At 31.5% G+C, this 72,089-nt stretch overlaps 2 protein-coding genes, 1 long non-coding RNA gene and 4 other non-coding genes across 7 annotated transcripts; 3 read left to right on the plus strand and 4 right to left on the minus strand.

Moving 5' to 3' along the window:
* Positions 1–12,442: 12,442 nt before the first annotated feature.
* LOC149989189 (uncharacterized) lies at positions 12,443–14,991 on the minus strand. The gene is made up of 2 exons (XR_016503458.1): positions 14,100–14,991; positions 12,443–13,729 (listed from the first exon to the last, which is right to left on the minus strand). It is a non-coding gene; the product is annotated as an uncharacterized LOC149989189 (long non-coding RNA).
* A 20,689-nt stretch (positions 14,992–35,680) lies between these two features.
* LOC112283201 (ADP-ribosylation factor-like protein 8b) lies at positions 35,681–38,418 on the plus strand. The gene is made up of 6 exons (XM_024521628.3): positions 35,681–36,080; positions 36,268–36,349; positions 37,006–37,038; positions 37,230–37,351; positions 37,501–37,662; positions 37,961–38,418. Exons 1-6 carry the CDS (start codon positions 36,043–36,045, stop codon positions 38,076–38,078), a joined length of 555 nt encoding a protein of 184 aa, XP_024377396.1. The 5' UTR covers positions 35,681–36,042; the 3' UTR covers positions 38,079–38,418.
* A 2,814-nt stretch (positions 38,419–41,232) lies between these two features.
* On the minus strand, positions 41,233–43,278 carry LOC112283123 (uncharacterized). Its single transcript, XM_024521471.3, has 3 exons — positions 42,541–43,278; positions 42,178–42,377; positions 41,233–41,848 (listed from the first exon to the last, which is right to left on the minus strand). Exons 1-3 carry the CDS (start codon positions 42,971–42,973, stop codon positions 41,615–41,617), a joined length of 867 nt encoding a protein of 288 aa, XP_024377239.1. The 5' UTR covers positions 42,974–43,278; the 3' UTR covers positions 41,233–41,614.
* Positions 43,279–46,388: 3,110 nt separating this feature from the next.
* Positions 46,389–46,461, minus strand: TRNAA-UGC (transfer RNA alanine (anticodon UGC)). The gene has a single exon. It is a non-coding gene; the product is annotated as a tRNA-Ala (tRNA).
* A 10-nt stretch (positions 46,462–46,471) lies between these two features.
* Positions 46,472–46,555, minus strand: TRNAM-CAU (transfer RNA methionine (anticodon CAU)). Its single transcript is given in 2 exon segments — positions 46,472–46,507; positions 46,518–46,555. It is a non-coding gene; the product is annotated as a tRNA-Met (tRNA).
* An 8,433-nt stretch (positions 46,556–54,988) lies between these two features.
* Positions 54,989–55,072, plus strand: TRNAM-CAU (transfer RNA methionine (anticodon CAU)). The gene is given in 2 exon segments: positions 54,989–55,026; positions 55,037–55,072. It is a non-coding gene; the product is annotated as a tRNA-Met (tRNA).
* Positions 55,073–55,082: 10 nt separating this feature from the next.
* On the plus strand, positions 55,083–55,155 carry TRNAA-UGC (transfer RNA alanine (anticodon UGC)). The gene has a single exon. It is a non-coding gene; the product is annotated as a tRNA-Ala (tRNA).
* The last annotated feature ends 16,934 nt before the right edge of the window (positions 55,156–72,089 follow it).

Consider the following 72,089-nt stretch of genomic DNA (forward strand, 5'->3'; position numbering starts at 1 on the left):
TTGCATTGTTATAACAACATATGACTCAAATTGTATTCAAGTAAATTTCTTTTATGTATTATATTGGTGGTCTAAAGTAGCATTAGAAACCTGTATTCATATATCTTCCATATTATTTGAAACTCTCAATATCCATTTTTGATTAATATTAATAGTCCATTTCTCCCTATCAAAAATTCTCTTGGATATGATTTTTTTTCTTAGAATTATGAACAATCAAAGCTAAAATCATATCTTCAAGCTCTCTAAGCTTCATCTTTGTCCAAAATAAATGATAATAATCCACCTTCCCTTCTTTACCACATTCAAAGTTATTAGCATAAATAAGTACCTTTGTGTCCTTGTGAACCATCTTTTCATTTGTTATTTTTTCAACCATGCATTCTTAAATTTGGATGGTTTAGGATTTTTTTGTTAAGCCTTGCACTTTTCCATTTTCGAATTCACCTTAATTTTGGATACATGTTGTATCCATAATAATCCATGTATTATTCATATTTATTCCAGCAAATATTTGTAAAACTTCATTTTTCATTTTTCTATTGAATAATTCTTCTATTTCTTCAAATTTCTCTTTTTGAGCCTCATTAGAGCTAATTTCTTGCTCTTTTTTGTAGCCATCATTAATCATAGGATCACATTTAAGAGCAAATACCTAACCAATCTCTTTTCTTTTATTTATAGTTATCCTAGTATCTAATGCTTTTGCCATAATAGCTTCAGCTTTGGCTTTGTTAACATCATCTTTTTACTTTAATTTGTCTTTCTCCCACCATTCCTTTGATATTGATATATCTCCAAGATGAACAGAAGAAGGCACCTTCACTAGCTTTTGTCCTTTATAAGCTTCTTTATTACTTAAAGACCTCTTCTTGTTTCCAAGTTTAGTAGCATCTTCTTCACAAATAGCTCTACTCTTTTTTTCTTCAACCATAGCATCATACAAATCATAATATTTTTCTTCATATAAAAATACTTTAATGCTAATGACATCAATTGGATCATACTATTCAGTCATTTTTTTGATAGCTTCAGCTTTTTCAATCATGGCTTTTGTAATCGGTAAGGAATTAGCCTTAATTGCTTTTTGCTCAATTATAACAGAATAAGACTCAATTTCTTTCCTTTGTATGGCATTGCTCTTTCATATTTGCTCTTCCACCAATTTTTTCATAACTTCTTTTTCAAAATTAGTCTTCAAAGGTTCATGTAATCCTGTGAGTCTTATCCTACCATCTTTAAAATATACAATACCATCCTTGATTTCAGCCTTATAGTTATCACATTGACCATGATTTGGATTATTACACTACATACATCTCTCCACAAATCCTTCTGAACCTTTAATTACCTTTGATGAGCTTATCATCTGAGATTTCTTCAATTCAGTCATTTCTACCTTCAAATTCCATATGTCCTTAATTAATTCTTTAAAAGTACTATCTTTGATATTCTTCATCACCTTTTGAAGTGGTACTTGATTCTGAGATGTAGGAATTGGCTCCAACCTTGATATTAAACTATAAGTCTTAATCTTCTGTTATTTACTCAAATGTCTTTAATAAATCATAGACATCTCCAAGTAATAAAGCTCCATTATTTCTTTTAATAGGTTCTAATTATCTATAAAAATCTCTCTCAGATGTCTTATCTACTAGATAAAAGAGAAGCTTGTCTTCTAAATATTCATCAACTGCTTACAAGAATAATTCAATTTTCTTTATTTTTAATAATTGTTCCTCTTACTATGGCAATTGGCCAAACTTAGTGTCCAATTCCTTGATTAATTCATTTAGAGCTATTTGCTCAATCCACTCTAAAAAAATCACCTTGGTCATTCTTTCTGAATCTTCTTCAAAAAATTCATCTTTCAAGAGTTCTTCAAATTTCTTCCATGATATAGCCTCTGCATGCAACTCTTGCACTTTTTTCCTAATTTTTGGTATTACTACCAAATCAAAGGTAGTAATCATCTTTATTTTTGGAACTTGATGCACTTCCATTTCATATGTATAAATCCTTAAGAACTTCATGATATTCCTTCCAACAAACCTCCTAACTTTTTCTACTATTACTTGTAAGGCTTTAGTAGTGTTCCTATCCTCTCCATGCACATGTTACCTTTCTTCCATAAATTGAGCAAATGCCTTCAATAAATTATGAACATCCATTCTATTTCATAATGCAAATCTAGGATTTTGATCCTCCATCTTAACTTGTTGAAATAATTAGTGCCTTAAGGCTCTTTTAGTAGAAGCACCAATATATCGGAGTAGAGAGAATTTGCCTCAAGAAAGCACTAGGCTTCTAGTTGTCACTAATTACTCAATCAAGTCTTGAGATAAAAAAAACAAATTTTATATATAAAATTTTCTTTTTTGAGTAATTATACCAAATACATAAGCCTCAAGTAACCAAAAACACCCTAAATATGATAAAATCCTCTAAAACCTTGTATATCCTTATGTAGAAATTTTTGTGTACTTCAATATCTGATATCTCCTAATCCAATTGTCTAAACAAACACAAATTTTACATAAGGTACTAATATATTTTTACTAATTTCTACAATAAATTTCAACTACAAATTTATTGCAAATCTTGAGATATCTTAAAAATCCTAACAATCACTTTATATCCTTGACTTTTTGTACCTTTGTGTAACTTTCTTCATATCTCACAATATATAAGTTCAAATATCACAAAATTTATATATACAGCTTTTTAATACAAAATATTACAATTTTCAAAATATTTGAGCCAAAAATTTATCCAAAAATTCATGTTATGGCTCCAACCATTATTATAAATGAAACCACTCACTTATTGCCTTTGATTAAAAAGTACCTCCTTCAACTTCATATAACTCCTTCACATGAACTCCAAAAGCAGTAATTTTTCTATAAAAAATATAGATTTTAAAATTACCATTCTAACTGCATCTTCCAATCTTCAAAAGTTGCCGTACAATTCTTCATATTTTCAAAAGAATAATAATATGTCTTAAATTAATCCCCTTAACTTCAAACGGCTATATCTTCTTCATCTTAATTCCAAATCTTTTAATTTTTATATACAAATTATAGTTCAAATCCTAAAATTTATAATTTTGGCTTTTAATTCCTAAATGCCCTCTTTGAAGTCACCAAAACCCTTATTAAGGTCGTAGGTAGCCTCTTCAAAGTCCATTGGACATGGTATTTGACCAATAGGAATGAAGTTCTCCATTCCTTACCTTCATCTGACCATGCCTTGCTTTCATCCCTCCCAATTAGCCTCCTACTAGTTTAGATTTTCATCCTTAGGCTTCCACCGTCTCCCAAGGCTTCATACTAAACATTTAGGTCTTATATATTTTTAATGCCAAAATCAAAACAAGTAAAAAAAACAAAATAAATTTTCTTATATCAATTCTTTTTAATTTAATCTACTAATTTCTCTAACAAATATCTAGATTTATTAACATATAATATGTTTAATTAATTTTTATATACTATAAGCATTTACAATACAACAATATTGCAAATAAGGTTCTGGAATTCAACAACATATATAGTGGTTGATCGTAATCCTTGCTGTAAAGATAAGAGCTTGGTTTTTGCTACTCTTTTTTGATCACTTTCTCCAAATGTGGCTGTAAACATTTTTAGGAATGAATTCAAATCATAAAGGAGTCTTGAATCTTTTTCCATTAAAGGTGCAAACTAAGAAAGAGCACTTTTTGATTGAAGTGTGCCTATGAATCCAACTTGAGTGAATCCATCAAAATATTAGAAATGATGTAACCTTAAATAGAGCTTGACTTGTTGTAAAAATCCTCAAAATTTTGAACTTCTTCCATCAAACTTCTTAGGCATACTAATCTTTGTCTCCATTATATTTATAGAAACAAAACTCCCTGGATTTGGTTGTGAGGTTAACCTACTTGCTTCCTTCAATTGTATAACTTCTTGCCACAGACTCTGAACTTCTTCCATAGGTATCGGCATATTACTTCTATGATTCATATAAGAAATACGTGAGATTTTTACTCTTAAAGTCTTGAAAAATTCATAAAGATCTATAATAGTTACAAATTTATTCTCACTTTTACTAAGAATAGTATCCATAATCTTCTTTTGACAAATAATTTAAATAAATTCAAAAAATTAAATTAAAAAAAGATAATTTTCAACTTCTAATAAAAATTTCCACAAATATGGATAATCCATATTTTTTTTAAAAAAATCGGTGTTAAAAAATAAAATTTCTTGTTTACAAGTGTATATGCTATAACCTTCAAAATACAACAATAGAAGTGGAATAATCTACTCACTTCTAAAATATGAAAAAAATAGTATATTAGTACTCTTATCAAACTGTCAAAGATATGAATCTTGGAGAAAGAAAATTCTCAATACACTCTTGTATTAATAAAAAGAACTAAAAAGTTACTTAAAGATAATATAATATTGAACTAGAATGGCTATTGCCAAAAACAAGAAGACTAGAAAGTCTTAAAACAAGACTAAGGACTAGAAAGGCATTGACAAGAGTGAAGAAGACTTCACTCTTGTCTCCATATATATTTCTAATTAAGAGCTACATGGTGATATCCTATAAGACCTCAAAAATGTATTGACTCTGTAAGACACTTATCTTCATTTGCAAGGCAAGTTTTCTATATGTGCGCCACATAGTAAGCTTGTTCTACAAGCAACCAATATGTGGTTAATTTCTTAACCAAGTTTCTAACCTATCAATCAACTACAAACACAAGTAAAGTCAAGCAATGTCCATGAAGCTTTCAAGAAGCTTGTCTAAAAGGTCTTATGAAATTAATCTACTTTTATTTATATTTATCTATTTCTACCTAATTATATAAGTATTTACTAAAATACCTATGTATGTCCATGACACAAAGCTTCTTAAAAGCTTCATAGATACGTATTTGACTTTGTGTATATTGATAATTAATTGATAGATTAAAAATTTAGCCAAAATTTACTCATGTATAACATGTATAGATAGCTTGTTATATAAGCTAAGAATAAAGCATACATATAAGAAATAAGCCTTGCAAGTTATGACATGTGTTTCATAAATTGAATACATACTGAAAGTCTTGCAGAATGTTATTACATAACTTTTAGTTAGATAATATATATGGAGATAAGAATAAAGCCTTCTTCACTTTCATTAACACTATTATATTGTAACATGACTATATGGTAGAAATATAATCAAAATAAATTTTTAATTAATATCTAATTATCTTCATTCAATAATGATCCAATATATTTAAACATGGTTTTTTTAAAAGCCTCTTAGTTTATTTTCTTGCCTCAATAGCTAATAGATTAAAGGTTGCTTAGTAATTTTATCTTTTAGATTGTAAAAATTCTTTCATTATCTTAAAAATGCCATAAATTAGTAAAAATAGGATAGAAGAGATAAATAATTAACATGATTAATGCTAGGATTAAATTGAAGGTAAAATTAGGATAAAAAATTCCTAGAATAAGTTGAATTTATATTGAGGGATAGATCGTTTGTAGGATAGGGTCGAAATCAGACCTCTATCCATTAATATGGCCGCTTAGAATAAATTATGGAGGTATTTGGAAATTAGAAATCGAGATTGGATATGTAGCTTTAAGTTTATTTTAGAAATATAAAGCTTATTTTCATAGGATTTGAAATAAATTTATAATTTTTGTTCAAAGTCAAGATTTTTATTGATAACTTTGAATTTATGTAATAAAATTAGAGCTAACACTTTTAACTAATTCGTACAATTGGTGTTACATCTATAAATCAAAATTTAATAATGATTAGTTGATTGGATGTGCTAAGTGTGTATAAATGTTTTTATTAATCTAATAGTGAAATTAAAAGATACTTGGTTTATGGTGCAAGAAAATATTAGAAGTTGATAGTTTGAGGTTTAGTAGGATTTCTTTGATATTTAAAGATTTACAAGTCAAAATAAGATAAAATTTGACATGGTCTTAAAAGACTTAAAGATAAAGTTATATATAAATTTTTAGCTAAAGTTAATTATTGAAAAAGGAGAAATCCTATTAGAACATCTACATCAACTTTCAAGTTGGCGATTAAGTAGTATTGGTGTGGTTTTTTGGACATTTTTTGACAATTTGTAACTTGGATTGGGCCGAATTTCTTTTAAGCATGTAGAAGATTTATAATGGAATTTGTGTACAAAATTATGCATCAAAAAAATGATCAAATTAAGTATAATAGCTTCCTAAAGCTCATTAATTAGGCTTAGGATTTGTAAAGAAAAATCAAAATTATCTAATTATAAAAGTAATAAGGCAATTAGAGTTTGTATATAATTGAGGTTACTAAGAAGAGTATTTTTGAATAATTTTTATTAAATTTAAGTACTTTTGAATTAAAATTCAAATTTCATTCTTCTTATATGCATGAAACCTATTAGGATTTTTTAGATGCTTGTAAAATAAAACTTCACCTTTTACAGCCATGTACTTGGTGCATTTTCAAGAAGGATTGTGCTTATATTATGGAAATTCTAAGCATTTTATTCAACATTATCCAAAAAAAAAAAAAAATCACAAAATCAAAAGTATAATTGCCAAAGAAGCCAACTTATCAAAAAAAAATAAGTTTTTCCAACTATAATAGGAATTTTTGTCATAATAAGAACATTTTCTTTAATAAAACATAAGATTTATTGCTATAATTAAATATAGTCAAATAATCTAAGGACTATCTTTATAATATCAATTAAATTTTTTTTATTTATTTTTTTAAAAATTATCACTCATTTTAAAAAGAGTTAATATGAAGATGAAATAAATATTTAGATTTCAAATGGTGAGTTTTGTCAAATCTTTTTTTGTTGCTCAACTTAGCAACTTTTAATTTTTTCAATGCAATCTCTATATTTTTAAGCAATCTTTCAAGTTACTAAAATCACAGCTCTAATAATTTCTTTATTGTAATGTCATCTTTCTAATTGAGTAATATCCAAATATGCACAAAATTTCCTATAGGCATAATTGGCTTTTGGCCTAACATCAATTCAATAGGCATATAATCAATAATAGTATTGTGAGTGATTTTATATTCCTATAAAGAAAATAATAGAAGTCTTGGCTACTACTTTTGTTTACTTCTACAAGCCTTAATAAGAGTATTTATAGTAGGAGGATATCTTCTTTCACTTTTGCTATTAATCTCATGATTATAAGTAAAGGTCAACTTTAATTTTACACCATATCTTTGAAAAAAAAACCTCTAGCTTCTATTGCATTTAATTCTCTTTGATTACCCTTCATTCTTTCAATGCTATTATATATGCTAAAGAAATCTTTCAAGATAAATGTATATATTCCATCTGTAGTTTTGATCTTCAAAATTCTATCTTCAATATAATTAAGAGTCCTTTTTCTTGCCAAAACAAGATACTTCATACTCCATAATCTCAATGGCATGGCTATTAACTCAATCATCTATTTAAAATACATAGCAAGTGGATAAATAAGATGCAAATCATCTTTTTTTGATTTTTGATTGTAATTGGCATTCAATGCATGAAGCCACAAAATCTTCTATATCTTTGTAGAAATCTTTCTATCAACATTTTTCTTTAATTTTATCATAGATGGTCCTAACTCCTTTGTGGCAAATTTAAAGTGTGTCATAAAACTCTTTGAAAATTTAATTCTTTATTTTTGCATCATCCACTATTATCAATAATAGAACATATTTTTTCTTTGGCTTCTACTACGAGAAACTATCTCTCAAAAAATAGCCATAGGATAGGTATCTAATGTCTTTAAAAGCTTTATCTAACCAGCCTTCTTTTCTCCACATTGTATTAAAATAGATGCTAATGTCTCTCAACTTGCTTCTATAAAGATCTTCTTTCAAATGATGATCTTTACTATTTATATTTATTCTATTAATAGCTAGTATATAGCTATAATCCTTATCTTCATCATCTTTACCAATCTCTTATGCCTTTATTTCTTCTTCACAAATATATCTAGGTCTAAATAATATATTTGTCATAATATTTATCTTGCTAAAAACATATATCAATATAGAATTGAGTGATCTAATGTAGGCTATATACCTCAACATAATAATATCAAGAATAGAATAGTTGATAATCATATCTAACAATCATAAGCAATCAATTTCTAATACCACATTGATTCCAATTAAGTAACCTATGTTTGCCTTTATACCTATAAGCACTCTAAAAGCTCTTTCTTTACTTGTACATATGCTCTTTATCTATTTGTAAGAATTCTTGCTTCAAACTTGATGACAAATCTTCTTGCTTCTACATCATCTTAACTAATAGCCTAACCAATAGCAATTAGACTTGTGTCAATAGTAACAATGATTGATTTGCTTCAATCATAGTCAACTTGCCTTAAGATTAGTAGTGACTTCAAAATCTCTTTTAGATCTTCTATGTTTAGTTTTTATTTTTAATTCTATCTAAAATTAGTCTTTTTTTCAAACAAATTATATAATGACTCAGCTATATAAGTAAAGTTAGGAATCCAAATCTGATAGAAGATACAAGCTCCTAAAACTTTTCTTATTTTAGTGATGCTACTACATGCCTTTATCTTAGCAGTAGCATCAACCTCTTCAAAATTAGATTTTCTATCATACTTCTTACATAATTATTCAAGCACTATAATTTTATTTATTCTAAATTTAGACTTATTAATGGACAAGATTAGATCCACCTCTTTAAGCCTCTTCAAAATCTTCTCTATATCTTTAATGTAATTCTTCACAAATATTTTTCTTAATTGATTACATGCTTTAGATGGACCTCAAAGTTTCAAACTTCTTTGGCATTATGAACCATTGATTAGAATATAGAGCCATAGATGGTTTAAGTATCTCTATTTCAATAGATTCACTAATTTAGATAATAAGGCTTTTGATACAAAAATTAGCTTTAACTTCTATTATACATGTGAAAAAATAAAAATGACTATTGGTGCAACAATCTTTGAATTAATACATTCAATCTTATTTAGTGAAGGAACAAAAATCTTATGATATCTAAAAATTATTTTTTAGAATCATTTTTTAGATTTTTTAAAAAATTCACCTCCTCCAATATTTACTTTAGATAATATCTCCTCTATAAAATTGTATCCAATTTTTCTTATCTCTTTCAATTCAAGTTCTTCTTTAGCATTTTAAATATAATCTCTAGAATTCGAAGGCAATTGTATTGCTACCAACTTTACCTTCTTTGCTACAATCTTATATTTAGTATTAATTATTGTTTCAATTTTTAATCCATAACTTCTAATCAACCTTGCTTTAATAGCTATCTTTAATATTTCTTCATATAAATTTTTTAAGTGAATCTCTACCATTACATCAGTAGATATAGTAACCTTTCTTTGCGAAGTCTCTAAAACTTATAAAATATCATTTATAAATTCTTCTTCTTCAATAATTTCAAAAATAAATTCATCACTCAAAATCACACCAATTCTTTTTAATTTTCTTTAAATCTTCTTAATTGATTTTCTATACTAAGGATCAAAATCTTTAATCTTTTGAAAACTCACAAATCCATCTTTTATTAAATTCCAAATCAACTATTGAAGCATGCTATAATAGTTGATTTTTTTGCACCTATGGCATGCCATATTCTATGTATGTAATCTAAAATCTAAAAATCATCATACTCATGATTTATAGAAGTTTCTCTAAGTTGATCTCAATATTGCTCACGATCTAGCCTTATTATTAAAAATTGCACTAATCTTTTACTATCATGGCTACATTTCCTACAATAATATGAGCTATCATTTAATACTTTAGTTTTCATTTTTTTTACAGATATATGACTATTCCAAAATGATTGGATAATTTCCTTGATTTTATACAAATAATTTTTATTCTACTTCCACATTACTAATTTTAATATCTACTATTGAACATGTTCTATAAAGGTTGTCTTTTTATTATTAATAGCTCTTAATATCCATCCATGGTTGGTGTCAATTGGCTATTTTTCCTTTTTATAAACCTTTCTAAATAAGATATTGATCTTAGAACTATAATCCACCAAAACTAAAATTAGCTCTTTAAACCTCAAATCTTTATATATTGTCAAAAGGGTAAGCCTCCGTATGAGAATACAGGGTCCTTGATTGCAATTGGATTATAAAAAGCACAATGTTACTCATATGAATTCAAATATAATAGAGTATTCCAAAGGCTAAGTTTAAATTTTAGATTAATTTCTTTTTTGTATCTAGATGCATCCAACTCCTAATTCTAATCTCAAATATAAATCTCTTCTTATTAAAATATCTATAAATTATTTATTATTAATTTGATCTAAGAAAATCTTAGCTCATTCAACTTAATTCAAGCTATAAATTTTAAAATGTGAAAATTAACAAACAAAATTTTAAAAAATTGAGAGCCAAACTAAGAAAAATATTAGCTACTTATAATAGTTATAGACTTTAAAAGCCTTGTCCACAAATTAGTTAGAATCTCTCTTATCACCACTCCATTTCTTGCATGCTAAAGCTTATTGGAAAGCTAATAATAAGATTTATTTATTTTTTCAAATCTCAATATATATTTAAAAAAAAAAAAAAAAAAAAAGATCCAATTAATGGCTCAAAAATTCCATCTAAAGATACAATTTTATATTCCAAATTCCACTCAAATTTATAAATATATTATTATTATATTCCTTTCTCTCTTACAAGTAAAATTAATTACTTTACAAACATCTTTGATGTACTTAAATGAAGTCCATCACAACAATATTGTTGTATAGTAACATGACTATATAGTGAAAAATAAAAATATGGATGTTATTATAGAAGATCCTAATAGAAAGATGTAATAGAAAAATAAAGATAAATTATAGAAAGATAGTAAAAGATTTAGTTTTAATGCTACTTTTTATAGAAGGAACTTCTATTAACTTTGTAGAGGCATAAATGAGCCAAATAAAAATAAATGAGATAAAAAATTAATATAGACATGTTTAAAAAATAATTAAAAATAAATTATAGAAAAAATTACCTTAAATTACTAAATATTGATATTTGAAGAAGACCAATTGTCAACTAGGATTGAAATCAGATCTTAAGGCACAAAACTACTCTTATATAGCAACTTTAGGATTTTTTTTAGATTGAAGAATAGAAATTTAAGAATAAACTAGAATAGAGATTTTTAAGCATTAGTTTCATGTCATTTGAATCAATATTGAGATTTTGAGGAATTTTTAAAGTTAATGATATTCTTGGTATGATGAAGATTTAAGAAATAAAAATATATTTATAAATATGTGAATGTGTATGCAAATTTTGAAGTCAATGGAATAATTAGATTGAAGTATATGAGAGTTTTTGTAGGTTGAGGTCTCAAAAATTGGAGTTTGAGGGTCAATTAATGTTTTTAAGATCTTCAGCAATATGTCAATTGGATTGAAGTGATTTTTTATATATATAAATATTAGACTTGATTTTCAAACTTTAGATGAAATTTGAGAGCAATTCAATGGTTTAAGAAGGAGATATTGGCACTAGAAGTTCAGCATTTAGGTTAGAATAGGAGACCTCCAATATTTGATTAGATTATCTTGTATTTCTTTCAAATGGTAAGTGCAATCAATTTCATTTTTCTTGTGCTTGTTTTTGACTAAGGTATTAAAAAAGGTGCAAATTTTGAGTTTATATCAATGATTCAATCATTAGTTGTTGAGGTTTCAATCTACTATAGGATTTGTTAAGAGTTTGTGTAAGATTTAGAGTTTGATTGGGATTTGCTTGGGAATTCATTTAGGATTTGTTTAGGGTTTAGGATTTCTTAGGATTTCATTAAGATTTGACCTAAGATTTGGTTAAGATTTAATTAGGGTTTTTATTAGAATTTGTACAAAGACATAGTTGCTACACAAAACCATTAATTTGCATACATAATAACCAATTCAAATATTTAATTGTAGTCTCCACTAATTTTATACAAATCTGATTTTAATAATAAGACCAAATATAAATATTCCATCAATATAAGCCTTTCATGATTTGTCACACATATATCATTTACCAAAATGAACACCAATATGTTGTTACAAGAAGTTGCTATAATAATGGCATTGAGAACAGTACTGCTGATCAAAAAGGACCATAAGTTGTAACCCTTCATGTCACTTGTGAATTTTTCAAAAAGATAAGTTTTTTTCTTGGTGTATTGCAAAGACCACTGTTTGTGTGTCAATCCTACTTTCATCCACTAGCCATTGATTGGTTACTCTCCATTTTTTTTCTGGTTTTTTCTTCCTTTGACTTCCTCAAGTATAAACAAAGCGAAATTCCAAAGGATTTCTCAGTGACTGCGGGAACCACAAGCATCCACTTGGACCAATGACCTGATTAAGAAACCACCTGAGAAATAGTTAAAGAAAATGTTTTGGGTGGATGGACACATGCTCCCTCCATTTCCTTATTTCGCATACAACTGTGTACGTTGTCTGCGGGCCAGCTCGATTTGAACTACAATGTTATTCTATACTGAATAACTGGGTTGATCCTTTGATCCTCCGTTTCCTCGGATGCTAGAAAACACTTCTAGGAAAGCGGCTCCACAATGTATTTATGGAACAGGAAAGATCACCTAATAAATCTCGGAAAGGAAAGAGACATATGTATTTAGTTTCATGTTCTATTTTTTGGAACATGTGACAATGCGTTGAAAACTAACGACGATAATTGACTCAGAAGCAACGTCTTCATTATACAACCCATATAGCAACATATTGCGTGATAATCAAAGGAGCTCTCGTATCACAAGCATGTCAGAAACTCTATGCCGCATCGTTTTTGCAGGTTGATTTGGGCAAATGCATCCGTCGGTTTCACCAGGGCGTCTAAATCTGTGAATTGATAAGTGCAATTATCAAGACCTCCCCGACGTTGTGTGTGTTCGTGTGAGCACATTCGAGGGGTAGCTTCTTGGATCTCTGAGTTGCCCGACAGGACTTCGACGACTACCTTTTTCCATTCTGTTTGGAGACTTTTTCTAATTTTCTCATAGGTCGCTGTAACATCACCAGCATGCCTCAACAAATTCAAGACCAGCCCATTAGATGATAAATAATCAATCGGTTTCTCTTCTTCATGGGCCTCTTCATCAGTTATCGCAGAATCTTCTTTAACGGCACTAAGGTTCATGGACTAAGACTTCCTGAGGACTTTGAGTTCTCCATGTAATATAATATATTTGCGATTGAACTGGAAATGCAATGAAATCTCTCAGAAAAATGGCCTACCGTGAGACACCTTTGGCAAAATGAGTCTCATGGCTGCATAAATTAAGCAATGGAATTATTCAGTATGATTTTGATATGCCTTTGTTAGAAGGGGTGAGTACTTCAATGAATACGAGAGGGTCTGCAAAGGGATGATGATATTGGTTTACCTTGTGTGAGATTATGAGAAACAGAATTTCCTCGAGTACTATCCGCTCCTTGCGCCTTAGGATTGCCAGACCTCCGCTTTCCAGGGTCAGACCAAGACCGTGACGCCTATTTTCTTAAGTTTGTGGAATGCTTTATGAAATACATTCCTGTGGTCATTTCCTCGATAAAATTTCAATCCAGTGCCTTGCATAACTCAGTTTAAGTGCTACATGCTTCGCGCACTCCATAGACTCACACGCAGCGCTCCACCTTGCCGCAAACGAACTGGCTCAACACATGAAGGTTCACCTTCGATAAGCAAGCTCAAGGATCTTGCAATAGAGGCTCAGGCAATTATTAGCATAAGAGTACAATTTCCTCTTGGATGTGCGAAAATTCTATATTGTACACTAATGTAGTTGCACAGATATAACGGATATATAAATCTTACGCTGTTGTAACCAGTTGCACTCGGACGATTGACGTCTCGCGACAAAACATTAAGGAATAAGACAAGTGAACCCATATTGTGAACCAAGGAAAGCCAATGCAAAAGGTTTCGACACCAATGGCCGTGATTTTGTTACTGCTTTTGCCAACTACAAATTAGTTACATCGTGGAAAAATGATACTTTAATTTGCCGTTGTGGAGTACCTGTAACGTTAATTTGCACGGGTTCCAGCTTCTGCATGTCAACCTTATCTGTCTTTCCGGTTGATTCGCACAAGTTCAATGGACTGCCTTTCGACTCTTGAAGTCAAATCACGCTTTGCGAAATTTTCGGCTAGCATTTGCGGACGGATAAACAAGTAGGAAAGAAAATGCCGTCATGACCATTGTGCCGTTTACCGAAGAATTAGATCTGCGACGATTGAGCTTTGCCACACTCGTCACCGGCTTTCTGGCAACACTGTCGTCCACATCAGTATACTAGTTACAATCTGACATTTTCTGTGTGCAATGTACATCACAAAAAAGAACTCAGACGAAAACCAGCGCTGAATAGTTAACATATTGAATTAAAACTTTCATCGTCACGGCGACTAGAGAACATTCAATTTTCATTCTCTCGGAATGTTTACTTGCCATCCATATATGTATCCACACATTTTGAACCGAAAACATTGGTTATTTTCAATACCAAGACTTCCGTCGCCCAAAAATCTATAACCATCGTACGACGAGGTTTTCATTGGCCAGCAGACAGTGTGTGTCCAAACGCTGGAGCTTGATTCAAGGAACATCTCATGAGTGGTGCAGTTTGCTTCTTTATCCCGACAGGATGGTGGAGACTTGCTTGCCACGCGTACTACCCCACCTGGAGAATTGTGCTCTGTATGATTGGAGCGTGCTTCAAAGTCGGTTCTATTCAAATATTCCTGTTGTCCGCATTCATAGCCTTCGTTTACAGCAAAGGACAATCCAACACACAACACTTCTCTTCCCTCACATTGTGCTTCCCCTGCACGGATACAACATTCTTTTCAGGGTCCGAGATGTCGTGGTCGGCGTCGGCCGGCCAAGGAAAGCCCAAGTGCAATGCAACACCAAAAGGATGGAAACCACGGCACACTCTAACTGGCGCAAAAGGGGTTTAAATCATTTATTACGATCTTAGATGGGGCTTTCGGCAATGCAGTGGGTCCGGACCGTCAAAACTCCACCGCCCAAAGTGGCCGCTTCGTCGTCAGTCTACAGCGCTGCTGCAGAGTGGTGCGACGACGGGACATGGTGAGCCATGGGCTCGGCTGTGCAGGAACAACAAATGCAGCCACGAAAAGGAGCAACCTCCGAGACCCGCTGCGCAACTGGGCATCGTGTGGACAGCGTGGCGCGTGACGTGGCGTGGGTCTATGCCACGGATAAGACCACGTCGATTTTTGTTTTTCATGGCGATGTATTTCCTGCGTGGAGGCTCGAGCACGCGCTGCTGTCAGTTCAGCCTGGAAGTAGTTCCTTGAAGTCCAGTTTATATCTCTTTTTCGAAATAATAATAGTTTTTTTCAAAAAAGAATAAAATAATAAAAAGTAATGGGAATATTCTTGTGAACTATGGGTAACCTGGAGGTTGTCAAAGTTGCATACTAGCCTTTAGATGATTTTGAGCGAGTGGCAGAAGTCTGGTAGGCACAGAATGCAGATATTAATTGGGCATTCTACTGTTTAGAGGAGTATGGTGGAACCTTGTGCTGGAGACTGTTATCCAAATCCATTTTCTTTCTTATTTTTCATTCAAGGTCACTTCATTTTACTAAAGAGTTATGTATTCCACCATCTCAAATCTTTCAACCCAACATGTAGCTTTAATGTCTGCTGTATTGGTTGATTTTTTGTGTTTGGAAAGTAGATTTTAGGGAATTCCAGTTACTACTTTAGGATCCAAATTTTGAGCCGAGTACAACTCTTAGTGTCCTCAAGCTTCATTTGGGCACTAAGTGTGCTTGGTTGTAACTCCTAATACAAAGTGGCCCAAGTTGTAGAAATCATCCTATGTTTAAGGCAAAGAGTGTTCAACAATGCGAATGTACTGCGGACGGAGACCAATCACGAGATTTCATAATAAAGAGGAATTCCAGGTACCAAGGCCCAGAATTAGAGGGCTACTTTTGCCAACAAGCACCTCATTCCCATTCCCTTCCAACGGGATCCACCTTGTGATCCAGGTTTAGATGACGGATCCAGGTCATCAATCTGAATCACCTCGATTTCATTCTTTCCTGCCAGTTGCGACTGGATTATTTGACAATATATGGTGAACCTTGAGAATTTCAATGAATTCGTCACACGACATATTTGTGAGATGTTGTTTTGGATTTCGTTTTTCATTTTCATTCTTGTTTTTGTTTTTAGTTTTATTTTGTTAATTAGTTGGCTTTTTTTAATGTTTTTTTATTGTTATTATTTATTTTATTTTTATTGTTGCTGTGGGTAATTGTGAGCAAATGAATATGTATGTAGAGTTTTTTTTTTTAAAGATGCACACATGGATGTGGCAATTAGTTCATTTTAAAGAAAAATAAAATAAAATCAAAGAATAAAAAATCTTAATACAGAATTTTTAAGTAATATTTCTCTCTTGTGATTATATATATATATATATATATATACATGAAGTTGATAAATTCACATCCATATTTTGTTAATATCCCACCTTCCTTGCCATTTCATGATTAATTTAATCTATCCTTCATCCCAAGTCTTCAATCTCCATCCCATATTCTATACCTTATATTTCTAATCCTTGTTCCCGATCCGTGTTTTCCATCTTCTGTCAAGGACATGAATCTCTAAGAAAGAAAATCTTCAATACATTCTTGTGTCACTAAAAAGAATTAGAAAGTCACTCAAAGATGATATAATATTGAATTAGAATGGCTATTGCCAAAAACAAGAAAACTATAAAGTCTTGAAACAAGACTAAGGACTAAAAAGACATTGATAAGAGTGAAGAAGGCTTCACTCTTGCCTCCATATATACTCTTTATCTAAGAGCTATGTGGTGATGTCCTATAGGACCTTCAAAACGTGTTGACTTTGTAAGACACGTATCTTAACTTCAAAGACAAGTTTTATATGTACACCACATAGTTAGCTTGTTCTACAAGCTATCAACACATGGTTAACTTATTGACTACATTTCTAATCCATCAATCAACTACAAACATATGTAAAGTCAAAGCATTATCTATGAAGCTTTTAGAAAGCTTCTCTAGAAGGTATTATGAAATTTTATCTACTTTTACCTACTTCTATCTAATCATATAGGTATTTATTAGAATACTTATGTATATCCATGACATCTTCAATCTTCCATCCTCATTCTTAGTTTCCAATTCCTAGTCCATGTCCTCTATCTTTTGTTTTAAGTCCCTTGTTCCTAATCCATGTCTTCTATCCCTTGTTCTTGACATTTATTCTTTGTTTCAAACCTTCTTTATCTTGTTTTTTTTCTATATTTTTAGTCTCTTATTCCAAAGCCTTGTCATCCATGACAACTCTTATATTCTTGTTTCTTGTCCATATTTCTCCACTTCTAGTCCTTCTTTTTTATTCCAACTTCCATATTTCTATTTCTTCTTCTTTGTCCTTCATTCCTTGTCCCTATTCTTCATCTAAAACTTTCATGTCTCATATTTTATATGGGTGCACTATGCTTCAAAGTGTGACAATAAGTACAAAATCGATACCTTAATTTTGAGCACCTATATTTCCTTTATAAAAACTCCAAATCACATAAAGTTTTCAATAAAATTATATCCAAAATTTTAAAATTGATAAATTTTAATCTTTGATGTTCGAATGGCATCAAAAGAATAATCCTAATTCCTAATAAGATCTTAAGAAACCTCCTTGAAGTACATTTGGTATGAATTTTGGCCAATAAAAATAGATATTTTTACCATTCATCTCCATTCATCCATATAATTTGTATAACTACCTTTTTATGTAAAAATCTTTTTTAATTCTTTTTTTTATAAGTTTTATATAGTATGTGCCTTAAATACCAAATAAAAGAAATAAAATAAGATTTTAAGAATTATCAATTTCTAATAAATGTGGCTCTAAATATATAAAAACTACTATCAACATAAAATTAATGTCAATAATATCCCTTTTAAACTAACTACTTTAAAGTAAAAATTTAACCACATTTTGTAATCAATCAAAATCTAATAATATAGCTCTCACTAAATTGTATAATAAATTATATATTAAATATAAATGTGCATTATTTTCATATGATAGCCAAATCATAATACAACAATGTGATATGGCATTGGGTGCTAAATTCCATTAGATGTATATTATTTAGTTTGATTAGTGCTTTTTAATCCATTGATATTTTTTCCATTAGTTGATTTATTTATATTAATTAAGGTTTGAGTATTGAAGTAAAAAAAAAAAAACCTTTAACTTGACATTCTTGCCAAGTCAAGTCTTGTAAGTGATTTTGATAGGAAAAAAACTTATTATAAAGGTTTGTTTGGCTATAGTGATTTAGCCATTTTAATAAAACTTTAGGATTTTTCTTATTTTTATACTTGCACTCTTGGATTCTTCTTCTGTGGTATAAGAAATAACTTGACTTAATTTGATATAGATTTATAATCTTTTCTTTAAAAGTACATTGGATGTGTATTTGTATTTGATTTAAATTACATACTTTATGATTACTTTGTAGCACTTGATGTGTTATGTATAACAATATTTTATTTATATAATAAATTATAAATTACAATAATAATCTTGAATAACTATATTTTTTTATAAAATTATTTTGTGACTAAAATATTATTTATACTACATTGAAATCTTTTGATTGAAATTAAAAGTTAATATAACCTAATTTAATTTAAAAATTATTGAATTAATTGATTATATTATATGTACATATAGAATTTAAAATTTTTAAGTCTTTTAAAATATATATTATATATAAAATTCATAGCTAAAGGCTCGAAGTTTCATAATTAATTTTTTAAGTAAAAAATATGAATTGCATTAAATATAGATATTATTTTTTATAAAATTTATATGTCAATGAAGACATGTACTAAGAATAAGGAATGATAGACATAGAATGTTTGAAATGAGACTTGATTATCTCTAAGATCCAAGACTCTTCTAATCTATAGTAATATAAATCTTGTCATATATAGGATAGTATAGATCAAAAAAAAATTAAATAGAATTAAACAAAATGGAGTATGATAGGTAAAATAGAGCAAAAGAAAATAGAACAAAATTGAATAGAAAAGTACAAAACTAAACTTTACTAAGAAAAAGAGACTAAAGCCATACTTAACTAAATATCCAAATGGCCTTGGCCAGTCCTATTTATACTTTATTCAACCATCTTAAAAAAATTAAGAATGTTCTTAATAATGGATCCCATTTAAATAACCACCTTAAGCTCTTTTTAGAATATTTTATAATAAATCTCACATAAACTAATAATCTAGTTCTAATTCTAGAAACTTCTAAAAACTTCCTAAACATAGCTTGAACTACTTATCTCTATACATTAATAATACAAATATCTTATCCATACTTTATTATAATGAATCTCTCTCCATTAATGCAAAATATCATTGTTTTACTTTTGATGGTATCTCCAAATTATTTCTGACAATGGATGAGGTTATATGTAGATTTCTACATTATATATTTTTAGAGGACTTTATATTGAAGTTGTATATGTAGATTTCTACATTATATATGTAGATTTCTACATTGTATTCATGGATGGAATAATATTTTTAGAGGACTTTGTATTGAAGTTGTTGATCTCCATTACTAAGACAAAAGTAGCAATGCTCCAAAATATTGTCAACTTCATACTCTTGTTGGTCATCAATTACAACCGATAGTAATGGTGGTCATTTGTGTCAATCCAAACAGTGCCTAGGCTCAATATAAAACTCCTTGAGTTAAAAAATATGGAAGACTAGATGGATCAAAATATGTGGCAGATGCTCAAAGCGGTATGCAACATCCAAAATTATTACAAAAATGCAAAAAGGTTTAAGCCACTAAGGTGCCAACTTGCAGATTTGGATAGATGTAGCAAGTACCAAGTTGGCTTTAGAAAGTAATACTTAGTCACCTTCTCAAAAGATCTTATATTACTGGTAATTATATGCATATTATTTTTGTTGATTTTTTATGGTCAAGAAGTAGTGTCATATCTCCTACAAGGTTATTATAAGCCATTATATAAACTTTTCTATTTTTGGATTATTATTATCAATAGGACAATCAAAAATTACTAGCATAATTGTTAGGGACATATTCCTTAGAACTTTCTAGAGAGAAGTTTCTAGAACCTTCTAGAAAATAAGCCTTTGGAACCTTCTAGAAGAGAAGCCTCTAGAACCTTTTAGAGAGAAGTTTCTAGAAGCTTCTAGAATGGAAGTCTCTGGAACCTTCTAGAGGAGAAGTTTCTAGAAGCTTCTAGAAAGAAATCCCCTGAAACTTTCTAGAAGCTTCCTAATTAATAGAAGTAGCTCAAGAAGTTTCTAGAACCTTCTAGAAAGGAAGCCTCTGGAACCTTCTAGAAGCTTCCTAGTTAATAGAAAGTAGCTCGAGAAGCTTCCTAAATAGGAGTATATATAGGGATCGAAGCTGAAGAGTTCTTCAGTCTCGACAACATACCTCTTGGAGTTCTAGCTCACCTTTCTGGTGTTGTTCTTGTACTCATCTGTTTAATCTAGTTCTACCACTTCTTCTTGAACTTCTGGTTAGATTTCAAGTCTGTATTTTGTGTCCGTGACAGTTTGTCGAGACTACAGTAACTTGAGATATCAGAGCTAGTTCTTTCTTAGTAGAGTGTGGATTACCCCTCTACTTGAAGGTATATTAGCATTTTTTAGAGGTTGCGGATTACCTTCCTCTAAACTGATACTTCTTCTGTTATAATATTGGAGTCTTATTCTTCTTGGAGAGAGTGGATTACCCCTCTTCTTGAAATTCTTAAGGCATTTTATAGGTTGTGGATTATCCCCCTATAAACCAATATTGCCTCTTATAGGGTCATTTTTGTCGTTCTTTTAGAATGGCCGGAGGTCAAGACATTAGTATGATAGAAAGTTCGGAGTCTAAGTTAGATGCTATTATGAATGCCCTCGCTACGTTATCACAAAGAACTACAGAGATTTAAGGAGTGGTAGCAAGGCTTCATAATGATGGAGTATCTGGGATAGCACAATCTAAACTACACCAGCCTCAAATTTCGACACTTGGAGAAACAACTTTACCTCAGGTTCGACAAGAACCACTAGTTCTACAACATAAGGAGCCTCGAGTTAGCCTTCCAGATAAGTTTGATGGAACACGTTCCAAGTTTCGAGGATTCGTCAATCAAATCAGGTTGATAACAGTTTTACAGCCCGAACGATATCCAACGGAGGAGTCACGTGTTGGGCTTGTTGGAACCTTACTTACGGGACAAGCTCTATTATGGTTTGCTCCTTTGTTTGAGAAACGATCATCCATATTAAACAACTTCGAAACCTTTTTGGAAGCATTTGCGGAAGCATTTGGGGAACACGATAAGATTCGATGGGCTACAACAAAGATCCGGTCGCTACGACAAGGGATGCGTTCTACATCAGTCTATGCTTCGGATTTCAGGCAATTAGTATGCGACATCAATTGGAATGAAGAAGCGTTGATGAGTCAATTCTATTGGGGTTTAAGAGATGATGTGAAGGATTTGCTGTTAATTCTTCCTGATCCACGAACGCTCAATGAAGCCATTAGCCAAGCTGTGAAGTGCGATAATGGCCTATTCCAACGTCGCCAAGACCAACGCTCAAGACAACATACAATTCGCCATGCTCCAACTATGTTGGCAAGCGATGTAAATCCGCATTCAGAGGTAGAAGACATGCAAATTGATGCGGTACGTATCAAATCTCTTACTATAGAAGAAAAAAAGCAACGTATGGAGGAAAATTTATGCTTGTATTGCGGTGGAGAAGGCCACAAAGTCGAAAACTGCCTCAAAAAGCAAAATCGAGGCATAGTCAAGACTAGGGGAGTATTTGTTCAGGAAAACGAGGATGCCCAGCCACAGTAGGAACCGTGCGGCTGGACAATGAAATATCCCAACAACAATCAGGTTCCTTTCTTTCTGCCCAACCTGCCCTTTGTTTTACAATCCCTCTGTTTATTGGCCCTCAAAAACTGAGAACCTTAGCACTACTAGACTTAGGAGCATCTGCTTGTTTTTTAGACGAAGAATTTGTAAAGCGTCATAAGATCCCTTTAGTACAAAAATCAAAACCTGTTCATGTTGAGGTCATAAATGGGCGACCTTTATTGTCTGGTAGCATCACCCATGAATCAAAACCTATAGAAGTAACGTTTAAAGACCATAGTAGTCATATTATTTTTAATATTATTAGAACCCCATCAAATCCTATTATTCTTGGTCTTTCTTGGTTGAAAAACATAATCCATTGATAGATTGGAGGTTGCGGAAGATGACTTTTCCCACAAAACCACACAAGAAAAAACCTAGTAAAAAAACCTCAAAAAAAAAAATCCTTATTCATTGGAGCAAGAGCGTTTATAAGATCATCTAAGGAAGGCACTCCATTTGTCATTTATGCGACTCCAACTACCGAGGAGAAGATCTCAACAGCAAGTATACCGGAGCAATATAAAGATTTTGAAGACATGTTTCAAAAGAAGAACGCCGACATACTACCGGAATACCGACCATATGATTGTGCCATAGACTTGCAAGAAGGAGCACAACCACCTTTTGGCCCAATCTACAATCTATCACAAACGGAGTTGGCAGAGTTACGAAAGTACATCGACGAGAATCTAGCCAAGAACTTCATTCATCATTCAAAATCATCAGCTGAAGCACCCATTTTATTTGTGAAGAAGAAAGATGGATCATTACGGATGTGTGTGGACTATCGAGGCCTCAACAAGGTAACAAAGAAAAATCATTACCCATTACCCTTGATTTCTAGTCTCTTAGAATAACTTGGACGTGCGAAGATCTTTACAAAAATTGATCTAAGGGGAGCTTATAATCTCGTACGAATCAAGGAAGGAGATGAGTGGAAGACAGCATTCCATACAAGGTATGGTCATTTCGAATATAATGTCATGCCTTTTGGTCTTACCAATGCTCCAGCGGTTTTCCAACATATGATGAATGACATCTTTCGAGAATACCTCGACGATTTTGTCATCTACTTGGACGATATTCTAATATTCTCTAAAAACGAGGAAGAGCATGAGGAGCATGTTCGTTTGGTCTTGGAGAAACTACGCAAGCGAGGACTATATGCCAAATGAGAAAAGTGTTTATTTCACCAGACGGAGATGGAATTTTTGGGGTTCATTGCGACTACAGAAGGTTTGAAGATGGATCCCAAGAAAGTAGAAGCAATCATATCTTGGGAGGTTCCGAAGACAGTTAGAGACGTACAATGTTTTCTTGGTTTTGCAAACTTCTATCGGATCTTCATCAAGAATTATTCTCAAGTTGCTGCTCCTCTCAGTCGATTAACATGCAAGGATAAGTTGGAATGGGGACCTTTGGCGGAGAAGGCGTTTCAAGATTTGAAGACAGCATTTATTACAGCTCCAATTTTGATACATCCAGACTTTACAAAGGCCTTCTATTTAGAAACTGATGCTTCAGATTTTGCTTTGGGAGCTGTGCTTTCACAAATGAGTGAAGATAAGAAGCTCCATCCAGTTGCATTCTATTCTCGGAAGTTCTCTGCTGCTGAAATCAATTATGAGATCCACGATAAGAAACTTCTTGCTATAGTGGATTCTTTCAAAGAATGGCGTCACTTTCTTGAAGGAGCTGCACATCCAGTAACCGTATATATGGATCACAAGAATTTGGAGTATTTCATGACGGCTCGAGTTTTAAATCGGCGTCAAGCTTGGTGGAATATGTCGCTATCTAGATTCGATTTTGTTATCACTTATCGACTTGGAAGGCAGCAAGGACTATCCGATGCTTTATCAAGGAGATCGTATCTTGCACCAAAGGTTGGAGAAGCAACGTTTGATCAACAATGTACAACGTTATTGAAGCCAGAGAGATTTCAACTTTGTGCTACTATTGTATCATTTGATGCTGACTTCCTAAACCAGGTACGTGCTATGACCATTAAAGATTCAGTAGCCATTGATATCAAGCAACGTACCAATGACGACAAGTTCAAGGTGGAGGGAGATCTTTTATACTTTGAAGAGCGATTGTACATTCCAAAAGGACTAGCACAACTCCGAGTTCTTCAATCTCGCCATGATTTTCCAGCTGCGGGACATTTTGGATTCAACAAAGACCTTAGAGCTTATTTCCCGAGATTTTGGGTGGCCCCAAATGTGGAAGGATGTGAAAGATTTTGTCCTCTCTTGTGACATCTGTTCAAGATCTAAGAATCCTCGGCATCGCCCTAATGGACTTCTACAGCCATTGCCAATTCCACATCGACCATGGTCTTCAATTTCTATGGACTTCATCACGGACTTGCCATCATCAAACTCATTTGACAGCATCTTTGTCGTGGTAGATCGGCTTACGAAGATGGCACACTTTGTTCCTTGTAAGAAGACATCGTCTAGTGAAGTCACAGCAAGACTCTTTCTCGATAATGTGTATCGATATCATGGACTATCAGATGATATCATATCAGATCGAGGTACTTAGTTCGTGTCAAAGTTTTGGAGATCTCTCTTTGGGATATTGAAGGTGGATATCAAGCTTTCTTCAGCTTTTCATCCTCAAACTGATGGCCAAACAGAACGGGTGAACCAAGTCTTGGAGCAGTACTTACGATGCAGCATCAACTATCAGCAAGACGATTGGACTGCATATGTACCGCTAGGCGAGTTTGCATATAACAACACCCTCCATGCGTCGACTCAACAAACACCATTCTTTTCCAACTATGGATATCATCCGAAGCTTGATTTATTGAGTCGGTCAACAAATAACAATCCAACAGCTGAAGGATTTGCGAAGCAACTATCAGAGCTTCAAACTATGTTGAAGCTTCAATTACAATCCGCTCAAGAATCCTATAAGATGTTTGTGGATAGATTTCGAAATTCAGCACCTACTTTCAAAGTTGGAGACAAAGCCTGGCTTCTTTGACGAAATATCAAGACCAAGCGACCATGTGATAAGTTGGACTATCGAAGATTGGGACCATTTATCATCCAGAAGCAAATTAATCCAGTGGCATACCGGCTGGAGTTACCGGTTTCTATGAAGGTACATCCAGTCTTTCATGTTTCTCTGTTGGAACCTTATCGAGAGTCATCTTTTCCTGAAAGAGTGCAATGTCCGCCACCTAGTATTGAAATCAAGAACCACGAAGAATACGAGGTTGAAAAGATATTGGATTCATGGCGAAGGTGGGGAAAGTTAGAATATCTTGTTCATTGGTGCGGCTATGACATTAATGAGCGAACGTCGGAGCCAGCTGAAAATCTTGCGAATGCGCCACAAAAGGTACAAGAGTTTCATCAACGACATCCCGATAAACCTAAATCAATTCGATGATAGCTTCTTTCTGAAGCTTGTTCTCCCAACAATATAAAAAAAGGGGAGAGCACCAGCAAAATTCATAGTTGATGTAGTTATTTTCTCCAAGATAGATCGTAGTTTGGTCTTTTGATATGGATAGCTAAGAGATAGATACTATGCCAGTCAGAGTATCGCAACCGAGTAGCTCATGAAGGCGACCCCGAGATGAAGAACTACATGTACCACGACGACAATGGAGGATACCGAGTAACCGATCACTGGTGATCGTATTTGAGATCGAGCCTGCTTACGATGGTCAACCAGAAGGCATGTTTGCAGGACAATTTCACAATGAGGACACGGAAGTTCATGCTTGGTCAGAAGTCGAAGGCATGGGCCACTACCGTTGGCTTCAAGGGTCGATGAACCACTTGCCTCGTGAACAACAGTTGGAGTTCATAGTAGAAGTTATGCGACAGATCTTCATTTTCTTGCGTTGGTACTGATCAATAACATTGCTTCTCAGAGACCTCGAAGCTAAAGGAGGGGGTGATGTTAGGGACATATTCATTAGAACTTTCTAGAGAGAAGTTTCTAGAACCTTCTAGAAAATAAGCCTTTGGAACCTTCTAGAAGAGAAGCCTCTAGAACCTTTTAGAGAGAAGTTTCTAGAAGCTTCTAGAAGGGAAGTCTCTGGAACCTTCTAGAAGAGAAGTTTCTAGAAGCTTCTAGAAAGGAATCCCCTGGAACTTTCTAGAAGCTTCCTAGTTAATAGAAGTAGCTCGAGAAGTTTCTAGAACCTTCTAGAAAGGAAGCCTCTGGAACCTTCTAAAAGCTTCCTAGTTAATAGAAAGTAGCTCGAGAAGCTTCCTAAGTAGGAGTATATATAGGGATCGAGGCTGAAGAGTTCTTCAGTCTCGACAACACACCTCTTGGAGTTCTAGCTCACCTTTCTGGTGTTGTTCTTGTACTCATCTATTTAATCTAGTTCTGCCACTTCTTCTGGAACTTCTGGTTAGATTTCAAGTCTGTATTTTGTGTCCGTGACAATAATGAAATAGTAGCCAATGTTATGAAAGAATAATAAATGACTAGTACTTGCTTAAATACTATCATTATAAGTAAATTCTAAGGGCATCAAATATCTATCCCAATCTTTATAATAAACCATTGTCATATTATGTAAAGTCTTACTTGAGAATACATCACACACCTTGCTATGGAAAGTAGAAGAAAAATTGCAACAATAAGATTATGACAACTGTAATAAAATCTTAAATAAATTCTAATTAAACCTTAATAATTATAATCAAGCTTTAATCAAATCCAAAAGAAACCTCAAAGAAATTACAAAAGAAATATAATAAAATCTTAAAGAATTTCTAAAGAAATTATAAAGAAATTATTATGAAATAATAGATAAATCTTAAAAAAATATACAAGAAATCTTAAAGAAATATTAGAGAAATCTTAAATAAATCTTAAATAAATCCTAATAAAATCCTATTTTAATTCTAATTGAAATTCTAATGAATCTTAATTAAACCTTAGGTCAAATCTTAATCAAAATTTAAATTCAAAATCAAATCCTAATCAAATCTTAAATCCTAAATTTTAAACCAAATTCTAAAGAAATCCTAAGTCCTAAACAAATCCTAAATCCTAAATCAAATCCTAGACAAATCTTAAATCTTAAATCAAATCGTAATCAAAACCTAATTAATTCAAATCAATCCTAAGATAGATTAGAATCTCAACATCTATTGATTAAATCATTGATCTTACTTAAAAATTTACTTAATTCTTAATTTCTTAATTAAAAATAAGTATAATAAATTTTGAAGATAATTTCACTTATCAAATAGAAAAAAATCCTAAAATCTGCTCAAGTATTAGTCAGACTCCTTTTCTAATATAGATATTGATCTTTCAATGCTAATATTTTTTTTATACTATTTAATTGATCTCAAATTTCACACATATATATATATATATATATATATATATATATATATATAGATAAAGTCTACTATCCATATACATAAATTTTACTTCAATCAAATTAGTAAATTACTAGAAATCTTAGAAACCTTCACTAGACCTAAAATTTTAATTTTCAAGACCCTGACCCACTTAAACTTTAAGAACCTTCAATTTAATTTTTTGATTAAGCTTAAATTCATAACACTCATCAAGCACAACTATATCTACCAACCTACAAAATTTCATCTATAGATATATTACAAAACTTATGTAATTTCCTAAAACATCAATCCTATTTTATTTCATAAAAATCCAAGTCATTTAAAACAACCTTGATTTTGTAAAGCTCTTACGAAATCATTACAAATTCAAATCATACAAGACCAATACTCATAGATATCTTATTAAGTCTATTCTCCAATTTCACTCTCTAATTTGTAAAAGAACCTTAGAGTCACTATGGATACTAATTTTGTACCTTAGGATATGATTTTGATCCAAGTTGATAATTAGTCCTCTCTAAGTATTAATTCTTAGCTTCTTGAGATAAATTTTACTAAAATCTATTCTTAAATCTCTCTTATATATGCCTATATTATTTTATTTTCTAATCTACTTTTTTTTGCTTTATTTATGGTCCTATAAAGTAAGTAGAAGTTTATTTCATAAAAAAGTAGCAATAGTATCTTTTAATTTTATTATCTTTTTGATTATTATCTATTTTTTAAGATAATTTTTTATAATATTTTAAAATAAAATCTTCTATAATATAATAATTTTTTCTCTCTTTTATTCATAAATCATGTTACATCACAATACTGTCATGAATACTTGTAGCATATTTTTTAAGGTCTAATTTATATGCTCTGTTTGTCCATCTATTTAAAGATAGAAAGTTGTAGATATGGTAAGTCGTGTATCCAATAGCTTGAACAAAGCTTGACAAAAACTTTCCATTAAGCATGGATCTTGATCTAAAACAATGATACGAGATAATCTATGGTGATAAAAGATAGTATCAAAGAAGATCCCTGCAAGTGTTGGAGCATCAATATCAAAGTGCACCATAGTCAAGTGAAATTGCTTCAAAAGTTGATTCACAAAGACAGCAACCGTAGTATGATTGTGAGGCATTTGTAACAAATACGTGATGAGATCTATAGTCATATATTTCAAATATGTCATATGTAGTGGAATTGGCTGCAATAGTCTAAGAGAAGTTGTGTTGCATATTTTATTACGTTGATATGATTTGCAAGAATGCACAAAAGCTCAAACATTATAATCCAAATATGTCCAAAATTATATCTTAAAGATTTGTTTTAGAATCTTTTCATGCCTTAGATGTTTAGATATTAGAATATCATGTCTCTTTTGAAGTATGCATGTCTAAAATATAGTATTATCAAGTATATAAAACTTTTTCTTGAAATAAAGCAAATCATCACTAAGATGGTAATTTCAATATTGCACATTGTCAATCTTCAGCCAATCAATAATCATCTTAAAATAAGCATCCTAATACATAGTTTCTTTTTATTTTGCTCCTCTAGTCAGGTTTGAAATGATACTATTAATGGTGGCAACTTCTATCTCATCTTCCAATTTCTGCTTCAAATTTAGTTTATGCAATAAGGTATCCAATATGATGTATTGTTGCCCTTGCTTATATACAAGCTAATTGTTGAAAAGCTTTAATTGTTCTTCTCAATGATGATGTCATGATTTCGTATTTTTTAAATACAAATCGTATAGCAGGGCCAATGGTCAGTCCAAACAGTCATTGGCTTCTCCAACAGATAGTGTCGTCACACCCTTATGGCACATATAATTACTAGTTGCTATATGTGAGTCATCAAATTGATTCATTAGTTGTTTTAGAATAAAAATGTATATTTAGAGTACTTAAAATTATAATATATGATAAATAGTATAGAAATCTTTAGACAAATAAAAAATTAGAATATTAGTTGTAGAAATAGAATCTTATTAAGTCTTAGAGGCAATTATCTCAGTTGATTTAGTATTTTTATTTACTATTGAATATCAAGGATTATTTATTAAGATAAATATTTATAATGATCTTATATCTATATATATTTCTTATAAAAAAATTATTATAAATGATAGTTAATAGTTAGAAGAAGTATGAAAAAGAACCTCATGTCTTTTTAGTTAGTTATATAAGAAATAGGATTTAAATCGATTTAAACTGATTTTATTACTATAAAAAATCACCAAGATATGAAATTATATTCTTAAAATTATATTAGCATTATAAAATCAATATAGAATTTATTTAGAATTTATTTAGATTTTTTATAGGAATTTTTAAGACTTTGGTAAAAATGAGTTTTACCACTTTGGGAGCCATTATGAAGAAATGGAGGAATATTTGAAGGCTATATAAGATTTCTAGGCTATGTGGATATTTTTAAATACTATGGTGAAGTCAAAATTACAAAAATATTGAATCTATTAGTAAAAAATAAGAAGACCAGCAGTTAGTATAGTCCTTGTAAGAAAGGAGGTGCACAAGTTCCATATGGATTGTAGCACCTTGAAAGTAGTTAAGAGGATAAGATTAAAGCCTCGTGGCCTCTCTTGGACATCCTTATACACTACATGTGAGCCTTGATGAAGTTCAAAACTTTGATCTATAAGCAAATTACTTTTGAAGTAAAAATATTTACTTAATTTTTTTATTTATTTACTTATTTTTTTTATTTATTTACTTATTATTATTAAAATTTTATTAATTATTTATAGTAATTTAGATTTATATATTTATCATACCATTAAAAAGAAAAAAATATATCTTTTTAAAAATATATTTTTTACTTTTAATATTTATTTTTTATTAGATAAAAATTTAGTAAATCAATTGGACGAAGTTTTAGATTGTATAATTATTTGCTTTCATTTATTTCAATTGTTTTGTGTTTTTTCTTCTTTTATTCTTATTATTTGCATTCTCCACTTTATACCACCAATTACAAGTTACTCTTAATTGAAGCCATCTTATAATTTGAGTTGAGTAGTGAATTTTATACTTATAGCTCTTGATCACATATAATTGTGCTTTGCCTTTCAGAGCTTATATAATTCATATGCCATAAGTTGAAAGCCACTATCAAAGTCTTGTTGAAGGACCATGCTAATAACAAATTCAAAAGAGTCAATGTCAAGTATACTAGAAAGTTTAGAATTATATAAGTACAATACTAGAGCAATAATAAGTGATTCTTTTAACTTATTAAAGGCATTTTTCTACTCTAATTTCCATTCAAATGAAGCACCTTTTTCCAATAGACTTGTCAATGAACTAGCAATATATACAAATTATCAAATAAAATCATGATAATATCTAGCAAGGCCTAAGAATAAGCAAACTTTACAAGTATTCTTAGAGATTGGCCAATCCTCCACCACTTTCACCTTATTTTGCTCTATGTGCATGGCTTTAGAGGATACAACATGTTTCAAAAAGATGACCTCCAACTTCTAAAGTTCATACTTTAATTCCTTGCAATAGAAGTGACTATCTTATAGCCAACACAACACTTCTCTTAGATATTGCTTATATTCCTCAAAGATTTTACTATAGACTTAGATATCATCAATAAAGATAATTATATACATATCCAAAAGATTTTAAAATAATCTATTCATATGATCTATTAAAGTGGTTGAAACATTGGTGAGGCCAATAGGTGAAATAAGCCATTCAAATGGTTCATAGTACATACAAAAGACTATCTTTTTTATATCCTCTCTAGCAATAGGTATCTACTAATAGCTACTCAAAAGGTCTAATTCTCTAAAGATTATTGTACCTTGAATTTAGTGAAGAAGATCATTTATGTATGGAAGTAGATATATATTCTTGATAGTCTACTTATTGAAGCCTTGATAGTCAATGCAAAGCCTAAGTCCACTATCTTTTTTAGGTGCAAAGAATACATGTGCTCTTTATAGTGACATGTTTTTTTGAATGAAGCCCTTCTCTAAGAATTTGTCTAATGTCTTTTGTAGCTTTTAAGTTCATTTGGTGTTAGGCAATAAATTAACAGATTTTTTAGTTTGGTCCCAAGCAATAGTTTTATTTAGAAGGAGGCACTTTGATCAAGTAGCACTTTATTAGGTAAGTCAGTTGAAAAGATATCTAGATATTCACGTACAAGTTTCTTTGCCCATTCTATTCTTTCAACTATCTTTTCCACCATTGAGGCAAGATTTGGAACTACCATATATACTGGTTACTTATGTTATATTTGCTTCATCATAAAGATCATTCTTACAAATAAGCTTTTAGCTCCAAATTATTTTTCTACCTCACTTGAAATGGAGGTACAAAAAGTCACTTTGCATCCACCATCTTTGAAGGAGATCATCTTTACTAGCCAATCAATTTACTTATTTTTTACTTCTAGCAATAGCATACCAAGAATAATGTCACATCTAAGCTCTGTTACTATGAATATCTTATCCATATTTCATTACAACATTGATGGATGAAAAATTGGAGATAGACAACAAAAACAAAGGATCAAAGATTAAGGACATGAGATAAAGATAGACTAAATTAGTCATTACATGGCAAAGAACGTATGATGTCATCAAAATAGAGATAAAGCTTTAACAACTTCTTCTATTTATCTATCTATCTATCTATCTATCTATTTATTTATATTTATCTATCTATCTATATTTATAAGATTTGTCTTTTATTTAATTAAAATCTCAGTCCATATGCAAATATCTTGTATAAGTCATAAAAATATCAATGTATATTTATAAGAAAACTACATAGTTTTAATGCATGCTTGAAATATAACCAAAGTAATTTATTCTTAATTTTTAAAGTATGTTATAAAACCAATAACTATTATTTGAATTTTTTAAAAATACTAGATATTAAATTAATTTTTAAATTAATTTTTATATAATTACTATTATAAGATAATTTATTTTAAATTAGAATTAATTCAAGAGGTTATTTTTTTGGCATGAGCTAAAATATCCATCATATTTGATATTTCAATGAAGAATTATTTTAAAGTTTTAAATTTTAAAACATACAAAATATACATTGGATTAAATATGTGTTCAAAAACACATATTAAATGTATGTGCATAAATATTTTTAAAATATTATTAAGTATGTATCAAACAAAAGATAAATTATTAAAGATCTTGTATTTTTTAATATTTTCTAATATATATATATATATATATATATATATATATATTTTTTTTTTTCAATAATTCTATTATATTAATTATTTCAATTTTTATTTATATACAATAAATATTCTAACTATTAAGAAAATACTCTTTTACTAAAATATTTTGTAATTTATTTTATTCACTTCAAAATTTTTACAGACAATAATTTAATATTGAATATATATATATATATATATTTAATTTAAATTTTATATTTTAAAATTAATTTAAAGATATAAAAAAATATAATTTAATTCAACAACCTAGTTGAGCCATTATGAAATAATTTTAGGGAGTTATAGATGAATCAAATAAAGTAGAGTTTATACCCAAAAAATAACTTAAATTTAATAATATCGTAATTTTTAAATATAAAAAAATTAAATTTTGTATATCTTATTTAAAATTTTATTTATACATATTTTTAATAATTTTATTATTATTTTTATTTAGTTTTTATTTTTACTTTAAATTATTCAAATATAATTATATTTTGATTTTTAAAATTTTCTATTGATATATTTGATATAATAAAAAATTATTTTTATTAAAAAATTCATCCAATAAATTATTTAGCTTAAAAAATATTTCATTTTTTATAATATTACTTTTATAATTTATTTATATTTTAGAAGTATATTATATTCTAAATATTTCTATAAAATATATCAAATGTTTATATCCTATATAATATAAAAATATATTTTATTTGTTAATAATAAAACTTTGGAAATTTTTATTTTTATTTTTCAAAATATATTTATGTAATAAAATTTCTATCTATTGAATAAGAAAATTTAAATATAAGTTATATTTACTTAAGATTATTTTAATACTTAGATATTCTATAGACGTTTACATTATTTTTCCAAAAAAAACTATTTCTTTGTATAGAGGCCTCTATAGGCTAATATATATATTTCTCTTAGATTATTACTCTTCAAGCTGTATAATTTAATGTATCTTCTTTATTTATTTGGTAAAATCTCTTTAAATTATTCTTAATATCTAAAAAATAGAATATTGATATAATTAATAGGATAATAATTTCTTAAATATTCTAATAATTGTGTGATAACTTAAGTCTATCATAAAATATATATTTAATTTCTTCAGAATTTTTATATTATAAAGTTTTATTTCTCCATTAATATTTTTTTATCATTTATTGTGATCCCCAAATTTATTTATTTTTTTACTAATTACTTAAATTTCAACTACATATTAAGTTTTTGTAACTTTTTTTCTTTTCATATATATGTTTCTTTTTTTTAAAATTCAGACTTTTGAATGAATACCTAAGTTTATATTTCTTATCTTAGTCAATATTAAGATAATTATTATTTTCTAAAATCTTACATGTGTTAGCAAAACTATTGTTATTTTATTGCTCTTCTATTTTTTTTCTTAATTAATCATAAATTGGTAGACTTACATCATATCTTCTTTAAATTCATTAATTCATGTTCTATTTATTTTCTATAAGCTTCAACTCAAAAATATTGCTAGTAATAGTTGGCATCTAATTATAAGATGTTGATTGAAATACATATGTATATATATATATATAGAGAGAGAGAGAGAGAGAGAAATTTAAGTTGACTTATAATGAGTTGCTCTTCATGAAACTACTCAATTCTATATGGATTCAGCTCCTATTTTAGTTGCAAAAACTTTGTCTTCTCATTCTCATCATAAAAAAACTCTTCTGAACTTTTTGTTAAAATGATCTCTAAATACTAATACAATGTATTAAATTACTTATAAAATACCTTATGAAGTTCATTTTGAAGCGTGTCATAGGTTTCTCTTAGGTTTTGGCTCAAGCTTGTGTATGTTAAGAAATATTGTAATCTATTATTTTATTATAAGATCTTGTCACAAAAACCTTATAAGTCTTGAGTGTTACTCTTAAGTTGTCCTTTTCTACTTTGTATAATGGTGCTTCCTATAACAAAGATGGATAATATTATATAGTTTAGTATGTATTTGTATTCTTATTATTCTTATCATTATTATTATTTAAATTTAAAAACTTAATTATATATATTTAAAATATAAGTTCAAATATTTTAATATTATAAATAATAAGTAATAGTCAATATGTGCTGATGGAGTACAAAAAATAGATTGAACTCAAAAAAATTATGATTTCACTTAATTTAAAAAATCTATTTTTCATAGATTTCTTGATTTTTTTTTAATTTATTGTTAGTCATGGTTTACTGCTTCAAGATTATTATTATTATTATGATAAGTGAGTAATGGATTACTACTTTAAGACACTGTTGCTGCTACTTCCTCACAAAACACATTATTATTTTGATCTTTGTGCTGACCTGTTTGCGATTTTTATGATGGTTAATTAAATATTTTCTGGATCACATTGAATTTATTTATTTATGTATATACAATATCAGTTTTTTACACAGTAATTCTTAAAACATTAACTCAAGAAGATAAATAGAGTTAACATCACACCTAGATTTTTTTTTTTGAAATCTCCAATTAGAATTATGAAACACGCAATTCTATTCTTTCAATAAAATAAAAATAAATCTATCAACTGTACATTAAAAACCTCAATTAACTAACATTTACTAGGGGAAGGCCTTCCCCCACGATGAAAGAAGGAAACGCCCTGGAAACTTCGCATTCGGAACAAGGCACGGAGAACAGTTCCCCTGCGGCCTTTGTCGCCCCTTCACCAGACACCGCAACACGTGGAATGGGCGGCCCTTCCTGTCACCCGGCCGCGCCCGACCCGACCCAGCCCGGCCCAGCTTTTGAGATGCATCGTCTGTTTCGTAGGCAGGGAAGGGTGCTTCTCAAGCGCCAGGAACGAGTCTTCAGTTGGCATTCTGAGATTCTGGGATGCTGTGACGCTCTTCTTCCTTGTGCTCGATCCTTCATCCTTGCTCCTGCTTCTGACCTTTTCGTCACCCTTCGCCTTCTTTAAAGCTGTCGCATCGCACCATTGCGTGCTGCATTCCCTCCTTCCTTCTCGCCGTTTCTTTTTAGCTGCCTTGAATCGCTCGCTTCTCGGGAGGTGTGTCTCTACGGTCTCTGCGGGATTGGTTGACAACAAGCGGCGACGGAAGCGGATTGCGCTTGTGGGGCTGTGTTCGCGAGGATTCGCTTTTACTTCTGGGAATTTTCGTAAGCTTGGAGGCTGACAGGAAGAGGTGTATATGTCACGGTTGCGAAGGCCGGATTGCGGGAGTTTTTGAAGTTAGTCTTGGGCTAATTTGGACCCGTGGTTGGAGAGTGTGGAAGGGTGGTATATTTGCCTTGTAGCGTGCGGTAGTGTTTGAAGGATTTGGGGTACGAACTCGTTGAGTTACAGGTGCTTATTGTGCAGTTGCAATGGGAATATGGGACTACTTTCTGAATTGGCTGCGCAGGTAGATGTCAACCTTGGCCTGTATGTATTGCTAAGTCTCGATTTCGCTGAATTCTCTTGTGGTGTTTTTTCATTTTGTGGCTCATGTACTTGCTTACAGAAGATATACTTGGGGATTGTTAGTGGTATAATTTCTGTGTAATGCTGACTCTGTGCTGACATGGATGGAATGGTTCTCTCGTGTGTAGCCTATTTTTCAAGCAAGAGATGGAGTTGTCTTTGATAGGGTTGCAAAATGCTGGCAAAACTTCTCTCGTGAATGTCATTGCGGTTCGTGCCTCTAACCCCATTCTATTTCTGTATACTTCTATTTACACACTGTCTTGTTCACGCACCAGTTTGGATTCCCTAAATATAGCTCCCCAGCAGCGCTTCAGGCTAGAATTGCGTTCACTTACTGAATACTTTCCTAAGTTTTTAGGCTTCATGTAGAAGAACAAGGGTCCCTCATTAAATGTACATCCAAGAGAGCATAGTTCTCGTCAAAAGCATAAAAATACTGGCCGAAGGAAGTATGATCTTCAGAAAAGAAATTTGCTGGCTGAGGACCCAAATGTTCTAGAATTATTTAGCTGCCTGATGACGTGAGAAAAGGTTGCAGGGGCATTCATCTTCTTTGCTTCACCTGATTGCTTAGTAGATGTTTACGCTTTCTCACCCTGTAAAGCTTAGTAGTATATTTGAAAACGGAGGTATAAAAAATTATTTTGGAAGAGAGTAACAATTTCGACAAACGTGATAATATGACCAGCTTGGTTACTTCGTTAGAAGTGTTGTATAATACTCAGGCATCATTACCTGCAGACAATGTCTTTTACATGTTAAATATGTTCGTTCAGCTGGCATTTAATGCATTGTTTGGCTTTCCATGCGGTTAGATTCGGTCCACGCTCTGATTCTAATCTTTCATGGTCGCTTCTGTGCAGACGGGTAGCTTTGCTGAGGACATGATACCCACGGTACGTCGTCTCCTAAAGGGGGTCGTTGGAATCGGTTTCACACCACTATTAGAGCTTTTTGTCATTTTACATGCTGCATCTCTGCTTCTTGATTACTCGCAGTTTAGTTATTGGCGTAAATTTTGCTGTTGATGTAAGTTTTTAAGTATGTCTTTTTGTTGAAATTTGTTCGTTTTTGTGATGAAATGCAGGTGGGGTTCAACATGCGCAAGGTGACGAAGGGTAGTGTGACTATCAAACTCTGGGATCTCGGTGGCCAACCCCGATTCCGGAGCATGTGGGAGCGTTATTGTCGTGGTGTGTCTGCAATTGTGTAAGAATCTGTGTTTCCACCAAAGTTTTGGTTTTCTGCGATGGCTCTAAATATTGAAGCATTTTCTCACGACCATTTGCAGTCTCCTGTGGTTCAAATTTTGAAAGTATGTATTTTGAAGCATTTAGGTGACCTGGTAACTGTTTCAGGTATGTCGTGGATGCAGCAGACAAAGACAATATTGCCATTTCTAAGAATGAACTGCACGACTTGTTGAACAAGCCTTCACTTTATGGGACCCCCTTGCTTGTTTTGGGCAACAAAATCGATAAGGCTGAAGCACTTAGTAAAAAGGCGCTTATTGAACAGATGTACGTTTGCTTTTGACCTCTTGTTTTCGCTGTCACTACATAGTTGATCGAAACTTTCGCAACCCAATAATGGCAGCTTGAACTAAATGCCTTGTTTAGAAAGTGATTCTAGTTGAATTACTAAGTTATTTCATGGATTGCATTTCTATGAAAGTGTCCTAGAAGTGATAGTTGAGCAAATTGAACTAAGTTTTGCTCCTCTACTTCTTCTGTACATTACATTTGATTGCTTTAGGCACTTCACCTGCTACAGAAGTATTTTGGTACTAACTAGAATGCTCTCTGGCTGATTTTACAGGGGACTCTCTGGACTTACAGATAGAGAGGTTGCTTGTTACACCATCTCATGCAAAAATTCAACCAATATTGACATCGTCATCGACTGGCTTGTTAAGCATTCAAAGTCCAAGAGCTGATTCACCGCTTGTTGCCACTTCTAGAACTGAAACTAAAATCAGAATGTAGAGTATCTGGATGTGAGGAGTCTAACAACCCGATGTGCTCCTTTCCTCCTTTCCCGGCCACCAGACCCTTCACATGTAGCAAAAAATCAGAAAGTATTTGTTAAGGAAATGGCACGAAACCCTCGTGCATGAGCCGAGGGATCAGTGAGCCATAGTTTCACAGTAGAAATCAGTTCATTTGCTTCTCTCTTGTAAACTAGAAAGTCTGCATGATTACAGATACAGTGACTTCCATATGTACCCACTTTGTTTAAAGCGATTAGCCTTGAATGGACAAATCAGTATTATTGTATATGTGTCAAAATCAACATATACAGCACTGACATGTGTAAACGTGCAATATTGTTTTGTATCCATGGAAATTTTTACTGATATGCTTTCATTAAGTCTTTCGTATCTTGACGTAGTGATGGTTACTGTACAACAATGCCAGTGTGAAGCAAAATAATTTGCAAGTATCAAGCGCACAAGAATATCTTTCTACAGCAGTATTCAAAAGAATGGGAACTTGATTGAGTTAAAATCTAAGATTCAATTCAACTTAGATATGACTCCTTGCAGATATTTGTTTACAATTTATTATAATCTTCATGAACGTCTTCAAATAGAACTATATACTTCTTATAATTAAATATGTGAAGATGTTCCTTTTGAAAGAACCTGAACATTAAATTTGGAAGTTTGTATTGTTCAAAAATACTTATTTTGCATTACTAAGGATTTTATATTTCATTATTTTATATTAAGAATTTGAAGTTGTCTTGTCTATTTGAGATAAAAAGAAACTTACATAGTACACACTATAATAATAGTCATGTTAAATTTTATTGAAACTAGATAAACAAAATATGAAATCAAACAATTGTTGTTAAAATTTTTATAGATAGGTTAAAGCAATGAAAATTGTGAATGAAATATTAGTTATTAAGTAAAAAAATATCCTGATTTTTCATCATCATTTACTATTGAATTTAAGTGTAAAATACAATTTAGTACCTTTTATCTTAAATAGTGTTGTAACTCTTGATAATACCATCTCCAAATATTAACAATTATTATACAATTATTATACATGTCTTGTAATTTTTTTTTAAATATTATTAAAAACATTATTTTAATACGTATTATTTATATAATATAATATTAAAAAATTATATGGTAAATAAATTGGATTATTATTCAATATTAATATTGATATTGATATTTTGTATTTTTCATTAAAAAATTCTATAGACATTGTCAATAAGTCTATATTGAAAATTTTAAAATCAATATCCATGATTTTATTCTTTAAAAAGGGAAGAGTTATATTTTAAACGATCTAAACCTGTAATTTAAAAAGAAGATTTGTTAATTTCTTCTACTTAAAAAATAACTAATATTTTTATATTTAAAATAAATTATAATTTTTTTCCTAATCCATTTTATTTTAGACATCTATATATTAATTATTACAAAAATCGGAATTTTTCAATATATCATTTTAAAAAATGTGATAATATTTTTTATAATATTAAACTAAATCTGGTATTATCAGGTTTTATAAATATTGGTTTGTGATATTTTTTAATATATATATATATATATATATATATATATATATATATATATAGTATCGAATATTGATTAAACCTTCTTATTCGTGTTCATTTCTTTTTTTGGTTGTATAATTAGTTTTAGTTTATTTTTTTTTGGTTGTATAATTTTAATCTTGACTCTAATTGTTTTTGTTAAACATGATTAATTTTTATTTAAATTTGTTTTATATTTTAAATATTTTAGTGGGTTACATTTTCTTTTTAGTATTTTATTTGATAAAACATGTGTATGCATTTTGAAGTAGCACTATTATAATATGAACATAATAATATACAAGAGATAATATAATTCTTTGTGTAAAATATCTTTTAAATTTTGTGTTGCAACTTTTATATTTTTACTTATTTTTTTTATTTGTGCATCTTAGCCATATATATTAAATACTAAAATAATTGTAGTCATTGCAAATTATATGCACTAACTTTATCCATTAATACTTCTATTTGCTATTATTATTAGCTGCCACAAATCCAAAATAGTATAACAGTCTATTTTTTACATACATACATATCTATATACATATATATGTATATATTTATGATTCTCAAAATAATATTACATAAAGTTAAATATTTTTTAAAAATTTAATTGAAAGGTCTTAATTTTCTTTTAAAATAAAATAAGAAAAGAGATAAGTTTGTTGAAATAATAAAGAATAATTTATAAATAAAATACAAACTTTGTTAAAACAACATGATTTTAAAAACCCTACTTATCAAAAGGAGTTTTTCTTTTATTTTCTAAAACTTAGGTAGGTTTTCATACTTGGTTTTGAATCAAAACTATAAAAAAAGAATTTGTAGTTACATGGATAGTACATAAGTATATTGGAAGAGATACCATTTTTAGTACTTAGTACAAAAATAAAACTGATGCTTCTTAGAAAGTTGAGGATATGTAGAACCATGCCATAAGTATGATAAATAAATTTAAAATAATTATTTAAGATTCTTTATTAAGACGTCTAAAAAAATGAGAAATTAATGTAATTTTAAAAGACATATAGACATAAAAAGAAAAGCTGTCTCTTACTGAAGAAAAAACATTGATTTCTAGAATAATAGATTAGACCTATCCATTGTGTATATATAGAAGATATGTGAGTTTTTAGTTTTTTCAAAAATAGATAAAATAAAACTATACAGAAAATAACTACTATTCAAATATAATAAAATATTGTTCTAATTATACATTGTAATAAATTAATGCATTAAATATTTTGGCATGGATAGATAAATCTACAATGTTGTTTGAAACACTATTAAACACTAGAGTTAATTGCAATTGATGCAAAGACCAAGGAATAAGATTCTAGAGTAACAAAATAACATGTAAGATTGATGTATCATACACAAGAATAACAAAAGAATTTGAATTGCTTCAAGTTTAACCATGAACACAATAACATTCTTTTGATACAAAAATAGAGGTATCAATGACAAGATTGAACAATCATCAAAAACTGCATGCAATTAGTAACTTTCTCAAAATTCATTGACAGAATTGGTTCAGCCAATATTTCTCATCTTCCGTCTGCAATCTTCCACCTTCAAGTTAATAAAATATATCACATCATCCATATAAATGCACATCAAGATCCCCTGATACGAAAGGTACTCTACAACACCCCTGATGGCTATCTTTGAAACATGAGGAACATAGAGGCATTTAACTATGAAGAGAGATCTGAGCGCTTACACAATTGATTTGCAAAAGTAGAGCAACAAGTCTCTACATCGCATATTTACACTCAAGCATCCAAAGAAGAGACCTTGCTTGGATACTGCTCTATTTGTCTACCTCACAGGTGTGGCTTCTGGATGGTGAGCCGTTGCCAATTACAAATCTGAGATGTCCGCAAGTCTGTAAAGATCCAATCCAGAAAGTCATCAATCCAAATTGTGCCCTGCATCCGCTTGGGCATTTAGGGTTTTGACAGAATTTGGTGCAGCTGTGAAACTGATGTCATCTGTATCTGCATCACTTCGGATTACCTCTTCGTTGTGTGCACCTGCTTTTAGAGAAACATGATGTACCGCAGAATTGCCAGAAGCCTCAGGCCTGATTCCCAATGAATCACTCGACAACGCTGCTATCAGCTGCGTCTCTTTCACTGAAATCGCCTAATTACACATCCCAACACGATAGCCCCATCACTCATTACACATTTAGCTACTCTGATGTTAATAAGTGGTTGTGTAAGGAGCTTGCACGGGAGGATACAAGAGGACATCGATGAAGGACATCGGAAAAAATCTCTCTCCTTCTCTCCCCCCTCTAGCCAGCAAACGACATGGACTTCAGAATCGACTTCCAGAGGTTAATCAAGTCATCCTTAATACTGGTTTTCAAACAACTATCATACTTCCTCGGCCCAACATTTCACCAGAACAGTACGTATGCAAACCGTGTCGCACAATAATGAGGTCGTTCTGCAGGATAAACTACACACCACATTTAATTTTCTTGCCAGCTGCTCGAGGAGCTCAGCACGCTGTCGAGATGCTTCCAAGGCTTTCATTACTTTCTGTTTCTCGATAAGCAGACTCCGAGCACTATCCTCCTTGCCGTTCCGCACATCCATGGCTGCCCGCTGGCGGAGCTGCTCCACAACATGAGTCAAGCGCATGAACCTCAGCCTTGCACTGTTTGCTGTTATCCACACACCTTCAAATTGTCAATCTCTAATTCATAAATCGAATCCACCCGCCGCTCTCTAAACCCTAAAACAAATGGTCTCAAAACTTGAATTTAATCACAACGATTATGAATTAGGAGTCCAAATTCTAGGTTGGAGGAAAATTTTGGTACCCACCCCTTCCACGGACCTGTTCAGCCTCTTGTTGCAGCGCTTCCAATTGCTCCCGCAAATTCTCAGCGGTCTGCAATTCGTTCTGCGAATTGACAGCTTTGGCACTCACAGGCCATGATCTAGTTTTCTTCCTACACCTGTGTGGCACAAGATTCCCTAACCGTGATTCATACCCTACAACCCTTACAAAACTCCACAGCCACCCATGAGTGGCAAATTCTAACCCTCTGCAATCCTTACTGGAGAATGACAATCTGCTGCTGTGCGAATGCGACTTGGTGCTAGACAGATGCAAGCTCCTGAAGGAAAATCTTTCCCTACCACCTTTACGAGAGGACTCTGTATGCGCTCTACATATTGGTGTGGAATCTATATCACAAACAGCTTTCAAAAGGCGGACACCCGAGGTGTAATGCTGTACCGCAGAAATCAACATAGCTCCTTAGCTGGGCACGTCCTTTCAGACAGGTAGACAGAGTAATGAAGCACATACAAACCGATTCCGAGCTCAAGCTTCACTTACAAGCATAGCCAAGTGCTCCATCAACATTACTACTTGAAACCCAATTGCGGAAACTACAAGGAGGACGTGAATAAGGCAATAGAATGACCCTGAAAACTCAAATGGGCCTCCCAGTTGGATTCCGATGCTGCAAATCTTGCCACAGGAAGAGAGCATTCTGCATGTGTCGCAGAGCACCTCACAACCAACAGCTTCTTCTTCTGCATGATACAAAATGAACACAATCTCTGAAACTGTGCACGAAAAGATTTTACTTATTGCATGTTTTCATAATGAATGACATGTTCTTCTTGTGACTGTTAACGTCAATGACTATACAATTTGCATTGAAAAAAATAATTCTGTAGTATTTCTTGATGAAGAATTCGGATTATATATTTGTATCTATATATATAAATATATATATACATTCAAAGGTACATATAGCAGGAAATACAAATTAAATGTTTAGATTTTAACTTGTATAAAATCTTTAATGTTTTGTGCTATATTTCAGGTGCATTATTTATAAGAAAAATGAAATAAACAATTTTATGTGTAAAAATTAAAGAATTAGCATTTATATTGCATTGTATTAAATAATAAAAAGATAATCCATAGGTGGGCATCCTATTTTTATTTTAAATTTATCATAATTTATGATAGCATGGATATCCCTCATGCCACACACCCTCAGTTACACACAGAAAAATTCTCACTTGCAGTGAAAACATTTAGAATAAATTAATTATATAAGATTTGTGTGCAATGGCATATGATATTCTTATATTTGATGATTTAATTTGAAGAAATTTAAGGGTATACTTCATGTAGTTCTTTTATTTACTTTCAAGAGCTTATCAATTTTATTTACATAATCATTTATTGCAAAATTTATCAAAATTTTTATAAAGTATAAATAATAACTTTAATATGTGAGGGTGTGTGACACAAAGGTGTCCACATATTGGTTCTCTATGTAAAACAGATCATTAGAAACTACCAACCATGAAATCATAGACAACATTGATATAATTATTTTAGCAGTATTAGATTAAAAGCATATTTATAAGTTAAACACATATAAATATATATATATATATATATTGAAACATAAACAAACACATAAATACATAAAAATATATTTTTACATGGTAAAATGATAATCAATTAATCATACAATATTCTCTTAATATCTTTAGATGCACATCTACACATGCAAACACAAAGTCAATTTCTTAAGCATGCTAAGTAATATTAAAGTTTAACAACTATAAATTTGTTTCCAACTAAAACAATACAAACTATGCTGATACTATTTATTCAAATCACCAAAGTAAATGTAATTTCAAAACAAAAAACACAAAACAAAACAAAACACAAAAAATCATTTATTATATAGATGGTTGATTGATATAGAAGGAAGGAGTTGTAAGTGTTTACCAAGAGCAATTTATGCCTTGTGTAATTACAGAAGGTGTTTTACTAAATAGTGAAATAAATTTATAATATGTATCACTTATTTCAAATTTTCAAAATTATTCCTTTCACTTTTAAAACACCTCTTTAAATCAATAATAATTAGGCAAGATAAGTCAAGGTAAACTAATAGAATAAGCATTATCTATTTGGATTGTGGAATGGAGACATTCAAAAGCTCAATGTAGAAAGAAAAACAAAACCTAAAAACCAAAGAAATGAATCAAATGACCTCAAGCAAGTAACTACATAAATACTTAATAATTTACAATAAAAGATAGCAAAGATAGAAAATCTATAACACCTCAATTGTTGATGCAGACCATCATTTATACTAAACCCCATCATACTTGATAGAATGTGTATGCAATCCTTAAATAAAATTGAAGGAAACATCTACTTAGAACAAATATTTTCTTAATTACTAAAATGCTACCTTCTATGATTTAACAAAAATACTATCACAAGGCCACATCATCAAATATGTGTTTTCTAGTCTTATTTCAAGAGTCTCTAGTCATTATCTTTAGCAATTGTCATTCTATTTTTAAAATATACTATCTTTAAGTGAATATCTACTCTTTGAAAGTGACACAAGGGTCTCTTAGTGTTTTGATTTTTTGAAACTTATGTCCTTTGACATGAATTGGTGGAAAATTTCAATCATATAAACAATGATGTTAATTTCAAAAATTTCTTATTAACTCCACATAGTATCTTCAAGAAATTATCAGATCCAATTGTGATGATATTAACAATTTTCTCTAACATAGAGTTGCTATTGTTTAGAAGATATTGTTCTTCTAATTGTCAACAAAGATGACATGATTCATACCAAGTAGGAATACAATTCGCTAAGGACTCAATCTAGATCAATTGCACATTCAAATGCATTTGCTTGAAATAATCTTCAGTCGTAGTAACACACCAATTAAATGAAAATAAATATTGTAAAAGAAGACACACTCACTCTCCCATGGTCTTAAAAATTAGATTTAGCTCCAAATTCATGAGCAAGCAAAACCGATCAGTAACTTATTCTCAACACAACTCCAATCAGATAGATAAAAGATCGGTGGCATTCGGATGCTGAGGGACCTGGGCGCCTGAAAAATAAACGATCGGTGGCATCCGGATGCTGCGGGACCTGGGCGCCTCATGAGCAGCGGCACGGCGGCTGAGAGAGCGAACGCTGGTGGGAAGAAACCCATATGGTTTTGGTCGGTCCGTGGCGCGGCGAGGCTAGAATAAGCGGGGGGGGACGCAACGACGGTAGATCCTTCTGGTTTTACAAAATGATGAGAGGAGGAGTCGCGCGTCTGCGCGAGAGGTGCCCGCCCCAAATACCTTGTTACAAAGGGCAACCCCCCCCTGTCTGACCCCCCCATCCCCCGACCCTCGGTGACCGAGGGCGTGTGATGAATCAGGAGTGGAATCGTAGTGTAGGATCTCGCATCTCGAGAGCAAAAACAGCGGAGGCAAGGCCCAGCACGCGCCCACTGCGGAGAGTGTGTTGAGGATCCCTCCGGGCGCGCCAACCGTCACCGTTGGGGCCATGCGTGAGGGTGAGCATTTGGTGGGCTTGGCAGGCGGGTGTGATCATGGAGCTGAAATTCGGCAGGGATCCGCCCAAAGGCGTGCGGAGCGATGGTGCGATGTTCGCCCATGACGGTGGGCGGTTGGCGAGCGGAGTGGATGGATGTTTGTCCGCAGCCCCCTCCGGGGACTCGGGGACTGCGAGTCACGGAGGATGGGCTCGGTTTGGGTGTGGCAGGCACAGGCAATGTGACGGTGAGAGAGGGGGTGACGAGGGAGGTGTTTGGGAGAAGCAAGCAGAAGGAGCAGAAAAAAAGCGTGGGGGATGAGTGAGTGGAGACGCCGGGTATCGATCCCGGTACCTCTCGCATGCAAAGCGAGCGCTCTTCCATTTGAGCTACACCCCCAGATGGCCCGTGGGGCGAGAGAGGCTCGAACTCTCGACCTCAGGATTTCTCGTAGCTATGAGACCTACGCGCTAGCCAACTGCGCCACCGCCCCGATGTTGACACCGCCGCACGCATACCCACACTCATACCCTGCACCCGCTCCCCACCAAACACACCCACCCCCGCTCTTCGCCCCCCTGCCCTCCTCTGCACTTGCTCTTGCACTGCCGCCCTCCACTCTCAGCAACCCTGCGCCACGCGCCGCATCCAGGCCCCCTGGGGGCTCCAAAGCTTTGGAGATTCCTGCCACCGTCATGTCTGGCCTTTGCACCCTCCTACCACCTTTCCCTCCCTCCCCCACGCGTTTCGCCCCTCAGTGCCCTCGACCCTCCCCCACAGCTCTCCGGTCCATCCTGTCCGCCCACCTCGCCCCCACTTCTCTCTTCTCACGTAACCATCGGCTCCGGAATCTCAGCTTGAGCTGGGCCTAACAGTTGACCATGCTCACAAACATCATGGATTCTGCATCCGCTGAAGCCCAGACATGTTTGCCAAGACTGCAAGATGTGTTCCAACACATTTTGGCTTGAATAAAACGGCCTTTTTTCCCAAAGTCAAAACAAAGAGAAAGCGGAGATCTTTGAAGAATCCGTCGAAGTTTACATTTATCCAACGAAAATGTTCCTCTATACAACCTCAGGCATTGCCTTCCAACCACAACGCTGATGTGGCAAAAAATTACCAATTCCAATATATTATTTTACTCCTAAACAAATCCATTACTGCTATCAATCATGGGTATATTTATTACAATGTTATTTGTTTTTTTGGATTCAAGTTCAACATTATTTTTACTTTTCTGGTGTAGTTGGCACTCTTTGGAAAAAGATGAACAACAATACAAATTTATTGTGAATTTATTCCACAAGACACTTCCTACACCAACAACTTACACATGAAAGCGCAACACCACCAAATCTATAGGGATTTTCCAACCATTGATTCCATTGTAATTCAAAGTTCAACAATCTAAAATCATGAAAGAATCAAAAGTTGGTCAATCTTAATTATCCCTTTTGATCTCCAAATCTCTTGTATGAGTTACATAGGGCCTTGAGAAAGTATAACTTTGAGTAACCAAAGAATATGGAAATTGAGAACAATAAGACTATGGACCATAATATATATATATATATATACATATATTTACTCAATATTAGTCTTAATCTTCATATGCATCTCTTTTTATCTTTTTAAATTTGAAAAGATATTATTTGTTTCTTATTTTTAGAAGATGTTGATATGTATTGTCCCTTGCAATGTAATTTGTTACTTCATTTGTAATCTTATATATATATATATAATGATTTGATTAGGATTCAAGAAAAATATATAAGATAAAACTTTGTATTATACACCTTCAATTTTTAATAACAAAGATAAAATAATCTTACAAGATATAAGAGATTCAAAAGACTATAATAAATAAATAAATAAATTAATTAATGATAAGAATTTAATTATGTAATTTATAACTAAAATATGGTATTTTATTATTTTAAATTATACATTAATTGGCAACAATGCTAAAACTTTAAGACAATTTTTGTAGCTAAAGTTTGGATTTTATATTCTTAAAGCTAATTAGAAACTTATCAAAAAATTTATAGTATAAGAACAAGAAAAATAGGTATCTTTATTTTTCTATGTAAAAAAATATTAAGTCTTGAATATAGGTACTATTAATAATAATTAGATACTACAAAGTTTTTATCATTATTATTTTTAATAAAAGTGAAGGATGTCATAGGATACATTCTCTAAAAAAGTTAGAGTTTTCATTCTTGCAATGTATTAATTATATATACCAACTAAGTCAATATGAGCTAAAATAAACTCTACTAGTTAGAAGTTTTTTCTATTTCACAATTAATAAATTAAATTTTTGAATTTTTAGGGATTATAGCTATTAATTAAATCCTAATCAAATCATTCTTTCTTCTTCTTAATTCACTGAAGAATTCAATCAAAATTCCACCACCAATTCACAATTATATTAACAAGTCACTCCAAAGATTTATACATTGAAAAATCTATTTATTTAATTAATATTTATTTTATTTTTTCATATTATCTTTTATTTATATTATATTTCATCTTAAATATTCATCTATCAACAAAACTTCATCTAAAAATTGTGAACTTAGTATTAACAACCACTACAAAGAATGAAGGATACTCAACCACCTAATGATTCAACCTAAGATCTTTTTAATTTGTACAAAGAAGAATAATAGGACAAAAAATAGTAGAAAATTATTGATTGTTGCTTGGCAACAACCACATAATCTAGACAAGAATCATAATAAGAGTAGAAAATAAAAAAAATAAAAAAAGGAAAAAAAACAGCCATAATACAATCTAATGTATGAGTATCTTAAGTTGCTTTCATTGTATTATCATGTCCTTTACAACATATGCACTTGCAAATCTCAAAAGAATGATGATATGACCAATACATCAACAATTATAATGCTAGAGGGCTTGCTGGAAATAATTTGATGCAAAATAAGACAATGCCATGAGTTGAGACATATCTCTTGAAAAAGGATTCTTCATTGGTCATATATTTTTTGAAGATGGACATACCTATTGTGATGCAAAAGAATAATATAATGAGTAATTGTCTTAAAATTTTCTTCAAGTCTGTCTTTATTTGGAAGTATCATTTTTTTTAGGTGATTGTCATATACTCTCAATTCTCTTATTCTATGGTTGAAAAAAGATAATTATTATTCAAATTTGTTCTAGCAAGGATTTTTTCTTATATAGCATTTAAAGATGGCATGTTTGAAAAGAAAATCCATTTCTACCTTCACAATATCTTCACTTTATTTTAATTTCTCTTTCTATAGTTGATTCTTATGTATTGGAGTGATTGTAACTTAAAGTAAGAAGTGGTATCTCTTCAACCACATCTTTAATTGAAACATATTAGGAGCATTCTGTTGTTGATTTAAGCACTTGTTTAAAGCATATGGTGACTCTTTACAACATCATGAGTAGTGTTCTAAATTAATAAATAAATAAAAGCATAAAGATGAACATTTTCGTTGGATAAATGTATTCCTTGGATAAATGTAAACTACAATGGATTCATGAATAATGTCTACAAAGGACAATAGATGACCATCTATGATTTCTACATGAATATGTTTTATTTTCTTTAGTAACAATATGCTATGTCTTTTAATAAACTCTTCATCTAAAAAATAAATTGAGGCTCTTGAATCTAGTAAGGTAAGATCAAAGTTGAGGCTTTGTGATGTTTAGGTCCTAAACTAATATCTATTATAAAACAAGAAGGAGATTTTAAGGAGAGAATAAGACCTTTATTAGATGTTGTGTAAGTTTCAATTGCACAGACTTTATTGTAGTTGCATAAACGTTTTTTTGGATATACTATATTCTTTAATTATCATACTTTTTTATTTTATGATTGCATCACTTTTTTGGATAATATTAAGCAATGTGCTTTGATTCTCAATAATATAAATATAATTCTTTTTAACAACAATAAGTCTTTTTTTGCTTAGTAAGAAATTAAAAATATATTACATCAATTTATATATCTACTTCTAAAAATATGTATTGAAAAGATGTTGGTATTTCCATTGATTTATAATAATATTAAGGCTTATTTGTGCAATTCTTAGATCAAAATTCAAAAAATTGATTGTCATGTTTCTCAGCAAAATCTATTGTTTAATTTAATATTTCAAGATCAAGTAAATTAAACATTAATTTCTTTATTTTATTTTATAATTTATAAAAAAAATTGGTTGATAAGTGTAGCATCATTCTATTTAATAGTAATTGCAAGTTTTTTAAATTATGAAGCATATAATGATATTGATTTATTTCTTTGTCGCAAAATATAGATCTTATTTCTTGCAATAAAAATTGTAATATGTTTTCCATGCATGGATCAAAATTCTACCAAGAATGCTTTCAAATTATCAAATATTGACTCACATCATTTAAAAAAAGATAAAAACCATGCTAACACAAAATCAAAAAGTAGTGTTTCAATAGTTTTGGAGTTGAAGTTCAATTGCTAGTTGTATTTGATTGATGAATCTTCAAAATTTTATTCTTGTACCATCAAACTTCTCAAATAAGGTAATTCCTAGTTTTCTGGGACTTAAATAGTGTTCTACTATAGGAAAAAGAACATGATTTGGTATAGATATTGAAGCAGTTCTAATCATTTTTATATTTCTTTTTTTTGTTATTCTTATTTCTCCTTGTGGTGGTAAATTGAGCTAATACATTACAAGCATTAATTCTTTTAATTGTTCTTGCATTTGTGTCATTACACTCTTCATTTTGAAAAGCTCTACCATAATGTTTTAGAGGAAAAGTCATATCTAATATCACTCAAGATAAATAAAAAAGAACTTTAAATAAAAAATACTAAAAATAATATCAATTTAGAAGAAGATAATTGTAAATTTTAATATACTTATGAGTTAACAAGTAAAAGGAATAATATACTCTTAATTAAAAAAAGACAAAGCTCTAATATTGTAAGTATATTCTTGTCAATTTTTCAAAGACAAGAATTTGATGAATCAAATAAATAAGTGAGACTTTTTCAAAGAAGTATAAAAAAATAAAAAATAAAAAGTATGTATATTAAGAAAAAACTAAAATGGCTATTACAAAAAGATAAGAAAACTAGAGACTTCTTGAAACTAGAGTAGAAGCAAGAATGGAATTGACAAGAGTGAAAATGGCTTCAGTCTTGTCTTTATATATACTATTTACATAAGAGCTACATGGTGACATTCTATAGGACCTCCAAAATGTGTTGACTTTGTACAACATGTATCTTAATTTGCAAAGCAATTTTTTTGTATAAATGCCACATAGTTATCTTGTTTCTCAAGCCACCAATAAGTATGGCACATAGTTAGCTTATTGACTAAATTTCTAACCTAATAATTACTTATACACACATGTAAAATTAAACAACATCTATAAAAACTTCTAAAAAGCTTTTCTATAAGATATTATGAAATTAATCTATTTTTATCTATTTCTACCTATTCATATTATCTAAATAATAATTAAAGTAAATATATTTCTATAATAGTCTCGGATTTGATAAGGATTTAAAGTTTGAGTAGGATTTAATTAAAATTTGTCTAGGATTTGTTTAAGATTTAATAGGATTTAATTAGGATATGGATAGTATTTATTAAGATTTTATTAAGATTTTATTTAAGATTTAATTAAGATTGATTTAAAAATTTATTAGGATTTGTTGAATGTTATAGTAAGATTTTATTTAAGATTTAATTAAGATTGATTTAAAATTTTATTAAGATTTGTTGAAGGTTATAGTAGGATTTGATTAAGATTCAATTATAATATCTTTTTTTGATATTTTTAAAAAATTTCTATAGTATAAATATTTTATTAAGATCAATTTTTTTATTTCTTCATGTTTATTTTGTAAGTTTTTGATTTTTTTTTATTTAATTAAATATTGATTAATATTATTATAATTTGATTGGAATTTATTTAGGATTCTATTAGAGTTGTTAGGATCATCTTGTTGCAAGTTCCATTTTTCCTTCTACAACCAAATGTCCAATGCATTCTCAAGAAAATTTCACATAATATAACAACAATTGTCGAGCGTAGATCATGTTCTAGCTATCATATGAGTGTGATATTATAAGGTAATTAGTTTAAGTCTAAATCTTGTAATTATCAAAGACATCAAGGAATTGTTGAAGAAAGTGTGGGCAGTTGGAATTACACTATTGTGAAGGAATAGAGCTGAAAGATGTTGTGTTATGCACAGCTGCTATGGTTTTAGTGACACGGTTTATAAAAGTGGTAGATGCTGGATTGATCATGTAATAGTACAATTATAGTTCCAGTAGCTTGATGTTGTAATGCAATGGTGCAAGATTGTAATGGTGTCAATTTTATCGAAATCTGTGATTAAAAGCTTGTCTAGCCAATGAAGAATCCTTTTTCAAGAGATATGTCTCAACTCATGGCATTGTCTTATTTTGCATCAAATTATTTCCAGCAAGCCCTCTAGCATTATAATTGTTGATGTATTGGTCATATCATCATTCTTTTGAGATTTGCAAGTGCATGTGTTGTAAAGGACATGATAATACAATGAAAGCAACTTAAGATACTCATACATTAGATTGTATTATGGCTGTTTTTTTTTCCTTTTTTTATTTTTTTTATTTTCTACTCTTATTATGATTCTTGTCTAGATTATGTGGTTGTTGCCAAGCAACAATCAATAATTTTCTACTATTTTTTGTCCTATTATTCTTCTTTGTACAAATTAAAAAGATCTTAGGTTGAATCATTAGGTGGTTGAGTATCCTTCATTCTTTGTAGTGGTTGTTAATACTAAGTTCACAATTTTTAGATGAAGTTTTGTTGATAGATGAATATTTAAGATGAAATATAATATAAATAAAAGATAATATGAAAAAATAAAATAAATATTAATTAAATAAATAGATTTTTCAATGTATAAATCTTTGGAGTGACTTGTTAATATAATTGTGAATTGGTGGTGGAATTTTGATTGAATTCTTCAGTGAATTAAGAAGAAGAAAGAATGATTTGATTAGGATTTAATTAATAGCTATAATCCCTAAAAATTCAAAAATTTAATTTATTAATTGTGAAATAGAAAAAACTTCTAACTAGTAGAGTTTATTTTAGCTCATATTGACTTAGTTGGTATATATAATTAATACATTGCAAGAATGAAAACTCTAACTTTTTTAGAGAATGTATCCTATGACATCCTTCACTTTTATTAAAAATAATAATGATAAAAACTTTGTAGTATCTAATTATTATTAATAGTACCTATATTCAAGACTTAATATTTTTTTACATAGAAAAATAAAGATACCTATTTTTCTTGTTCTTATACTATAAATTTTTTGATAAGTTTCTAATTAGCTTTAAGAATATAAAATCCAAACTTTAGCTACAAAAATTGTCTTAAAGTTTTAGCATTGTTGCCAATTAATGTATAATTTAAAATAATAAAATACCATATTTTAGTTATAAATTACATAATTAAATTCTTATCATTAATTAATTTATTTATTTATTTATTATAGTCTTTTGAATCTCTTATATCTTGTAAGATTATTTTATCTTTGTTATTAAAAATTGAAGGTGTATAATACAAAGTTTTATCTTATATATTTTTCTTGAATCCTAATCAAATCATTATATATATATATATAAGATTACAAATGAAGTAACAAATTACATTGCAAGGGACAATACATATCAACATCTTCTAAAAATAAGAAACAAATAATATCTTTTCAAATTTAAAAAGATAAAAAGAGATGCATATGAAGATTAAGACTAATATTGAGTAAATATATGTATATATATATATATATATTATGGTCCATAGTCTTATTGTTCTCAATTTCCATATTCTTTGGTTACTCAAAGTTATACTTTCTCAAGGCCCTATGTAACTCATACAAGAGATTTGGAGATCAAAAGGGATAATTAAGATTGACCAACTTTTGATTCTTTCATGATTTTAGATTGTTGAACTTTGAATTACAATGGAATCAATGGTTGGAAAATCCCTATAGATTTGGTGGTGTTGCGCTTTCATGTGTAAGTTGTTGGTGTAGGAAGTGTCTTGTGGAATAAATTCACAATAAATTTGTATTGTTGTTCATCTTTTTCCAAAGAGTGCCAACTACACCAGAAAAGTAAAAATAATGTTGAACTTGAATCCAAAAAAACAAATAACATTGTAATAAATATACCCATGATTGATAGCAGTAATGGATTTGTTTAGGAGTAAAATAATATATTGGAATTGGTAATTTTTTGCCACATCAGCGTTGTGGTTGGAAGGCAATGCCTGAGGTTGTATAGAGGAACATTTTCGTTGGATAAATGTAAACTTCGACGGATTCTTCAAAGATCTCCGCTTTCTCTTTGTTTTGACTTTGGGAAAAAAGGCCGTTTTATTCAAGCCAAAATGTGTTGGAACACATCTTGCAGTCTTGGCAAACATGTCTGGGCTTCAGCGGATGCAGAATCCATGATGTTTGTGAGCATGGTCAACTGTTAGGCCCAGCTCAAGCTGAGATTCCGGAGCCGATGGTTACGTGAGAAGAGAGAAGTGGGGGCGAGGTGGGCGGACAGGATGGACCGGAGAGCTGTGGGGGAGGGTCGAGGGCACTGAGGGGCGAAACGCGTGGGGGAGGGAGGGAAAGGTGGTAGGAGGGTGCAAAGGCCAGACATGACGGTGGCAGGAATCTCCAAAGCTTTGGAGCCCCCAGGGGGCCTGGATGCGGCGCGTGGCGCAGGGTTGCTGAGAGTGGAGGGCGGCAGTGCAAGAGCAAGTGCAGAGGAGGGCAGGGGGGCGAAGAGCGGGGGTGGGTGTGTTTGGTGGGGAGCGGGTGCAGGGTATGAGTGTGGGTATGCGTGCGGCGGTGTCAACATCGGGGCGGTGGCGCAGTTGGCTAGCGCGTAGGTCTCATAGCTACGAGAAATCCTGAGGTCGAGAGTTCGAGCCTCTCTCGCCCCACGGGCCATCTGGGGGTGTAGCTCAAATGGAAGAGCGCTCGCTTTGCATGCGAGAGGTACCGGGATCGATACCCGGCGTCTCCACTCACTCATCCCCCACGCTTTTTTTCTGCTCCTTCTGCTTGCTTCTCCCAAACACCTCCCTCGTCACCCCCTCTCTCACCGTCACATTGCCTGTGCCTGCCACACCCAAACCGAGCCCATCCTCCGTGACTCGCAGTCCCCGAGTCCCCGGAGGGGGCTGCGGACAAACATCCATCCACTCCGCTCGCCAACCGCCCACCGTCATGGGCGAACATCGCACCATCGCTCCGCACGCCTTTGGGCGGATCCCTGCCGAATTTCAGCTCCATGATCACACCCGCCTGCCAAGCCCACCAAATGCTCACCCTCACGCATGGCCCCAACGGTGACGGTTGGCGCGCCCGGAGGGATCCTCAACACACTCTCCGCAGTGGGCGCGTGCTGGGCCTTGCCTCCGCTGTTTTTGCTCTCGAGATGCGAGATCCTACACTACGATTCCACTCCTGATTCATCACACGCCCTCGGTCACCGAGGGTCGGGGGATGGGGGGGTCAGACAGGGGGGGGTTGCCCTTTGTAACAAGGTATTTGGGGCGGGCACCTCTCGCGCAGACGCGCGACTCCTCCTCTCATCATTTTGTAAAACCAGAAGGATCTACCGTCGTTGCGTCCCCCCCCGCTTATTCTAGCCTCGCCGCGCCACGGACCGACCAAAACCATATGGGTTTCTTCCCACCAGCGTTCGCTCTCTCAGCCGCCGTGCCGCTGCTCATGAGGCGCCCAGGTCCCGCAGCATCCGGATGCCACCGATCGTTTATTTTTCAGGCGCCACTGTCCAACCCATCAACGCTTTCGATGTGGTCACAATCTCTCAGGCAGCAGCCACCCACGATTCTGTCTGCTGTCGCATGACTTTTACAAATGGCGCTTCTGCTTGGATAAGTTTATTGTTCTCTTTAACACCATATTATACAGGTACTATCAATGAAATCTAAAATTTGTTTTTGCTAGGTTTCTGATTATGATTTGAGAATAACTTGCCTTTCTAATATTTATTGTGTTCAATTTTAGAAGAATATAAACTAGTAATTTAGTAATTTACATGTTCTCATGCAATAAATTGTAGTCGTTTGTTATCTAGGATTGCATTTATATAATCTATGTGTTTTGTATACCAAAATGGCAATGCCTTAATTCTTTTTTACAATGTGTCAGTGAAGAAATTAAAATCAGCACCCTCTCTACCAAAATACAAGTAAAGCCATGAAGATGTCATTTTTGAAGGAATTTTCAATAATTGCTAATAACTTTGGAAGTAAATATCTTTATAAAAATTATATATGACTCTAGCTAGAGATATGTGAATAGTTGATCCTAGTGTCAAAAGATGTTTTGAACACTATGGTGAGGTTAGATTTACTAAAAAGTACTTTTTTGTCCACTTATAATAGCCATTAGCCTTAGTTATGAAATTCGCTTTTAGATGAATGAAGATTGTAGATTTAGATTAAGGATCTTAGAGATCAAAAGTGGATATGTGGCCGCCTCCTATGAGCATCTATTCACTTGTGTAAGAGGGCTTAGTTGCCCAAGCTCTCGATTTCTCTTCTTTTTGGTGAAGGACAAAGTCATACCAAATTTTGGCCTCAAACTCTAATTATAATGTCATTTTGGATTCTAGATTTCATTGTGTACCTTGTAATGCATATAGAAATTGATTTTGAGTTGTACATGGTACCTATTGTGGTTTAGAAGGCACTCCATTGGAATTAGTGGTTCCCAAACATTTCAATAATCAAAGGAATTTTAAGGGCCTAAGTTTTTCTTCAATCACTATATGGTTTTTTATTTTATTTTGAAGGTGAATTTTTTAAGCACATACTTCTTGTTTTCAGCTTTCCAACAAGCTAAGGCTTACTTGATTTGAAGTTAAAAAAAAGTTCTAGTGAATTATTGACTGTAAGGAATTTGGCTGCCTTGGTAATTTGGATTATTTAATTTCGAAAAGATATTTTTTAGAGCCTTTTAATTGGATTATTACAAAATTTTGAAAAAACAAGGTTTATAAGCTAAGCTTCTAAAGACATTAATTTCATAGAAATTGAAGCCGTTTTAAAGTTTTGGTGAATTTCCAAGTGAAGGAAGTAGGTTGTAGTGGCAGTTTCAATTATTCAACTTTTAAGGAGTACTTCTTGTGGCTCAAGTACTGGATTACTACCAAGGATTTGGAGCAAGAGAGTATTCAAGTTAGGATTTCAACTAAGTATGAATTATGAGATTTAAAGCTGATCAAAAGTTTTGGCATATTTTGGAGTAAAAGAAGGTTTGTTGCCTTCAAGTGAAATATGGTTGAAGTTAGTATTTTCTATTTTTACCTTTTTTTTTTAATCTTTAATTTTCTACTTTTGACTTAATCTTAATTCAACTTTTAACTTTCAAATTTTAAATTTTAATTTATTTTAGTTTTTTCTTTATTTTTATTTTTATTTTATCTTTATTTCATTCTTACTTCCATTTCTATTTTTATTTTTATTTTGCATCTACTTCTACTTTATTTTTTATTTTATTTTATTTTATTTATCTTTTATATATAAGATAATTTTTATATGCTATTAATTGAAAAGTTCTACAATATGATTCTTGAACTTGTTGTGAAGCACTAGTTTCACAAAGGGATGGAATTTGGGCTTATACTACGGTTTAATTAAGTTTTGTATAGGATTTAGAATTTCATTAAGATTTAAAATTTGATTAGTATTTGCTTAGGTTTATGTTTTGATTAGGATTTAGGATTTTTTTGGGATTTGCTTAGGATTTAGAATTTGTTTAGGATTTGATTACGATTTGTCTAAAATTTAATTAGAATTTATTTAAGATTTGATTTAGGATTTTTTTAGGATTTAGGATTTGTCTATACTAAGGATAAAAACTCGATTAAAGCAAATAAATAAGTAAAACTTTTTCAAAGAAGTATGAAAAAATAAAAATAAAGAAGTATATATTATTTTAAAAAAACTAGAATGACTATTGCCAAAAAATAAGAAAACTAGAGATTTCTTGAAACAAGATTAGAACTAAGAAAGTGAATAACTAAAATGAAGAAGGCTTTATTATTTCTTCTATATATATTATCTACGTAAGAATTACATGGCAATATTCTATGGGACCTCCAAAGCATGTTGAATTTGCTCAACATGTATCTTAACTTGCAAGGCATGTTTTCTATGTGGATGCTGTATAGTTAACCTATTCCACAAACTACCAATAAATGTCATACATGGTTAATTTGTTTATCAAGTTTCTAATGTATTAATCAACTACAAATACATACAAAATCAAAGCATCATCTATGAAGATTTTTCGAAGCTTTCTTATAAGATATTATGAGATTAATCTATTTTAATTTATTTCTATTTATTTTTATTATTTAAATAATAATTATAATAAATATATATCTGTGTTATTATTCTCCTTTCTAAGAACAAGTTCCATAAGGAGCAATAATCACATGTTGACAAAGTCTAAGAAGTGGGAAATTATATTTGCCACATATTCTGATCTTTATTTGCTTTAAAGATAATTGATAGGTCCACTCAACTATCAATAATATTCCATTGTAAGGTAGGAAGATTACTATCTTATTTGATCATTGTTGAGACCTTTGTAACTTTTTTGAAACAAAATATTTGCAACACCAACAAGACTTGTTCTTATCTCTAATAAAATTATCAAATATCAAGATTCTCTTTTCTAGTCATAAAAGCAAATACATTGTATTTCACCATCTATTTGAAGAACATATCATTCTTGAAGGTCTTCATCTCTATTGTGTTGTCTTAAAAGCTATAATACTCACAATATCTTATTTAATATATTAGCAAATGATGGCTTTTAAATTGAATCTGCTGGCTATTAGTTTTTCATTTCCTTATAGCTACAACTATATAAGAACTAGAAATAAGAATAGAAGGTAGAATCCAATATTTCCTAATTTAAAATTTATTTTAGCAAAGGTTTGTATCTTTTATCTTGATTTTGATGGATGTCATTGATAAAAAGCTTTGATCTTTTTTATAGCATTTGTAACATTTTTTGCTAGCTTCCATATGTATTTGTTAGAATTGTATCTTTACCAATGAATAAGATATTCCAACCTAAGTTGGCATTGCTTCAAATCTAAGACTTCTTCCATATCAAAATCTTAATTATTCTTCACTCATATAGAAGATGGTGGTATTTTTCTTCTTTCCAAGCTATTTACTCTCTTACATGACTCCAAAAGAAACATATGAAATACATGATGGATTTTCATAGACTTTGATAGATCTAATCAATAAGCAATTAGATTGACTTGTTTACAAATAGGAAATGGTCTAAGTCTATAGGAATCTAATTTGACACAATAGAAATAGTTTTAATATTACAATAAAATAACTATACCTTATTACTAACATAGAAATGAAGTTTTTCTTTATAGGAGGTATCCATTGTCGTATTGTGGTTCAACTACTATATGAAAATAATATAATTATGTATTTAATATATAATTTATTAAGTAACATGGTGAGGGTCATGTTAGTAGATTTAGTTGGTTTTAGAATATAATTTGATTCTTACTTTGAGAAGAAGTTGTTTAAAAAGATTACTATAGAATTTGTATAACTATAATTTTTTTTTGATAGTAGCTTTTAAGATTAGTTTTTTTTGATAGTAACTTCTAAATATTTAAAGTCACCTTTGTTAGACATTGGTGACCTTTGAAAACTTATTTTGGTTCTTTTATTTGATGTTTAGAGTATAAATTATGTAAAGCTTATAAGAAAAAGGATTGAAGAAGGATTTTGGTAGCAAAGGGAGTAATTAGGGCACCAATATAGATGAATGGAGATGAATGATGAAAATCTCCATTCCTATTGGTCAAAAAATATGACCAATAGGCTTTGAAGAGGCTGCCTGAGGCCATATTAGGGATTAGGGTTAGATTCTCAAAGCCATTTGAGCTTTTAAGGCTACCATCAGCATGTTTAAGATTTTGGCTATGGTTTTGGTACAAATCTTGTATGATTTGGAATTTACATGAAAGAGATATAGGTGCTCAAAGTTAAGGTGTTGATTTGGGAGCTACTCTCACACTTTTTGACATAACACACGCGTACAGATGGCAATTGAAGATTGGTGATTGCGACTGGAGAGAGCACTTTTGCGGCTACACTTTTTACATACTGGTTGCTCGATTCTAAGTAGAAGTGAAGGAGTTATTAGATTTTGGAGCAAGTACATGCAATCTAAGGGTAGTAAGTGATGCGATTTACTAGTGGTTGTGTCTTGAACTATATCTTGAGGAATTTGATAAGATTTTGGCTCAAAATTTTAGAAAATTTGTAAATTTATATTAGTATATTTGGTACATAATTTTGATGACATTTGAATATTAGGTTCTTGAGATATTATAAAAATATTATTCAGATGCTTGTAAATTAGGGTTTGAAGCATCTGCTAGGGTTTCTTAGATGCCAAAAGATCAGGAGTGAATTTGCAATTGGATTTTTTTGTAGTAAAAATCAAAGGTGAATTCTACCTACTCTATAAATTTTAGACAAATTGAACAATTAGATCAAGAGTTATGAATTTCTAAAGTTCGGAAAAAAAAAATCTTTGCAGGAAAAATATATTTTCAAGGGATTTTGTTATATTTTGAGTTTTATGAAAAATAAAGGAGTTTTGAGAGGCTAAGTCAAGACTCATATAAAGTTTTAAACTACACTCTCTACAGCTAGATACCTATTGTATTCCCAGATAGCAAATCATGCCTTATGGCAGACCTAGTGAATTCGACGTGAAAATTTCTAGAGTAGAGAGTTTTGAAGAAATATTTTGGCTTTGTAATATGGAAGGGGGGCAAGGAAGTGGTAGTAGGGATTGCATTGGAATATCTCTATTGCAACTTAATCTTGCTATAACTCAAATGTTTCAAGCATTTGTGCTTTTTATGCAATAATAGCAAGTAGTGGAACACAAGGAAGTAATGACTAATAAAATTATGCAATCTATTGTTGGTTTATTGGATCAATTTTATGGAAGAAATATTTCTAAGTATCTTAAATATTATTCTTAGGAGATGAAGCTTAATAAAGTATCAGAGAAAGATATGATCCTAATATTTGAGCTTATAGTTGAAACAAAGCTTCGTGAGCATATAAAGAAGAATATTCAAACTCATGAAGAGAAATAAGAGGATTTTATCCTTCAGCTAAAAGAAGAATATTCTTTAGAAGATGCAGAAAGTATGACAAAAAAATCATTTATGGAATGGATCAATAAATCCAATAAAGGATTGGTTGCAACAAAGTTATTTCGAGAATTTGAAAGATAATTTCTTCAATTTTCTTGAGTAGAAAAGCTTACACTTGAAAATGATAAGGTGGAGTTATTTCTTGAATTAGGTAGCAATGATTTATAAATGGAGTTGGAATTACTATTGGAGGATAATACAGAGGACAATGGACTTACTACTGATTAGAAAAAAGTCGCTGAAGCTGTGGACATACTTGCTAAAAGAGAGTACTGGAGGAGTAAGGTAGTAGTAAGGCAAGAGACTAGACCTCCACCAACTACAATACCTCATAGGCAACTGCTAGAACATGCTATAACAGTAAGTACTATTCCAATTCCTATATCTATAGTTGCACCACAAAAAGATGCAATTGATGAATTGGTAAAAGGAATGAAAGACTTACAAATCAAATTGACAAAGCTAGAGGAGAAAGAAACATTATCTAAGAGCAAATCTGTATCAAAGCCAGGATATATACAAAGATGTATTTGATGTGATAGTATGGAGCATCCTCGAAGAAAGTAAAGAGATTTTGCTGATATTATGCAATAAAGAGTAATTTTATGGAAAGATGGAAAAATTGCGTTGCGAGATATAGGTGAGTTTCTCAAAACCAATTTTGGAAAAGAAAGGATGAAAAAGGTTTTGAAAGAGCATTTATCTCAATAAGCTATGGCATCAAAACAAGCTATTACTTATGGCATTGAGGCTGTAAGGAAGAAGGAGGATGTTTTTGACAAGCATATAAACACAGGGGATCTATAGAATCATGCTATTATCAGCATGAATAAAGAAAAAATAATAAGGTAAAAATTACTTAATATAGCCATAATAATTAAAAACGCCACAAAATAAGATGATCCCATAGATACTATATCTGTACATGCTTATTTGGCAAAGTCCCAACATGAAGCTTTAATGGAAGTAAAAAGGAGAAGAAATGAAATAGAAGAAAATTTTGAAGAGCCAATTAACAAGAAGAGATCTCAAAGACATGTAGAAAAAATACAAAATAAAAAAAAATACCTATACCACAGGCTAATAGACCATCTAGGGTTGGGCCATTGACATCGTACCTTGAAAAAGCACCACTATTAAAAAAAAAATGGGAAGAAAGGATGGAAGTTAATAAAGATAAAAGAAAGAGTAAGTATGTTATTTATAAGCCTCAATCAGATATTGAGGCAGCCATAGATTTGAAAAGAGTGTTAAAAGAAAGAGTATTAAATATCAAAATTGAATTTACTTTACAAGAAATTTTAGATATTGCAAAGAGAGAGTTTCATGATGTCATCATTGACACTATTAAGCAAAAGAGGCAATTGATAGGAGAATCTGCTGTATCTAATGCTTTGGATACAATCTTGACTGAAGAACAGGAATATGAATTAACACAATGTTGTACCAATAAAAAAGTACAATTTGATTTGGATGAATACAAGGATGATGACAAGGGCCCTGGATACTATACCGAGGAATATTGGACTAGAGCTACCACAGAGACTTTAGTAAAAATGGAAGACTTGGTAGAACTAGTAATTGCTCTCATTGACCATGGATCTGAAATTAATATTATATCAAAAGAAGTCTATAAACGTGGAAAGTGGCCCATTGATATTAACCATGGATGAATGATTCAGGGAGCAAATAGTACACAAGGAGATCTTTATGGTACTTGCTCCAATGTGAAGGTAAAAATTGGAGATGTAACTACATAACAATTTTTTTTTGTTTAAGACATTACTTTATATCCAGTGATTCTTGGTCAACCATATATTATAGCTGTGAGGATGGAGACAAAGGTTTTGGATGATGGATTAGCATGTACCCGTATTAGAAGTTAAGTTGGAAAAAAGGTAGTATAATTTCTAACAGTATTTCTAAACCATGAGCGCAATCGGGATTATTTACAAAGTGATTTATTACCAAGGGTTAGTGAAGAGTTTATGGATTTTTGCAGGGTACTACTATAGAGTGGGAATGTAGTAGTACATCAAAAAGGTACTCTCACATGAAAAAGAAAGTACCTTTTATACAGGTGTTGTAGAATTATCTAAGAATGGATTTGCTATCTATACACAATTTAATGATCTACCAAAGTGGGAGAAAAAATTTGTGCAAAAATCTGAAAAAAGTCCTAAAAGGAGTGGATGTGCTTGATGGAGATAATAAGATAATAGGTCTATATATAGAGATTAGTTTAGAAGATTTTATGGAAGAACTTTTAGAAGTTGAATAAGGAAATGAAGATCAAGTGGTACAAGTACATTCAAGAGAGTTCTACTCAGCTATACAAGCATTTCCAGATTATGAAGTCAAAGTTTGAAACGAGGTACAAGAGTGTAGAGAAGAAAATAAAACATATAGCTATACCATTATCTAGTGATTCCAATCATCAAGTTCAACAAGCTTTGAAGGAAAAGGGCTTAAGAAATCCTAAACAAATTGGCCACAAATTTACCAAGAACACACTCAATGAGTTGAAAGTAGGATCTACAAATTTTCTATTACCTATTGAAGAAATGAAATTTAGAAATATTTTAAGTACGTAGAGAAGGGCTTTTGCTTTTGAATCTTCAAAAATTGGGTGTGTCGATCAAAGTGTTGAAAGATCAATGATTATATTTATAGTTTCACATGTTCTTTGGGATTTAAGACCAATTTTGGTGCCTAAAGTATATCTACCTAAACTTATGGAGCTTTTAAAAAAACAGATGCAAATAAAGATCCTAGAACCATCATTTTCACCATATTCTAGTCGTTGGTTTACAATACTAAAGAAAAATAGAATTCTACAGTGTTGTATTGTAAAAGCTTACAGTATATAAAAATTAATTAAAATATATTATATGTTAATAAATCTAGATGTATGTTAGAATGGTTAATAGATTAATTTAAAAAGAGCGGATTTAAGAAACTTTATTTTGAGTTTTATGTTTTCTGATTATAGCATTTAAAATAATGATAAGACATAAATGTTTAGTATAAGGCCTTGAGAGGAGATTAGAGCCTAAAAAAAAAAATCTTACCTAATAGGAGGCTTATTAGGTGGAATGAAAAGAAGACATGGTTGGATAAAGGCAAGGAATGAGAAACTTCATTCCTATTGGTCGAAGGCCATGTCCAATGGGCTTCAAGGAGGCTCCCAAAGGCCTTATTAGGGATTAGGGTTTTTTTTTCGAAGTCATTTGAGCTTTTAAGGCTACAATCAGTAAGTTTAGGATTTTGGATATAATTTGGATGAAGATTTTGTATGATTTCAAGTTTTTGTGAAGGAGATATAGGTATTCAAAGTTAAGGTATCAAATTTGTACCTATTGTCACTCTTTGAAGCATAACATATGCGTACATGAAGCAATAAAAGATCGGTGTCATGATGTAACATGATTAATAGGTGAAAGGGTGTGGATATTATTATAATTTAAGAGATCTTAGTTCAAAGTATTAGAACAAATTATCTTAGAAATATAGTTAATAGCCAAAGGGGTAGAAAAATTAAAAGGTACCAATGCTGCCTTTTAGAAAGGTGACTTCTACTTATTTTGTAGTACCATAAGTAAGGCAAATCAAAGTATATTGGGAAAATAAATGATATAAGAATCTTTAGAAGAAATTTAAGAGTAAATTCTAGAAAAAAATTACTTAGAAAAACTAGATATTGATACCCGGAGAGGGCCGGTTATGAACTAGGGTCGAAATCAGACCCTAAGGCACAAAACCGAGTCTCGACGACGACTCCAGGACTCATTGGCAAATCAGAGAGTGGAGTTTGAGAGAAGATTGGATAGGGTTTCTATGGGCATTGATTTTGGGTGATTTGGAGTTGATATGAATTTTTAAGAGCTTTGCAAATTGAGGTTTTTTCGGATGACTTGGGTTTTATGAAATAAAATAGGGTTTATGTTTTGAGTGATTTCGAGAGTTTTGTTGCAGATCTATAGGTGAATGTTTTTGGATTCATGGTTATAGTTGTGTTGAATACATGTTGTGAATTTGAACTTGATCTAATGGTTGAACTGAGAGATATTGAGGTTTAAGTGAGTCAAGGTCTTAGAAAGTAGAATTTTAGGTCCAGTGAGGGTTTTTTAGATTTCATGCAATCTACTCGTTGGATTGGAGTAAAACTTGTGTGAGAGGATATTAGACTTGTTTTCCTATGTCCATGAGAAATTTGAAACCAATCGAACGGCGCAAACAAGAGAAATTGGCTCTGGAAGGTTGGCAACAAGATTGGAGAAGGAGGCCGGCTAACACCCGAACACATTTTTGAGGTTTTCGTCAATTTGGTAACTCCGATCCTTTTCAAATTTTTATTACTTTTTTTGAACTTGATTTTTAAAAAGTGTGCAAATTTTGAATTGAGATCAACGGATTATTCATTAGATATTGAGGTTTAAATTTGTCATAGGAATTACTAGGATTTGGATTAGGGTTTGGCTAGGGTTCGGTTTAGGATTTGGATTAGGATTTGGATTAGGATTTGGATTAGGGTTTGGCTTGGGTTCATTTTAGGGTTTGGATTAGGGTTTGGATTAGGGTTTGGATTAGGGTTTAGGATTTGGTTAGGATTTGATTTAGGATTTGGATTAGGATTTGGTTTAGGATTTAGGATTTGCATTAGAGTTTAGGGTTGGATTAGGGTTTGGATTAGGATTTGGATTAGGATTTAGGATTTGGTTAGGATTTGATTTAGGGTTTGGATTAGAGTTTGATTTAAGGTTTAGTTTAGGGTTTAGAATTTAGATTAGAGTTTAGGATTGGATTAAGATTTGGATTAGGATATGGATTAGGGTTTAGAGTTTGGTTAGGGTTTGATTTAGGGTTTGGTTTAGGGTTTAGGGTTGGATTAGAATTTAGTTTAGGGTTTGATTTAGGATTTGGTTTAGGGTTTAGGATTTGGAATTGGGTTTAATTTAAGATTTGTTTAGGATTTGACTTAGGGTTTAGGAATTATTAGGGTTTAAGATTTAATTAGGTTTGGTCTAAAGTTGAGTGAAATTCAATAGGATTTTAACTAGAATTAAATTAAGGTTGAATTGACATATATTTGAGTAAAATTTGTGATCATTCTAATATTTCTTTAAGAATTTTATTGTTTGTTTGAAATTTCTTTGAGTTGTTTTGAATTGGATTACGTTTGTTTACCATTATTATAATCTAATTAGAGCATTGTTAGTATTCTATTTAGGATTTTGTTATCGCAATTTCTATTCTTCTTTCTACAACCAGGTGCTCGGAGCATTCTCAAGCAAGACTTCACACATTACGACATATTTGGTGAATCTGACGTGAAACGCTTAAGGTAGAAGGAATTTATTATTATTTTTTTTTATTTATTTGAATTTTGGAGAAGGAATTAAAGGAGAATGGAAGGAGGCAATTTGGATAGTGCTTCAAGTGGAGTTGGAAGAAGAGCTTCATTTGGAGGACAAGGTATGCATTTTGATCCTAACTCCATAAGCATATTTAAAGCTTTGACCTTATTCATACAACAACAAGAGCAAGAGGTTAAAGATCGTAAAGAGAGTATGGCTAACAAAGCATTACAAGCGGTCGTGGACAAGATCGATCAATTTGAAGAAAAGGATATTACAAAATATTTAAGATGTTATGTAAAGGAAATGAAATTGAAGCGTATTTCAGAAAGTGAGATGGTTCAATTATTTGAATTAGCCTCTACACGAGAGATAAAAAATCAAGTTAAGTTTCTTATTCAACACTTTGGAGGTTCATGGGAGAAATTTTTTCAAGCTTTGAAGGATGAGTTTTTCTTAGAAGATAGTGATAGGGTTACAAAAAGGTCTTTTTTTGAATGGATTGAAAAGCCAAAGAAGGATCTTCTAGCAATAGAATTATTAAGGGAGTTTGAAAAGCAATATTCTTCTTTATCAAAGAAAGAAAGACAGTTATTGGATCCAAGTAAGGTGGAGTTCTTTCTTCAAGTAGCTGATGGAAAGTTGCAAGAGAAGTTGGAATTCATGCTTGAAGATAAAAAAGAAGATGAAGGATTGACAACAAATTGAGAAAGGATAGAGGATGCTATAAGGACGATGACAAAAAGAGAAAAGAGAAAAGATATGGGGGGTGATCAAAGACCATTACAGCCATCTAAGATAAAAGTGTCTAGTATCCATCCGACATCTTTAATTCAATCTTCAATGGCTACATCAAAGAAAGAAGAAACAGGAATTGATGAAATCATACGTGGAATGAGAGATTTAAAAATAAAATTTATAAAACTTGAAGAGAAAGGTCAATCATCAAGAATATCAACAAAACAAAGACCAAAGCCAATGGAGGGTGTAGTACATAGATGCATGTGGTGTGACAGCATAGATCACTCGAGGAGGGAATGCGAAGAATTTACAGAGGCATTATGTAAAAGAGTTATTTTTTTTAAAGATGGTATGATACACTCAAAAGAAAAAGGAGAAAAATTGAAAATAAATTTTGGTAAAGGAGGAATGAAGTTATTTATTGGAGATACTTTTAAAGTGCAGATAATCTCAAGCAATGAAGCATCAACATATTGGGTGGAAGCAGATCCTAGTAGATGTTTAAGTATAAACCTTGAGTTTCCAATAGAATCTAGTTCTTTGTGGACAAGTGCAATGAAGTATACTGAAAGGGTAAATTTTATAAGCGATGATTTGAAATGGATTGGTAATAACATTCGATAAATTACTGAGTCGAATGATCCAGTAGATAGACTATCTGTACATGCTCATATTGCAAGGAGTCAACATGAAGCATTAATAGAAGAAAAACGAAGGAGAGATGAAAATAATGAAGGGCCCTCAAAAAGAATTACGAGGGGAGAAAAAGCACGACAACAAAAGAATTCTATACATGAAGAGACAATGGAGAGCATTTCTACATAAGAGAGGGAAATTAGAAAAGAAAAAGCAAAGGCTCTTGCTTATAAATTACAATCAGATATTGAAGCAGCTACAGATTTGAAGAAGGTATTGGAGGAGCGGATTTTAAGTGGAAAGGTTGAATTCACAATTGGTGAAATTCTAGGAATTACAAAGCGTGAGTTTCATGAAGTTATTATTGATACAATAAAGAGAAAACGACAATCTATAGGAGACTCTATGACATCAAATGCACAAGGAACAAGAGCAATGGAAAGAAATAAAGATGAAGAAGATGAAATACAAAATTTTAGAGATGTCTTGCGAGTAAGGTTTGCAGAAAAAGAAGATGTCATTCAAGCTTCTAGCCATTATTCTAGAAGTCATTAGGCAAGAGCTACAACGGAGTCTTTAATAAAATTGGAAAATTTAGAAGAACCAGTTGTAGCATTAATTAATCATGGTTCTAAAATCAATTTAATGTCAAAGAAATTATATAATATGGAAAAATGGCCTATTGATACTGAATATGGGTGGATGATAAGAGCTGCAAATAATTCAAAGGGAGATTTGTATGGAGCATGTCCAAATATCAAAGTGATAATTAGAGATGTTATTCATGAATAAAATTTCTTTGTGCAAGATATGTCTACATATCCTATTATATTGGGACAACCATATATTATTTCCACACGAATGGAAACAAAAGTAATGGATGATGGTTCAGCTTATGCAAGAATAAGAAGCCAAGATGGGATGAAAGCAATTCAATTTTTAACTGTTTGTGCTAATCATGAGAGAAATCGTGATAAGTTGAGAGAGAAACCAATATCAAATGAGAAATTTGAAGATCTTGAGGATTTTTACCACACACCATTATAAGGCGGGGTTGCAATGGATTAGAGAAAGAAATGCTCCTGCTTAATTTAGAAAAAGAATTGTTATCTACCAAACTTATTGGAATGATACAAGATTGTGTATTGACTTTTAAGACTATTGACAAAATAGAAAAGAGGGACAGATGTTATATTAAAAATATAGAAAAAAATTTGAAAAAAAATGGAGAATTGGTTGAAAATGAATTTATTTCAGGAACATATGAAGAAGTAGGTTTTGCAGATACTATGGGGGAATTAAATTATCTATTACAATGTCGGTTACAAGTAGAAAATAGAGTTATTAATGTGTGTTCTAAAGAATTTTATGATGAAATACAAGGATTTAAAGAAAATTTAAGTCGCCAAGAGGTATATATTGAAATTAAGTATAAATCAGTAGCAAAGAAGGTCAAACCAGTGGCTTTGCCACTACCATGTGATTGTGAAGAAATGATAAGTGGAGCATCAATACAACCAAATCTAAGAGATCTAAGGAAAATAGGGCATAAATTTACGGATGTTACATTAGATGGATTAAATGTTAGAGGTGATGGATTTTTGACAAAATGTGAAGAAAAATGTTTTAGGGATATGCTTTCACATCATGGAAAAGCTTTTGTATTTGAAGCACATGAAATTAGATGTGTTGATCCAAATATTGTAGCACCCATGGTTATTTTTACTATTCCTCATGAACCATGGAATTTGCGACCAATTCCAGTACCAAGAGCGCATTTATCTAAGTTAGTAGATTTACTCAATGAAAAGATTAAAATAGGAATTTTGAAACCATCTATAGTACCTTATTCTTATCGATGGTTTACAATGCCAAAGAAAAATGGAACAATGAGATTTATACAAGGTATGCAACCCATAAATAAAGTGACTATTAGAAATATGGGTTCAAGTCCAATTGTGGATGAATTTACAGAAGCATTTGCTGGAAGAGCTATCTACTCAATGGGTGATCTTTATTCAGGTTAGGATCAATTCCAATTGGCAATACAAAGTAGGGATTTGACAACTATGAAGACACCGTTAAGATTGGTTAGAATGTGCACATTACCACAAGAGACTACAAATTCTGTAGCACATATGATGAATGGGATGCATAAGGTATTAAGAGATTATATTCTAAGAATAACAATGCCTTTCTTGGATGATGTACCTATTAAAGGATGTGAAGAAGAAAGAAAGGATGAAACTTTAGATTCAAAGGGATGTAAGAGGTTTGTGGCAGATCATATTGAAGATTGTGAGAAGATTTTGAAAAGATTGGAAGAAGTTCATTTAACCTTATCGGGGACAAAATCAATGTTTGGAATAAAAGAAATTTTGGTGGTAGAACACATATGTGGTTCATATAGACGTAAGCCAACTATAGAAAAGATTGATATTATTAAAAAGATGAAAGAATGTACAAATACAACGAAAGTGAGAAGATTTTTAGGAGCATGTATTTTCTATCATATATGGATACTTCACTTTGCACATATAGCAAATCCATTATATAAGTTATTAAGAAAGAATCAAAAATTTCAATGAAAAGAAGAACAACAGAAAGCTATGGAAAAATTGAAAGAACTTCTTTCTTCATCTCCAACTTTGAAGAAAGTAAATTATGAAGGTGGAAGGCTAGTGGTATTAACAGTTGATGCAAGTCCAATTGAAATAGGTTAGGCGGTTGGGCAAGATGATGAACAAGAAAATAGATATGTAGTAAGATTTGGAGCAGAGGTATTGAATTCTAGGCAAAGGGCATATGCGCAAATCAAAAGAGAATTATGGGGTATAATAATAGCTATGAAAAATGAAAAAGAGTACCTGATTGGAGCATCAGTAGTTACAGAAACAGATTGTCTACCTTTGTTAGGCATGATTACAAGTTGTTCAACTCCTGATATTGCTATGTTGAGGTGGATAGCATATATCAAATCTATGAATTCTGAATTTAAACATATTGCAAGGAAAGAAAATTCAGTTGTAGATATGTTATCGAGAGCAAGGTATAATGATGAAGAAAAGATGATTGATTTAGAAGATGATGTGGGTACAAAATTTTATACCAATGCATTATCAAAGGAAAAGGGTGTATATTTTAATATACCATTAGAAGCATTTTTAAGAGATTTATATGAAAATGAATGGAAAGATATTGGAGAGTATTTGAGCACATTAAAACGACAAAAAATTTAGATAGATCAAGAATTTAAGAAAATTCGTAAGAAAGCCTATGGATATTTTTTACATGATAGATATTTATAGAAGCATCAAAAACAAAGGATACTAAAGATATATGTCAATTTCTATTAGAAGAAGTTATTTGTCGCTATGGTTGTATTGGAAAAATTATGGCAGATAGAGGTGAATTGGATGCAAAGGAAGCATGAGAATTTCTTAATAGGATACAAATTAAACTTTCTTTAACTGTTAGGGACATAGTCCTTAGAACCTTCTAGAGACAAGTTTCTAGAACCTTCTAGAGACAAGCTTCTAGAACCTTCTAGAAGCAAGTCTCTGGAACCTTCTAGAAGCTTCTTAGTTAGTAGAAGATGTTAGGAACATAGTCCTTAGAACCTTCTAGAGATAAGTTTCTAGAACATTCTAGAAGCAAGTCTCAAGAACCTTCTAGAAGCTTCCTAGTTGGTAGAAGTTGCTTGAGAAGCTTCCTAAATAGGAGTATATATTGGAATCGAGGCTGAAGAGTTCTTCAGTCTCGACAACACATCTCTTGGAGCTCTAGCTCACGTCTCTGGTGTTGTTCTTGTATTTATCTGATTAATCTAGTTCTTGCCAGTTCTTCTTGAACTTCTTGGTAGATATCAAGTCTGTATTCTGTGTCCGTGACATTTTGTCAAGACTTCACTCACCTCAGATATCAAAGCTAGTTTCTTCTTTGTTAGAGTGTGGATTACCCCTCTGCTTG

The sequence above is a fragment of the Physcomitrium patens genome, chromosome 6 (assembly GCF_059467195.1).
Source record: "Physcomitrium patens ecotype Gransden chromosome 6, ASM5946719v1, whole genome shotgun sequence".
NCBI classification, from domain to species: Eukaryota; Viridiplantae; Streptophyta; class Bryopsida; order Funariales; family Funariaceae; genus Physcomitrium; species Physcomitrium patens.

Bases quoted from the DNA above. Each gene is read 5' to 3' on its own strand.
- LOC112283201 (XM_024521628.3), top strand. From the start codon at position 36,043: ATGGGAATATGGGACTACTTTCTGAATTGGCTGCGCAG. The intron at 36,350-37,005 runs GTTCGTGCCTCT...GCTTCTGTGCAG, and splicing joins CTCTCGTGAATGTCATTGCG to ACGGGTAGCTTTGCTGAGGA. The intron at 37,039-37,229 runs GTACGTCGTCTC...GATGAAATGCAG, and splicing joins CTGAGGACATGATACCCACG to GTGGGGTTCAACATGCGCAA.
- LOC112283123 (XM_024521471.3), bottom strand. From the start codon at position 42,973: ATGTTGATTTCTGCGGTACAGCATTACACCTCGGGTGTCCGCCTTTTG. The intron at 42,378-42,540 runs GTGGGTACCAAA...TGTGGATAACAG, and splicing joins TGAACAGGTCCGTGGAAGGG to CAAACAGTGCAAGGCTGAGG. The intron at 41,849-42,177 runs GTGTGTAGTTTA...ATGTGTAATTAG, and splicing joins TGGCAAGAAAATTAAATGTG to GCGATTTCAGTGAAAGAGAC.